The sequence below is a fragment of the Coregonus clupeaformis genome, chromosome 1 (genome assembly GCF_020615455.1).
Source record: "Coregonus clupeaformis isolate EN_2021a chromosome 1, ASM2061545v1, whole genome shotgun sequence".
NCBI classification, from domain to species: domain Eukaryota; kingdom Metazoa; phylum Chordata; class Actinopteri; order Salmoniformes; family Salmonidae; genus Coregonus; species Coregonus clupeaformis.
Window position 1 is genome coordinate 34,229,169 of NC_059192.1, and position 72,089 is coordinate 34,301,257.

General features: G+C 45.0%; 1 protein-coding gene across 2 annotated transcripts; it reads right to left on the reverse strand.

Moving 5' to 3' along the window:
• Positions 1–379: 379 nt before the first annotated feature.
• On the reverse strand, positions 380–48,469 carry LOC121567276 (netrin-3-like). Of its 2 annotated transcripts, none has more exons than XM_041877187.2 (7): positions 48,128–48,469; positions 35,588–36,753; positions 18,022–18,210; positions 9,310–9,459; positions 5,693–5,749; positions 1,487–1,561; positions 380–1,216 (listed from the first exon to the last, which is right to left on the reverse strand). In XM_041877187.2, exons 2-7 carry the CDS (start codon positions 36,654–36,656, stop codon positions 825–827), a joined length of 1,932 nt encoding a protein of 643 aa, XP_041733121.1. In that variant the 5' UTR covers positions 36,657–36,753; positions 48,128–48,469; the 3' UTR covers positions 380–824. The 2 variants fall into 2 exon arrangements, with proteins under 2 accessions (XP_041733121.1, XP_041733111.1); XM_041877177.2 differs by having other exon boundaries at positions 1,487–1,564; positions 48,128–48,468.
• Positions 48,470–72,089: the final 23,620 nt, after the last annotated feature.

Here is a 72,089-nt window from a genome sequence, read left to right on the forward strand (position 1 = left end):
AGGATCCTCTGAGGACGAGGATGCAGCCGTTGTGGGTTCTGGTCCAGAGATACTACTGCAGAGAGTTGATGTCTACATATCTTACATACGGAATAGGAGTACAAGACAAAATGGCCGCTCTAGGCCAGTAATCTCAGTTGCGTAGAGAAAGGTGGGGGTTTAGAGACAGTGAAACAGTGGGTGGAGGAGCCAGACGAGCTGAGGTTGTGCAGTTTGTCTTTTCAAACTGCAGTTTGTCTTCTCCCCTGCATGGGGCACTTTGCTACAACACTAAAAAATCAGTCTCTCTCTCTCTGATTATCTGAGCTCCATGGATACTCCTGGTAATAGAATGGGAAATGTGAGCTTCGATAGTTTCAAAACACTAAAACATGGTGGGGGGGACTGAAGCAGTCTGAATGGGGAGGGGGAATGGGAGAGGGCAGGGCTGTGGGGGAGTGTGGACATTTTCGCTGTCGTTGTCGAGAAAGGGAATGGTATCCGCTCGTCTACACTTCGTACCCTTTTTAATGGTCCCTTTTTAAGGCAGACCAATAGAAAAAAGACAGTCACAGTCCCATGATTAAAACAGAAAATAAAAAGGAAATAATTATACAATATACACAAAGTGGTCCTTAAACAGGCAATATACATGCAGTCTCTGTAATGTGCAGTGTACCCAGTTTTGGGGGGGTCAGGGTTTTTAGGGGGTCGGGCGGTGGGTGGGGGTAGGGGTGTCGTGTTCCGTCCTGCGAACTAGCCGAGAGCTCGGAAGGGGTCGTGGGGAGGTAGGAGTATGGGTGGGGTCATGAGGGTTGGATGGGGATGCGCTGCTCTCTCCCCCATCATGCTTTGCTGCACTTGCCCTTCTTCTCTTTGCGCTGGAACTTCCGGAGGCGCCGCGTCCAAACGTCTCTCCACTGGATGACCAGGCTGTTCTTATCGGCCAGGAGCCCTACGCGCTCTGCTCCTGCAGCAGCCCCAGCAGCCCCTGGTCCAGCCCCGGGCCCCCCAGCCCCAGGGCCCCCTGGCCCGGTCTCGCTGGTGCCCATCACCAGGAAGCGCTTGCTCATCTGGATTTTGGGACACTTGCAGGCCAGGTCCTTCATGTGGATCCACAGGACGTTGTCGCCCCGTTTGAGCGGCTCGCCGCGGCTCTTGTAGACGGACACCACGTTGACCGAGAACTTGGCCCAGTCGCCCACCGTCTCCATGTCCAGCACGTTGACTTGTACCGCTGACGTGGCATACAGACAAACCAACCATTAAAATGTATGCAGGTACAGTAGTACCACAACTGTAAACTAACTGAAAATACTATTCAGCAACAAAAAAAAAGCCTGTAACATATAGTATAATAACATATAATACCATATAGCTACTAACAATCACGTTTCAGAGTGATGGGTTGGCAGTTTACTGTTATAATTCACTATTCTAGTTTGGGTACCACTTTTTTTCATGCTTGATAAATAAATAGAGAGCATTCAGTTGTTCAATCACTCACCATAGTCTTTCTTGCAGTATTTCTTCATGTTGATCTTCAGATTCCCTTTCACTGGTTTGCAATAGGATTCACAATCTGCTGAAAAAAGAAAAGTACATTTTAAACACCGGATACTTTTTTGGCCTATGCACCACAAACATGACAATAATCTACAATTACATGTGTGCAGGGTTTTCCCTTTTTTCAAACACCAGATACCTGCACACTAGGCAGTCTCACATTTGGAGTATAACTTGCTGGGAATTACACACTTGGGACAATTACACATATAACAGGACAGTTACACACTTAGGAGAATTACACACATAACCGCACAGCAGTTACACACTTGAGATGATAAAGTGGTTACATGGTTACATTCTTAGAACTTCCTCACACTTGAGACGTTTACACACTGTGTTACACACACATACCAAGAGGTACATAAAAACACACACACACACACACACACACACCAAGAGACACAAACATGCATGCACGCACAGACCTACATGCAAACACACAGGCATGCACACACATGCCCACACGCACACATATATACACACACCCCGAGTGCCAGCACTCTGAGACAGGCGGCTGGATAGAGGAAATGTTAGGTTTGGTTGAGTTTGCTGGAGTAATATACGACCTTAGACAAATCACACGTAAGCCCCTGCAATAACCGCTGGGGGAGTCGTGGCGGGTGAAATATTACAGAGGGGAAAAAGTGTTCCGTTTGACATGTCTGCCTGCCTTTGTGGGACCCTGAGAAAAGACAGAGCGCGGTGGAAGTGGTCATGGCTGGATGGCTGTGAGTACCCCACAGCAGCCCCATGGCTGCAAGACTACGACCAGAGAGAGACCACACAGCTGACCGCTGTACGTATAGAGGAGGATGAAGCTGCCCTGTGGTCGATGCGCTTTTCTCTGGGTCTGGACTGGTGGGTGTTGGGTGATAGGTGTGTGAACTAAAGCAGTTGAAAAACATTTGCAGTAAACGACCGACGGTACATACCGCAATATAGGTTTGATTGAATTGATCCCTTACAGATCCATATAGGACATGAGAAAACACACATGAATGGACACAAAGGAGTGAATAAAGTGGGCCAGCCAAACCACGACGTAACACCCAGTGGTGCTGTGGGACAACCAAATGTAAGCTTCTGTGGTAGAACCTCTCCCTAAGCTATGACGGGGAACTCACCATTAAAATGGCCAATTGGTTTTAATGGACAAAGGGTCAAACATGTTCATTAAACCACCTCTCTACTGTACTTGTTTTGAATAAACTTGGGGTTGGATACTTCAATATAGCTCTGGTTTAAAAGGTCACTGAGGGACACAGAGTTGCTGACCAGTTTAGTCTTCTATTGAATATGCCAGAGAACCTGGTATCTGATTGAATTTTACTCCGTCTTTTGAAGGGGGCACACGCAAAGGTCCCGAAGACACCAGGTTACATTTGCCGCTAGCGTGAAATCTCAAAGACCTGAGTCCGGGTATATGCAATCTCCCTGGTCTCCCACTCTAGTTGCCGTCAAAGTTAAATAATTCAGAAGTTGTGCAGGGAAGCGGTCTCCTCCTCCAAAACAAACTAAATGAAAGTGATCGCTCGTAGGAATACGGCCCAAAAAAATTGTTTCTGGGTCGGTCGCATGTGAGGAGGGAGCCGTGTTGCTCGCTTTGCTGAGGGTTTGGAGAGAGCCGGAGCAGGCGAGGGCAGGAGGAGGAGGAAGAGAGAGGGGGCCGAGGAACCAGTAAAAATGTCAGGGAGGCTTGGCCCGTATATTAGAGTGATGGAGCTTTTATTAGCGACAAGCAGAGAGTGAAGCCAGAGCAGCAGCCTAGTGCCTTTATCTCTCACTCACAGCAGCTTTCAATAAACCTCAGTTAAACATACCTGGGTTAACGTGTGTATTTGTGCAAGGTTCTCTGTGGTGTGTGTGTGTGTGCATGTGCATGAGCGAGAGAGAGGGGAATTTGGTTTATGTGTGTGGGTGCGTGCGTGTTTGGGTTAGGGAGAGGGAGAGGGCGCAATGAATGAATTGATGAAGTAGGCCACACTGAATCAGTCATGGGGAGAGCTGAATAAATCTGTTGAATGTCCATCTACAGGAGAGACGAGAAAACAGACTGAGTGATGTGGGAGAGCAGTTCAACCGGCCAGTCAAGTAGAAAAGGATGGTTCATCCTGCTCCCTGACTTTTACCCATAGGATCTTGGGCTCTAAAGTTTTTTTGTGTTTGTTTGTGTGTGTGTGTGTGTGTGTTTGTTTGTGTGTGTGTGTGTGTGTGTGTGTGTGTGTGTGTGTGTGTGTGTGTGTGTGTGTGTGTGTGTGTGTGTATATATATGCATGTGTATGTGTGGGTATGTATACGTGCGCGTGTGTGTACGTGTATGTTTTATATATGTGTACATTAGTACGTGTGTGTGTATATACAGTATTTGTGTGTATGTATATGTACATGTGTGTGTGTGTGCGTGCGTGCGTGCCTGCATGTGTGTGTATGGTGCCCTGGTACAGTGGCAAGCCATGTAGCCCATGGTATCAGTAGTGAAACGCAGGCTCGGGGCCAGTGTGTGTTTTCCCATGAAGAGTCACTTACTGATGGGCATTCACCTGGAAAAGCCCCCATGAATCGCCCATTGACCCAGAAGAGCCGCGGCTGAAAACACACACAATCGCCTCGGCAGCTCCGGTTACCCTTGTTCCCCCGTCCCTTTTCACAGCGCGGTGACAAGGACAAATTGCGTCCACCGCCCCCCTCACACACACACACACACACACACACACACACACACACACACACACACACACACACACACACACACACACACACACACAAGAAAAAGGTTTTGGGTTTCTGAGTGACCTAAGAAGGAGGAGAGGTTGGTTGGTATATGGTGGGTGGGTTAAAGGAGAGATGGAAGAGAAAATTATCCTGTATGTTGTACACTTGTGCAGAGATGAATTGACGATAACAACCGTTCTTCAGTGGAAAAAGCCTTTCCCAGGGATGCAGAAACACACAAAGGAGTATACTGTGTGAGTGAGGGTTACAAGCCCAAGCAGAGATTGGGTTGGTGTAAGCAATGTGGTGAAAATTCCACCTAGCCTATCAGAGGGCAAGGCGGAGCTGCTAGGCCTATCAGTGGGCTAAGTTAGCCGTGGTCTGGCAGTTGATGGTAGTGTGTGCTGCTAGCAATGCTGATAAGATGACACCACAACTTTCACATCCGAGCTAGACATTTAAGTTCTTCTTTTAAGTTCACTCTTATTGCAATTCCTTCAAGTTGAGACCTTGGCTAGCAGTCAAAGGTCACCAGCTTAAACCCCTTCATCCCACAAACTCTTCCTCTGGGGTAGGTACATGTTACTCCTTAGTAGTATTTTTAAAAATCCATCCGCCTAATGGTTAAGGTTAGGATTGGGGATAGGGTCATCTGATCCCAGATCTTTAGATTTATACCAAATTATATATCAAGCACTCCCGCTCAACTCATTTGCCCCCCTTTGGCTAGTTTGCAAGTCCCAGGCCTTACAGTACATATCTTCTGGCCTGGGCCTTCCAGAGAAGACCGTGTCTCAGCCAAACCAACTGTGAAAGCTGAGGAGGGGGTGCTGACGTTGTGGGAGGTACGTCTGTGGTCGCCACGGCGTTGAGTTATGCCGTTAAAGCCTGTGATGAATCACCGTTTCCAAATCAACACCGGGCCGCAATTCCGCCAGCGAGGTGAAGGCGTTAAAAAACAGGAGGGGAGTAATTGACCGGAGAGAGCCTGGATGGAGTGAGGACTGCCAGGAGTCAGAGGCGGAAAACGCTCTCCCCCAAAACGTCGGTCGCCAACACTCTTTTCACGCCTCGAAACTTCCCCGCCGAAGTTTCCCCGGGCTAGCAAACTGCAACTAATCACTTCTGTTGCAGCCTTTCCGTTGGCTTTGTGTTCGACTGGAGTCGGGCTTCAAGCACAGCGGAGCAAAGCTAACTCGCTAAAGGCTAGCAGGCAGACATCAGTGCCAAGAATGCTGGTTTTAAGGGAAATCTCACTTGGATCCAGAGCAGTCTTCTCTTCACTGAACATCAAAAGAGAGGCCCGCCCCCTCATAAATATTTATTTACCCAGTTTAGAAATGGATGCCAGAAATATAAAAACATATTTTTTGGGGGGGGGGTTTGTTACACAGGTGTCAGGTGTGGGATGTAGGGTGGGGGAATGACTAACCTGCCGGTTCCTCTGTGCTGCTGCTGACCATGGCTGTAGGGTTCACCACTGGGATCTCTGAAACACACACACAGAACAACAGAGTTTTAACTAAAGTTTTATGGAAACAATTTATACATTTTATGTAGACATGGTGTAATTGCTGGCCATATGCCTACTGTTTGCATGTGTGGTCAAGCCAATAAAGTATGCCTGAATTGAATCACAGTTATTTGATGTAGGAAGAATGAGAGGGAGGGTGTAGGGTGGAAATATCAACCTAAACACAGTGATAAAGATACTGATATTGGCACACACACACACACACACACACACACACACACACACACACACACACACACACAAAGATCAATGTATTCCAACAGGGCCATATCAGACAGATGGTGAAGGGGGGAGCCACCTATAGTAGTTACATCTTCAGACAGATGCAAACTCCATCAATATGCCTGGTTAGCTCAACCAGAACCCCTCGCCAGTCTCCACCAAAGCCAAAACAATTAAATCCTTAAGGAATTCCCTCCACAACGAAGGCCCCCTTTTCAATAGAAATGCTAATGAAAAGCGATGAAATGCGAATGCAACAACAAATCCACTGCCTCAATGATAACAACAATAGGATGACTGGGACGCAGGCTTAGCATCGTTAGCGTGCAACCAGAGGGATTTGCCTTTCGACTGGGGAGTTAGAGGGAGGAGGACTGGGTTGGAGTCAAACAAACAGACAGGGAGCTTCCTGGAAAGAGTGTTTTGAGAGGCAAGTGACAGTTGGCTTGCTTCGAAATTATGGACACCCCTACCAAGAACAACAAATAGGGCATTGAGCTTTGGACTGCTTGGTAAAGGCAGTGAGGAAAGGAGAGCAGCTGGTGAAAGGCACGCCAAGCTGTGGGCTCCTCCTCTGAAGGTGGAGGGTTGAGAGTAGATATTGAGATGATAAAGGGATATTCAGATGAGGGGCAGTGTTATCATACTAATTGGGTGTTAGCAGGCCTGGTCTTTGTGTCTTACTGTGTTAGAGGGCAGAAGGGCTTGACCGGGGAGGAATGATAGTACCAATCAAATGGAGGGCGTTTTGGGAAGAGATGCTCTCTGGCTCACAGGGGAAACCTCAGATGGCATGCACATGCATTCACACACACACACACACACACACACACACACACACACACACACACACACACACACACACACACACACACACACACACACTGAGGCCAAGAAACACTCTTTCTCCTCATTGGGTGTCTTTCAGCAAGTGTCTGATTGGTTTGTCGGCCGCGACCGCTATTGTTTTCTCCTCTTTGCCCTCCGCCATCTGCTCTATAACACCAATGTGAGACCAACAACATGGCACCATGTGGCACGACGTGTCATAGCGGGGTAGGGTACGGCATAGCTTGGCATGGCACTGCGTGGTACAGCATAGTTTGGTGTGGTTGGTTCAGGGTTACACAAGCCTAGTGTGTGTGTGTGTGTGTGTGTGTGTGTGAGTTTGGATCATTGTGCCAAACCACATGGCACAGCACGATGGCAAGCTGCCCTCTATTCCTCCTGCCTGCAGGTGGTGGACTAGTGATCTAATTCATACACACACACACACTCACAGAGCACACACACACACACAGTACTGGCATGTGATGGTACTAAAGCCTGAACGGTAGCCAGGTACTGGGGTCTCAGGGTGGCACTGATCTACCCCAGACCAGACCAGACCAGACCATCATGACCTGCCTTCATCTGTGTGACTGGTGCCAGCTAGGAACCTCTCTATCCCTACCTTTGTTTTACCAGGGCAGGTTAACTGAGAACACATTCTCTTTTACAACCTGGCCAAATAGTGAGCAAATGTTCTTGGGGTTATTGTCTAATTCATTATTTTTTAACAATGGCAGCAGAAGGCATTGAAAACTCTGACATTCTAATGCAACACAGGCAATGATGGATTTATGGATGGGCTAGCTTATCTCATGCTAACCGAGTGCTGCAATGTGTACCTGAGTTATCTATCATAATTGGCTTTCAAACTAATGTAAACCCACTAATTGGATAGCTAGCTTGTGACATCCCAGGGAACATGACTCTCCACCATGCTGTTATCTGGCTACAGAAATGAGACCGGGAATGAAGCAGCTATACCTGCCATGTTACATGTGTGGTTGTAAACCCCTCATTGGAGCTTGTACATGGTTCGTGGTTTCTCCAGTATGGCAGTGGTTACCAAACTGTGGGGCGAGGGGTCGGCAGAGGGGGAAATCAGCACGCCATTCAACTTACTCTTTAAAGTTGTAATAGTAGAATGCACAAGGTACAATTTCGAAATTGGGTAGTGCATCATCAGTTTCCTCTTATCATGTTAGTCATTACATACCTTAGAGAGCTATTTATAACTTGTCAGAAATGTTCGGATCAACTAGCCCATGTCAGCTACCGTTTTTAGCTAGGTTTTTTAGCCCATAGATTTTGTTGTAATGTTTGAGTCACTCAAATATCACATCAATACACATTAGACATGGCAAAATGTATAGAATTGCACAGAAAGGTGCTTTAAAACTGCAAAATGATATCTCCGCCAACAAGAGGGGTGTGAACAGTTTATGTTATGAACAGTGCTTGTGCCCATAGAAATAGACGTGGGGCTCGGGATGTTCCCCAATGTTGGAAGGGGGACCGGAGTGAAAAAGTATGGTTTCCCCATTATGTAACATGGTTATGGTATGGTTTCCCCATTATGTAACATGGTTATGGTATGGTTTCCCCATTATGTAACATGGTTATGGTATGGTTTCCCCATTATGTAACATGGTTATGGTATGGTTTCCCCATTATGTAACATGGTTATGGTATGGTTTCCCCATTATGTAACATGGTTATGGTATGGTTTCCCCATTATGTAACATGGTTATGGTATGGTTTCCCCATTATGTAACATGGTTATGGTATGGTATTCCAGTATGTTACATGGGTATGGTATGGTATTCCAGTATGTTACATGGGTATGTTATGGTTTCCCTGTGTGGTTAGTTTAGTGTAAACCCTTGAGTTGATGTGGTGGCAGAGACTGGCGTGGGCACTCTGGTAAAACCCTGATGGGGGAAAAATGAAACCAGCCCCTTGTCCTTGGAGTGGGCATGGCAACACAGATACAAACAGAGCCTGGGGTTGAGGTGGACAGGGAGGTTGAGTGTGAGTGTGTGTGTGTGCCACCACTGGGGCCTTCAGCACGAAGGAGGCCTTGCCTTGGTCACGCTCTGGTGCACCCACACACGTCAGCGCTGGTGGATAGATTACTGGCCAGGACCACAGCAACACACTGTGTGTTCCCACAGGCTCGATGTGGCTACTGATAGCAAAAACAGTACACTGCCTTCCCCTGGTGACAAGTAAATATGTGCTTCTGTTAAATGCATGTCAATGTGTGTGTGTGTGTGTGTTTGTGTGATATACTCACTGATGCAAGGGTCCACAGTTGAGCGGCCCTGTGTGTGTGGCTGTGAGTGTATGCAAGCATGTGTGTGTATGTGTGTGTGTTGGTGTGTGTTTGTATGTGTGAGCTATGAGTGTTTTGAGTATGTGTGAGTCTGTGAGTGTGTGTGTGAGTGTGTCTGGGATCTACTCACTGATGCAGGGGGCCACAGGTGAGCGGCTCTGCTGGTAGCCCTTAGCACAGCGGTTGCAGGTGATGCCCGTCACGCCGTCCTTACAGGGGCACTGGCCTGTCGTCTGGTTACACGTCTTACCTGCCGCACCCACCGGGTGGCAGTCACAGGCTGGAGAGAGGGAGGGAGGGAGAGGGTGAGGAGGTGAGAGAGACAGAGAGACAGAGACACAGACAGAGAGAGACAGAGAGAGCGAGACAGAGAGCGAGAGCGAGAGAGAAAGAGAGAGAGAGCACATGAGGGACAGACAGATAGAGACAGACAGAGACAGAGAGCGAGCAAGAGAGAGAGAGGGAGAGAGAGAGAGTGAGACAGAGAGAAAGAGAGAGAGAGACAGAGTGAGAGAGAGAGCAAGGGACAGACAGACAGACAGACAGACAGACAGACAGACAGACAGACAGACAGACAGACAGACAGACAGAGAGTGAGAGAGAATGAGCGGGAGAGAGAGAGAGAGAGACAGAAGGAGAGAGAGAAAGACAGAGAGCGCGAGACAGAGAGAGTGCCAGAGAAAGACAGAGAGAGAGAGAGAGAGAGAGAGAGAGAGGAGAGAGGAGATGGTTAGATGTGGCCTTTTGAGAAACATTTAAGTAGTCTATGGTTTGTCACACAGATATTCAGTGTCACTTTCAAGGTTTATTTGTGACTTGACTAAAATCAGATGGCATTTTGAACCCTCTCATGAATAGGCTCTGTAGCACAACACATCCTAGTTAATCATCATCTGCCTTTGAAGTATCCAACAGTATTCCAGATGCAACAGGACTGAGTGTTCCTTTAATTTATTTCCTCTATCGTTCAGACTCCAGGTCTGGGATTCCTTCTGCTCAATTGGGCTACCCTGCCACTGTCGCCTCCAGGTTTTGGGACCTGGCACTGCCCGGCAAAGGTGTGTGTGTGCATATGTGTGTGTGTTTGTGTGTGTTGACAGGGAAGAAAAGCCTCCATTTGTTCGGTCTCTTAGGTGCTATGCTGGTGCCTGTTTGTGTGTGACACACACTCTGACACACACACCCACTCTGCCGTTTCATCACTTCCCGAAAATCCGCCTGGCGCCCGCTGCGTGCCAACAGCAACACACCACCCAGAGAGAGTCCCTGTCCCCCGGTCCTTTATGTGCTGTTATGGTATGCGTCGTCCGTCTGAACGCACCTTGAGTAATATGGGTATTTTTCGGTTTAAAGAGCTGCTGAATACAAGACCCGGCCTGGTTAGCTCCTCTCTTCCAAGAGCTCTTTACAAGGTGACGGAGAGGAGAGGAGAGGAGAGGAGAGGAGAGGAGAGGAGAGGAGAGGAGAGGAGAGGAGAGGAGAGGAGAGGAGAGGAGAGGAGAGGAGAGGAGAGGAGAGGAGAGGAGAGGAGAGGAGAGGAGAGGAGAGAGGAAGAAGAGAGACAGACATGCAGAGGGGAAGAACGGTGAAAGGGAGAGAGTGAGGGCTAACATGTTCAAAACTTTGCCTCTGGTGTGCTCATCAGCATAAACAAGACTAAATCTCCCTCACCTCACCTTGGCTCAACCCGGCTCAACAAGGAAAACAGACATGTCTTCCTTGAGAAACCACACATAGACTTATCAAACTTGGAAGATAAACTTCTCCATCCACACGCTATCAAGTATCACTATTACACGTTACACTGATCAATCTGACAGATTATCTAGACACATAAAAATGCACAACTTTAATATCTCCGTAACATTTTACTTTAAAGGGTGCGATTGAACGATTTGACTTCTGTCCAGAGTCAATAAAAAACAATGCTTTCGGAAAAACTCTGCCTCCTCGATTCAATAGTAACATTTTGCATTTTATCTTGTCGATCAGTTCTGGCATAGAGAATCGCCTTTGGCCAAAAACAACAGGCCCCCCAAAAAAAGAGGACTGGGAGGACAGCTTTTTCCCTCTACTTTGGGCTTAATTAGATAGAAAACAAGCTCGCCAAGTTGCAAAATTGCAAAAGCAAACTGCATTACTTAAGTGTAATGTGATAGCTGGTAATTGGCCTCCTGCTTTTATAAAAACAACAAGAAAGGGCGAAACGAGCCTTTGGGGAAAACCCAGTAACCCAACAGTCTCTGATAGGGCCTGCCAAGGAATGGCAGCTGCTAACATGAGGAGTTTTCTTCAGGGCCTTGCTGTGTTGTTCCTTCAGTGTGTGTGAACATGTTTATTTGTGCTGCTCATTTTGCCATCACAACTGAGGAGGAAGGACTCTACCACCTGTTGATTTTGGAGGGGTGTGGTGAGGTGGAGGGAGTCTGGACCATGAGAGTTGGGAGTGGGGGGGTGGGGGGTTGTGGGGTGGGGTGTTAGTGCTTTGATCTTCAGATGCACATGTGGCTGTTCCGTCCGGGTGTCCGGCTGGGGTGTCAAAGTGTGTTCGCTCGTTTGAAGCTTGCGCTCGCTCCGTAAATCTGACGGCTCGCATTGCATGCAAAATCCACACCACCTGACCCAGCTTCAAACTCACGGAAGGCTTTGATTGGCCGTTGGTTGGCAGTGTTGGTAATATATTAATAATATATGTTTGTATTGAGTGGGTTGGGGCACAGGGAAGTTGAAAGTCAAATGTGTGTCCAGACTCCGTCAATGGGGTCTTCTGGTATGACTTAGTTCCTGTTTCGCTTCATGTCTACCATGTGACTTCTCTCCTGCCAAATGCTCTGCTCTTGTTCCTGTGCCCAGGTGCAGCACGGACGGGGCCGCGGCTCCATTTGGAATTTCTGGCATTCCTGGGATTGGCGCCCCTTTATACGTGTTAATAAAACACAGCTGATGAGTCCACTAGAAACCCACTGTTGGAGTCCGGAGACATAGGTTGTAGAACAACACGAGCGCCTCTGATTTCATACCACAGCACTACTCTATGCACAATAGCAATATAGAAAGCAATGCTCTACACTCCAAATGGAGAGACTATAATAATCTAGTAGTTTATAAAAATAAATATAACAAATCATGTACAAACTGGTTTGCTGAACTAAATGGGGGGGACAGAAGTGTAAACTTCCCCTCATTTGATCTGTCTGGTAAAGTCTGTGCCAGTCTGGATGATACCGGCATGCCTAGACTTGTGGGACGGCAACAGACAATCATTTCTGAAACAATCCATTGTTTCGCTAATTGTCAAATAACAAAGGCAAACAAATGAAGGAGATGTCAGAATACGGCCGTCTTATACTGGTACAATCAAAACATATTTAGCTACATGTTTATGAGTTGAACATAACACCTAATTAAAAGTCAAATATGTTATAATGCAAATACTTTTTCGTTCTATCCATGTAACCGCTTTAAAATGGGATTAAAGTACTCTGTAAATCCACTGTTATTTATTGTGTTCAAAGTCTGTTAAGCTCAGAAAACAACAGATGAGTGCCAGGATGGTGTTTTGGGAGGGGCACCCCCTCCCCTTCCCCTCCCCCAGCCACTCTCCTCCGTCCTCACACCGTCTTTCTGAAGTTTTACGTGCAGGGGCTTGGGCCAGTTAAAAAGCTGTAAAAATGTCCTCAGATGTTGATTACTTTTCAAGCCTGTGTGACTGAAGGTGTGACAGACAGGCACCGCCTTGGGACTTGTAGTCTTTGGACAGCAGGCGTTTGCTCACTCTTGAACTCTCAATGGATCAATACCGCGCGCGTATGTGTGTGTGTGTGCAGTGTGTGTGTGCGTGCAAACAGTGTGTGTGTGCGTGCAAACAGTGTGTGTGTGTGTTTTAGCAAACCATGTGAGTGCGTGGGTAACTGAGTAGACCCTCCTTTCAAAGGGGTCCAAGTATTTCACCTTTTCTAATTGGGCGGTTTGCTCTATAGACATCTGGCCGATACTGGCATGGGCGTTTTGGTTTTGGAACGATTTATCTTGGATTTCCTAATTCCCTTGTTTCTATAAAGTTATTCTATAAGAAATAATTAACATATGGTCCACTTCAGAAGCTACTTGGAGGACAAATCTTAATACATTCAGTATAAAGTATATTTGTGGCTTTTTGTTGGCAAGGACTGCTGACATACTCTAAGGCCTAAATTTGAATTCCTTTCTTTGACATTAATTCTAATCGATATAGATGCCAAGACTAGGACATGTTTGGAGGCACATAAAGTTCTGACATTGAAGACCTCGTGCTGGTTATGGCCTGCATGTTTCTTTAATTTGCCGGCTGTTTTTATGCACGTAGCCGCGTAAAGCCGTGGATGGAGAGTGGCAGCGGCCGCTGTCCAGCCCTGCAGGAGCTTGGGACACCCCACAGAGAGGCACTTGGGGCTGGGGCAGAAGGCCGAGGGCACTGGGGGTGGAGGGGGGTTGGGACCTGTGTGTGTTTGTGTGTGTGTTACCTAAGCACAAGGGTGTAACTGGGAGCAGATGGGAGAGACGCTGCCACTTGACCCATCCATCAGAGTCTGGCCTGTCCATTAAACTGGCAATCCTTGTAGACTGTGTGTTGGACACGCACTCATGAACGTGTACACACACGCGTACACACACACACGCGCACACACACAGCAGGTCCGACATGGACACTCGTCCACAGAGGAGGTCTGATTGGAAGCAGACATTCCGCCCCCCAACCCTCCAGACGTAACCGCCCATTCCTTAGGCCCATTCAAAAAACACCTGTATTTTATTGCCGTTACTCCATTTCAGACGTGACACCGACCATTTTTGACCCGTGACCCTTCTCCTGGCCCTGTCACAAGAGGACAAAGATATAAAATACTGCAGCAGATAAAAAGGTAGAACGAATTGGAGGATTAGAGAGAATAAGAGAAGAGATGAGAAGAGAGCTTGCTTCTCGGACTGAGAAACAGGTCCTAAAAGGGGCTAGGATTGCTCTGATCAATCATGCTGCCAGCCGCACAGGTTGAGGGCCGTTTCCACAGTAACGTTCATTTCCGTCACATCTTGGTATCCGAGAGGAAGGCGATAAAGTTTTTATCGCCGCGCGGGTCTGACCCGCCCCGAACTGCTCCGCTTTGATAAAAACAGATCGCACAGCCTCCAGGGCCCAAGCACTGCCGCGCTCATAGGCACGGGTTGAGTGTGTGTGTGTGTGTGTAACCTGTGTATGATGTGTCTTGCATTGGCAACAGGGACATACATTTCGATACAGCTGCTGTCAATATCAACACATCTGTGGGAGTCTTAGCTACAGTTGAAGTCTGAAGTTTGCATACACTTAGGTTGGAGTCATTAAAACTCGTTTTTCAACCACTTCACAAATGTCTTGTTAACAAACTATAGTTTGGCAAGTCGGTTAGGACATCTACTTTATGCATGACACAAGTCATTTTTCCAACAATTGTTTACAGACAGATTATTTCACTTATAATTCACTGTATCACAATTCCAGTGTGTCAGAAGTTTACATACACTAAATTGACTGTGCCTTTAAACAGCTTGAAAAATTCCAGAAAATGATGTCATGGCTTTAGAAGCTTCTGATAGGCTAATTGACATCAGTTGAGTCAATTGGAGGTGTACCTGTGGATGTATTTCAAGGCCTACCTTCAAACTCAGTGCCTCTTTGCTTGACATCATGGGAAAATCAAAAGAAATCAGCCAAGACCTCAGAATTTTGGTTCATCCTTGGGAGCAATTTCCAAACACCTGAAGGTACCACGTTCATCTGTACAAACAATAGTACGCAAGTATAAACACCATGGGACCAAGCAGCCGTCATACCACTCAGGAAGGAGACGCGTTCTGTCTCCTAGAGATGAACGTACTTTGGTGCGAAAAGTGCAAATAAATCCCAGAACAACAGCAAAGGACCTTGTGAAGATGCTGGAGGAAACAGGTACAAAAGTATCTATATCCACAGTAAAACTAGTCCTATATCGACATAACCTGAAAGGCCGCTCAGCAAGGAAGAAGCCACTGTTCCAAAACCGCAATAGAAAAGCCAGACTACGGTTTGCAACTGCACATGGGGACAAAGATCGTACTTTTGGAAAAATGTCCTCTGGTCTGATGAAACAAAAATAGAACTGTTTGGCCATAATGACCATCGTTATGTTTGGAGGGAAAAGGGGGACGCTTGCAAGCCGAAGAGCACGGGGGTGGCAGCATCATGCTGTGGGGGTGCTTTGCTGCAGGAGGGACTGGTGCACTTCACAAAATAGATGGCATCATGTGGATATATTGAAGCAACATCTAAAGACATCAGTCAGGAAGTTAAAGCTTGGTCGCAAATGGGTCTTCCAAATGGACAATGTTGTGGCAAAATGGCTTAAGGACAACAAAGTCAAGGTATTGGAGAGGCCATCACAAAGCCCTGACCTCAATCCTATAGAAAATGTGTGGGCAGAACTGAAAAAGCGTGTGCGAGCAAGGAGGCCTACAAACCTGACTCAGTTACACCAGCTCTGTCAGGAGGAATGGGACAAAATTCACCCAACTTATTGTGGGATGCTTGTGGAAGGTTACCCGAAACATTTGACCCAAGTTAAACAATTTAAAGGCAATGCTACCAAATACCAATTCAGTGTATGTAAACTTCTGACCCACTGGGAATGCGATGAAATAAATAAAAGCTGAAATAAATCATTCTCTCTACTATTATTCTGACATTTCACATTCTTAAAATAAAGTGGTGACCCTAACTGACCGAAGTTTTTACTAGGATTAAATGTCAGGAATTGTGAAAAACTGAGTTTAAATGTATTTGGCTAAGGTGTATGTAAACTTCCGACTTCAACTGTATCTATATGTGTGTTTGTTAAGGGCAAAAAACTACTGCTAAAGTCAATTACTGTGTCACATTGCAGGTTGTGCCATGGTCAATTGGAATAATAGAATGGGTACTGTTGTACTGTACTACAGTACAGTGTAATGAAAATTGATTTAATATGGACAATAGTAACGTACCGTCCCGTACTTGACTCCTTTTGGTTTACAGCTGCTTGGGTTAGCCTCCAACAAAAGCCCTTCACGGCTATGAGTGTTGGCAGTTCTCACCATCCACATTGTTTTGAGTTCTCTGTAAGCAATCCCTTAACATCTCACTCTAACCTACAGAATTGAGAAAGAATGCCGCCTCCCTCTGCTATCGATTTGCATATTTCCCCGAGCAACAAGCGCAGAAAAATTGTGTTGTTCTTCCAATAAGTAAAAGCTTTCGGCGTAAGAACGAGACAGAAAAACATTCACTGCAAATTCGAAACATTCCACAATTCAAACACCACTTTTTCCATGTGAAATAACTCAATCAGATGCTAATTTAATGTAGCTTGTGGTCGGGAGGAATTTTTTTCTGTGGATTTTTGCAAGAACAGCTTCTGTGACAGTTTCAAATGATTTACTTACAGAGGCATGGTATCAGTTTGGAAGTGAAGATGCCAGCCTACTTCTTAGAATAGAGTTACCATTTCAGTCAATGCTATAGGGTTATATACAGTATATATATGCCTGCAAAGGTATGGAGAATAGGTATTATACTATAGGCGTATCTTTCAGAATAGTGTTTGTAGTGTCAATAGTCCTATAAAGACAAACCCTTGAATGAGTAGGTGTGTCCAAACTTTTGACTGGTACTGTGCATATATATATATACATATATATATATATATATATATATATATATATATATATATATATATATATCACACACTACCGTTCAAAAGTTTCGGGTCACTTAGAAATGTCTTTGTTTTCGAAAGAAAAGCAATTTCTTTGTCCATTAAAATAACATCAAATTGATCAGAAATACAGTGTAGACATTGTTAATGTTGTAAATGGCTACTGTAGCCATATCTCAGACTGCCCATCTTAATCTTTTATTTTTATTGGCCAGTCTGAGATATGGCTTTTTCTTTGCAACTCTGCCTAGAAGGTCAGCATCCCGGAGTCGCCAGTTGAGGACCTGTGAGGCGCCTGTTTCTCAAACTAGACACTCTAATGTATTTGTCCTCTTGCTCAGTTGTGCACTGGGGCCTAGCACTCCTCTTTCTATTCTGGTTAGAGCCAGTTTGCGATGTTCTGTGAAGGGAGTAGTACACAGCGTTGTACGAGATCTTCAGTTTCTTGGCAATTTCTGGCATGGAATAGCCTTCATTTCTCAGAACAAGTATAGACTGACGAGTTTCAGAAGAAAGTTCTTTGTTTCTGGCCATTTTGAGCCTGTAATCGAACCCACAATTGCTGATGCTCCAGATACTCAACTAGTCTCAAGAAGGCCAGTTTTATTGCTACTTTAATCAGCACAACAGTTTTCAGCTGTGCTAACATAATTGCAAAATGGTTTTCTAATGATCAATTAGCCTTTTAAAATGATAAACTTGGATTAGCAAACACAACGTGCCATTGGAACACAGGACTGATGGTTGCTGATAATGGGCCTCTGTCCGCCTATGTAGATATTCCATTAAAGATCAGCCATTTCCAGCTACAATAGCCATTTACAACATTAACAATGTATACACTGTATTTCTGATCAATTTCATGTTATTTGAATGGACAAAAAATTTGCTTTTCTTTCGAAAACAAGGACATTTCTAAGTGACTCCATACTTTTGAACGGTAATGTATATATTTATTGCACTTTTTGAAAATAAATAGCAATTTTGAATAAAAAACGTCAATAAATCTACTGAATCAACTGGATTGAAAAGGACTATTGACACTACAAACACTATTCTGAAAGATACGCCTATAGTATAAAACCTATTCTCCATACCTTTGCAGGCACGGCGGTGTGTGATGGGCCTGGCCATATCCCGGTAGAAGCCCTCCTTGCAGTAGTGGCAGTGGCGTCCGGCCGTGTTGTGGCGACAGTTCATGCACACGCCTCCGCTCTTCCTCCCCGACAACTTGTACAGCTCCATGTTGAACCGGCAGCGCCGGGCGTGCAGGTTGCAGTTACACGCTACGAGAGGGAGGAATCAGGGAAGGGGAAAAGAGAGGGGGGGAAAAGAAAGAAAGGTTAGACATCTTGAATGTTCAGTGAGAATAGGTGTACTTCTTCATAATCAAAACATGTCTAAGGCACTTTCAAACAGGAAAAGTTGAAAAGCCTTTGTTAAATTGCCATCGCCACAGGTTGAATACAAGGTACAACATTATAGGTATAGTGTGGATATTCTTCATACATCAAAATATTTCCAAAGCACATTTTCAAAACATATGAGTGTAGCTTGAGCAGTAGATGAAGTGTTTACTGTAAGTCTTTTACAGTGTACTTTACCAGTATACAGTGTAGGTTGGATGTAGCTCAGTGTCATACCGTTATGATTCAATCAGAGTAGAGGGTGTGTGCTTCGTGGCTGTTACAGAAGTCATCAATCATGAGGGATATATTTTCAGAGCTCATTTTCTCCCTTCCATAATTAATGACTGGAGTCGCTCTTGGCACGTTAGTTATTAACAGACCCTTTTAATATCATGAATCACTGATGAGCAGAACTAACCTCTCCCATCCAATATAAGACCTATGTAGTCCGAAAGAGGAGTAGGAAGGGCCCTTGTACTGTCAATTCTCAAGCCATATGTCTTATAGCACCACAAGGATTGATCACTGTGGAAACGGTCTGTATGCCAATCAATCACAATATATATTTACATTTATTCACATGTATTTTTCACATGTATTTCATGTATCAGGCGGCAGGTAGCCTAACGGTTAGAGAGGCGAGCCAGCAACTGGAGGGTTGCCAGTTCGAATCCCGGGTACAACTAGAAAATCTGGTGGGAAGTGAGCTGGCAACCAGAGGGTTGCTGGTATCAAATCCTAGATGCCATTGCCTGCCGTGCCCTTGAGCAAGGCACTTAACCCCCCACAACAACAGCTCCACAGGCGCCCAGTATGGCAGCCCCCTGCACCTCTCCAGAACCTATGTATGTCTTTTGGAGTGGTTGAGTTAAAAGCGGTATGCAATTGACCAATAAAGTGATCTTAATGTTATTCACATTTACAAATGCATTTGTCAAAAAGTGCTTACAGCAACCCAAGGCTAAACATCAACGGAAAGCAGAGGTGGCAGTGTCATGAAAAAACACTCAATAACCCTTCAGCTCCACTATAAGCGTTGCTTTGTCATCAGCATCGTTTCAAAGTGAAGTTCTACCTGCTACACAGAGCGCGTTGTTGAGAGTGGAGAGGAGAAGAGGGGAAGACCATCTTCATTCTATTTTCCCCTACTGTAGTATACCATATTCATCGATTATGCGTAAGTACAATCGTTTTTTAGTCCCGTTTTTCTCAAGTACTAATTAAATTGTTGCTAGTGGTTGTACCAGTAGATGAAGCGTGTACTAAATTATCCTCTAATTACAGTTTTATTTTTTTATTTTTTGTGAACCTAGCTAATCAATGTAGCTAGCTAGCTAGCTAGTAGTAGCTTCTTGACATATGGCCTCACCTATACAGTTCACAAGATAGAATGAACCCGAACGTCAGCCATCAATAATTGAACCTCTGCGATTCTTGAGCTTGGACGCTGCCATTGGAGCGTGACGCAACGTGAGTGCAACATGGGCAGTAAAACAGCTTTCATTCATTTCAAAGGAAGAATTTCCTCAACAGCTGACAGCTGATGGCAATGCCGGACGCCCGATGGCTATATCGTAGCAGGGCCGTTAGGAAGAAACATTGAGAGGAACTCATTTGGATATGAACACTCTCTGATCTCCAGGGCTGTGTCTGAAATGCCACCTTATTCCCTATATACAGTAGTGCACTACTTCGAGGGTGCCATTTCGTTCACAGCCCAGGTAGGGTGTGAGAGACCTGCCCCTGAGATGGGAGAGACCTGGCCCAAATCCTAACCTCCAGTCAGGTTAAATTAAAATCTGACCTCAGATTTCTCCAACACTTGGCCAAGTGTTCAAAGAATGTTGCCAGAGCGTTTGTTGCCAGTTCAAAGTGATCCACGGAAACGGTTTGCGAGAAGCAAACAACAACAAAAAACTTGGACCCCAAAAAGTATCAACCACAGTTATGGCAGAGGACACTTCTCGGGGGACCAAAATAAATGTAATCAGATGTAATCAGATGTGAGTGCATTGGCTGCAGTGAGTCAAAACAGGGCTCTATATCAATGATTGTTTAGTAAGGCGTAGACCACAACAGTCTGCGCTGAATAAAAGCATGGAGCCATGAAGTGTTGCCAGTCACAGTGTGTGTGTGTGTGTGTGTGTGTGTGTGTGTGTGTGTGTGTGTGTGTGTGTGTGTGTGTGTGTGTGTGTGTGTGTGTGTGTGTGTGTGTGTGTGTGTGTGTGTGTGTGTGTGTGTGTGTGTGTGTGTGTGTGTGAGTGAGTGAGTGAGTGTGAGAGGGAGCAAGAGAGAGAGAGAGAGAGAGAGCGAGAGAGAGAGACTGACTGTGACTGACTTCTCTAAGGCCAGTGTTATAACAATATCCAGTACAGGGATTGCCACCACGTTAAGCATGAGTTTTTTAAGGATGGCTTTTCATTTGATAACAAAATTACCTTTGATGGGACCATGAGGTACTTGAATGAAAAATTCAAGGCCATATCAATAATAGCAGGAATTTGAAACCAGCCGGCAGTGGAATTCGTTTTCTCAACTGCTACTCAGCAAAGGGATGTCTGGCAAAGAGAGATGGGAACAGAGCCCTTTCTCGCTGCAGTTTTACAGGGTCGCAGGCCCCAGGAAAAGAGCACATTCACAGACTCCTTCTCCTGGCTATTACGCAGACAATTTGTATGGAATTCTGCAGTTAATGAAATACTAGTTGGGTTTGAATCCCTCTCGGTCATGTCCTTTTTCTGTAGCTATGCCGATGCTGGCTCTTCGTGGTGTGTTCTAGGAGGCTGGTGGCACGGGGTCTGGGTTTGAACCTCGACCTCAAGCCATTTGAAGGGTTTGGGGAAGGGTTCACTGCCGCTACCTCGCTTTCCAACCAAGGTGAAGTGTCTGGACCATAGACATGACATAATTGGTCTGGACACTTGGATGGATGGCATCGTGGTACTGTATGAAGAACTGGGATGGGTGAAACCCACAGTAGACTAAATCAATACCCTTATCGTAAGTCCATTTTTTAAAATCCCAGTATTTAAAAATACAGGTATTAAGGTGTGTGTTAGTCTGTGTGTGTGTGTGTGTGTGCACACGTACATGTGTATGCGAGAGTACTATGGGCGTGTGTCAGTGTGTAAAAACAGCCTGTCCAATTTCTCCTTAAGAGGAATGTGACAAAGAACACACCAGCTCGAACAAGGGCAGGAGGGTGGTATAGAGGTTGGAAAAAGGGGAGGAGATGGTGATCAAACGCCTCAAACACACACACAGCTGCGAGCACTTGTGTCCATTAACACCTTGTAGTGGGACATGAAAGCAGGGGGATCACTGGCACCCTTTTCTCCAGCCTTTATCCTTTACTGCCAGATATAAGAGGCATTTAAAGTTCAATTCAATATTAGGACTTTTCTACACAAAACTGGATCAACAGATGGTCTAAACTGATATTGTGAATATGAATGAATTCAACAATAAAAAAGGTCCACGCGTTCTAGAGCTGGTATCCAACATGAGGAGAGATCAGATGTCGGATTAGACCTGTTGAGAAAGAGAGAGTGTGTTTGTGTGTTGTGAATCAGTTGCTTGCACTACCGGCTGGACCTGATGCTTCAAACAGGACTCATTATCCTGCCCTCTCTTTAAACAGAGCTTGGGAAGAGGGGAAGAAAGAGAAATGAGAGAGAGGAGTGGAGGAGAGGAGAAAGATAGAGAGAGGTGGGGGGCTGTTAACTTCACCTCAGTGCCTGCTCCAGGATTTGCTGCGGTACTTGGAATGTTTATGGGTTTGTTTTGAAGTGCTGTGCACACAACCACTAACACACACACGCATACACACACAGGTACACAACACACACACACACGCATACACACACAGGTACACAACACACACACGCACGCGCACACAGCCGACAAACTCCCTCTAATTAGGCTCAGCATGGATAACTGAACACCGGCGAGGGCCATTTTTCAATTCATTAACACATCAAAGCTCCACTGGAGCTCTCCAAAAACACTCGCTAATTGTTATCTGTTGGAGGAAAAACCGTAGGGCTTTTGAAAGAAGGCTTATGGGGGAAACAGCAGAGGACCCTGGGAGGCAAAGGCCCGAGCGAACGCTTTTTATAGGTCAGAGTCGAACGCTCCGAACTAAGTCCCTGGTGGTGCTGCTGCTGCTGTGTGAAATTCCACAGACAAATGAAGACAAAGCCTCAGCAAATAGACGGCTGCTGAGACAAAGGATACGGGAGAGGTGTAGGGAGAGAGGAAACTAACAACACAGCAGGAGAGGGAGAGAGAGAGAGAGAGAGAGAGAGAGAGAGAGAGAAGACAGAGAGAGAGAGAGAGAGAGAGAGAGAGAGAGAGAGAGAGAGAGAGAGAGAGAGACAGAGAGAGACAGATAGGGGCGGGAGAGAGAGCGAGAGAGAGAGAGAGAGAGAGAGAGAGAGAGAGAGAGAGAGAGAGACAGATAGGGGCGGGAGAGAGAGAGAGAGAGAGAGAGAGAGAGAGAGAGAGAGAGAGAGAGAGAGAGAGAGAGAGAGAGAGAGAGAGAGAGAGAGAGAGCGACAGATAGGGGGCGGGAGAGAGAGCGAGAGAGAGAGAGAAAGAAAGACAACTTGTCTGTCTTTTGAGATCTTCTTCTCCCTCTCTCCAGAGAGAACAGCTCCCTCCATCGTTTTCTCACAGCGGGTCCTAATTGGTTCCACTCATTCCAAACTTGTTATTTCAGTCTGCCATCAGTCTGATTACCATATCAAACCACACATATCACAATATTTACTCCACCCACACTTCATTAGTAGCCTTGTTAGTTTGGCTTGTTTATGTGCAAAGTACACATAAAGTACATCAACTACAGTTCTGTGTGCCTTCGATGTAGGCAAAACAAATAGGAAAGACAAGGAATTTTGGCTTGTTTTCTTAAATGGCAGACGTCCATTGACAAATGGTCCGCTCGCTCGCTGGAGCCGAACTAGCAGGTGTCTACACACAAACCGGTTCAGCCTATGAACGAGTTTTTCAAGCGTCCCATGGCAAATTGCCTCATATAAAAGTGCTATCCTAATAAAACTCAATTGCATTGAGTGTGCAATGTCTCAACTCCAGCTCCATATGTTGGGGATAAATCTAACCAAATGTGTCCTTTTCCTGGCCCAAGCCAAGCCAGTGCGCCCAGCCAATTGATTTTGGATGCCTGTACAAACCCAAATCCTATGGCTAAAATTGGTCCTTGAAAATTGGAGGGCCTCTCTCTTCCCTCCCACCACCTTTCCCCAGGCCCAGGCCCCCGTCCAAACCTGGAGCCCCCCTGGGGTGCCCTGGGCCTGGCTACCACCGTCCGCTATGTGGGCCCCTGCCATCCACAGTGAGTGTGCCTGTATGTGTATGTGTGTGTGTTTGTGCGCACATCCGTGTGTGTGTGTGTGCCAGGCTGCAGGCAGGTCCATGATTCCCTGGCCGGGGTATGACCACAGGCACGCGCCTGCCTGTGGATGGGCTCTGTGCAGCCTGGCCTGGTCCAACCACCTGCTCCAGAGCACCGGGGGAGCACCGGTTAATTATCTCCTCATTAGAGCCAGGTCCAGCGTACACACACTGATAGGCACACCCACCCACACACACAGATACTCACACACACAAACAAACACAAAACACACGGACACACATGGACACACACAGATGCACGCACACTCAGACCAGGAACCAATGACCACACACTGAAGACAAGGGACGGGGGACCGAACACAACTAAACACCAGAAAGCAGAGCGACATGAGACCATATCAGACGACCACAGCGAACCACAATGACCAGAGACTAGAGATGAGGGAAGACTAGATACTGTGCGTGTAGACTAAGGTCAGAGACCAGACACTACTAGGGTCTAATGCCCTGGGGAAACAACATACCCCTTTATGGATTCTCAACAGCCCCATGTCTATAATTTATCTAAGAGAGACACTTCTGGCCCAGTAGCACAAGGAGGGGTGGGAGGCACACACACACACACACACGCCTGACGTTTCTCAGTTTCTCCCTCCCTCCCGTCCCCTTGACCCTCTCTACCCTCATTTTGCGGTTAGCCACACGCCGTCGGCTTAAGAGCCAGCTCTCGAGAGCCTTTTTTGATCTCTCTCTCTCTCTCTCTCTCTCTCTCTCTCTCTCTCTCTCTCTCTCTCTCTCTCTCTCTCTCTCTCTCTCTCTCTCTCTCTCTCTCTCTCTCTCTCTCTCTCTCTCTCTCTCTCTCTCTCTCTCTCTCTCTGGCATCAACAGGGGGAAGAGTTTAACAAGATTAGGCTGGAGGGATGCCAGATCGGGGCCTGTTGTCAGTGGGAGTCTGCCTAAGCTCTGGTCTTTCTAGTCCACTTCACCTCGCCACGTATAAACATTGTTATCTCTGTCCCCTCTTTCTCTCTTTCTTTCTTTCTTTCCACTGGAAAGACCCAGTGGTCCAGGCGGGGAAACTATTACACAATAATGTTAGCTCCATGTAGGACTGATCCATTTAGATGAGGAAGATACCCGTTTTGGAATAGGATCTCTGCATGTAAGCCACTGTATTTGGCATTAGAGGCGAAACTGAATTCTAAGGCTTAAGGTGCACTGCAAGTGCTGTAAATGGTTTAGGAGCGATGGATCATATTGAGAGAGATGAACTGTAGGCTGTGGGTTAGGCGAAGAAGTGAAAGGTAAACTGATGGTTAAGGAGTTGAGGCAAAAGGTAATACTGACATGATGGGTTAAGTGTTGAGGTAAACCGGAGGTAGAGTGGGTAATAACTATAAATAACTGATAATTTCACTCTAATGAGTAGAGAGAGAGAGAGATAGATAGATAGAGAGAGAGAGAGAGAGAGAGAGAGAGAGAGAGAGAGAGAGAGAGAGAGAGAGAGAGAGAGAGAGAGAGAGAGAGAGAGAGAGAGAGAGAGAGAGAGAGAGAGAGAGAGAGAGAGAGAGAGAGAGAGAGAGAGAGAGAGAGAGAGAGAGAGAGAGAGAGAGAGAGAGAGAGAGAGAGAGAGAGAGAGAGGAAAGAGATAGAGAGAGAGAGAGAGAGAGAGAGAGAGAGAGAGAGAGAGAGAGAGAGAGAGAGAGAGAGAGAGAGAGAGAGCGAGAGAGAGCGAGAGAGAGCGAGAGAGAGAGAGAGAGCGAGAGAGAGAGAGAGAGAGAGAGACACACACACAGAGAGCCACATGTGTCATTATGGTGGCCAGACCACCATGACCTCCAACAAGCATATCGCCTGGCCAGATGGCACAAGGAAGAAAGGGGGTAAGGGGCTGAAAAACAGAGACAGAAGGAAATGAGAGCCAGATATAGCATCAGATATGTACTTGTCAGATATTTGGCGATTCAATACTGTGATTTTATTGCGATTTGATGTTCCAAACATATTGCTCACCATATGTCTGCTGCAGCGGGACAAGAGAGAGCCATGAGAAAACAAGTTTTGATCAGTCATGGAAATAAAAGTGATGAAAAGAAATTGGCTCCCTTTTTAAAAGGAAGATGGAGAAAAAGCTATGAAGGAAAAATACTGGATTTTTGGGGCATGTACAGCCAACTAAAATAATAATATTGTGATATTATCAAAACGATACGATATATCATCAAAAATAATATCCCGATTTATATAACTATCAATTTTTTACCCCATCACTACCGGAGAACAGCAAAATACAATTCTTAATGGGTTCAGGTTGAATCTCTTCCATTTTAAAACCTTTTCTCCTGTATTATGTCTACTGAACTTGACTCTGGTTTGATCGTTTCACAACCAGTCTCCATCAATCCCTCCTCTCACCTCAACAGCTAAAAATAGACTTACCCCCACTCCCTTTGTAACATACTGAGCCTTCAATAAACCAATCTCTGTCCATCCCTTTTCATAGAGACATAGAAAGAGACAAAGAAAGCCCTGTAGTAGAGAAAAGAGGAGGCTGGCAGAGGTTTGAACAGCAGTCAGAGAGAGAGAGAGTGAAGAAGCAGAACTGGGTTGGAGCGTCCCAGTGGAGCTGTTCCATAAGGAGGGGAAAAGAGAAGGAAAGGGATGAGTCTTTAGCCTGAAACCTCCAGTGCTCCACATTTAAAAACCACTCCGCAAATATCTGTATCTGTCCAGTCAGACATGACAGACACACACTTGACACAAAGCTCATAGGTACTGTATACATCGTTATAGATATAGATCAAATATTCTAGAGTTTACTATAGACAGAGAGTATGTACACCCATACACATAGCCCAGATGGGTATTCTACAAAGCAGGATCAATGAGTTAGCCATAGCAAGCTAACTTTGAAAAACAATCAGAAATAATTTTCTGGTTCTTTAACAAAGCTAAACATAGATATGTTTTTCGTTGTCGAGTCGATTAGATGATTTTATGCTTGTCTTTCTAGAAAATGTTGGCTAGTTAGCTGCCTAACTTGTAGTATAGCCCTCAAAATTCAGTTGGTGGTACAGTAACCGAAAAAGGTTGGGAATAACTGGAATAGGCTATGGACACACAGCCATCCAAAACACGGATGAAACAGGCTTGACAGCAAAGGCAGATAGATCTAAGCTTTTCAGACCGATAGACAGATATGCTCTGCTCTCCAGAGACCCACAGATTGTCCTGCCATGATGAACAATGGCTAGGAGCCCAAACCCACATATTTTTACAGGAACATTTTAAAAAGGAAGACTCCGCAGAGACCTCAAACAGAAAAAAAGGCCCAAACTGAAACTGTTATTAAGAAATAATGGTACATTATGGGCTCCCGAGTGGCACAGCGTCTAAGGCACTGCATCTCAGTGCTTGAGGCGTCACTACAGACCTCCTGGAAGGCTGTATCACAACCGGCCGTGATTGGGAGTCCCATAGGGCGGCGCACAATTGGCCCAGCGTCGTCCGGGTTTGGCCGGTGTAGGCCGTCATTGTAAATAAGAATTTGTTCTTAACTGACTTGCCTAGTTAAATAAAGGTTAAAAAAATATATATATATTTTATGACATTAGGATGAAAAAAAGTTTTTAAACCCAACCTCAGCATAAAATAGCACCCCGTGCTTAAAAAAACGTAACTCCCAGAGAGTAAATTCTACGCTGGGGAGGTCACAGACTTTGACAAGATTCAATTACGGCTCAGAACACCCCAATGGTGGGCACCTCTGGTCGTGATTGCTAACATTTGTGGGATGGAGTGGGATGGGGGCATGGGAGTGCGGGCGGGTGGGCACGCTAGCTAGCTGGAGCCCCAACCCCAGCCCAGCAGATTGCCTTGGCACAGTGATGAAACGCCACATCTCAGATCACACACCCAGATTATACGTCGCTCACACAGACACAGACACAGACACACACACACACACGCACAAGAAAACACACTTACAAACATACAAATGCACGAATACACACACACCATTCCAGTGTTTCCCCTAGGATCTTTTTCAGCAGCGGTGGCAAAGTTAGCGTGGGGGGGGGGGGACTGGGCATGGTAATGGGCGTGGCCAATGGCGCAGTCTCTAGACGTAAATGTTAGAGGCCCTCCTCTTTGCCACAGAGACAAAATGTTGCTGTTTTAAAGCTAATTTCCTGCAATTTTACACATTTTGCCATGGATTGGAGTGGCTCAAACATTATAACAAAATCAATGGGGCCCCATGCCATGACATTTTTTGAATTTTTTATTCTCCCTGACTGTCTAGTTTTTATTCTGGTGTTTGGGGAAACTGCATTCTGCCGCAGGCATTTACAGAAGGTTCCCAGGGTTCCAACATTACTCTCCTAATGTTGTGGATATTTCTGTCATAAAACAATGTTTTTTGTGCTTTAGTGTCTTTTCGTGCTGCCAGAAAACCAAATGGGTGGCTTAATAGAAATAGAAACACTAAGCAAACTGAAATGAATCAGACACATCCAATCAACAATGTAAACCAACCCTATTGGCTTAGCCAAAGCTGTAAAAACAAGATGAAAACTAAACAAACCAAGACATTGTGATATTGACATCCGTCTCCCCAAATCTATCACTAAGGATAAGGAAAACCTCTGTTGCCTCAAGCCCTTACATGATGCCCCAGTCATGATGCACATGCGCACACACACACACACAAACACACGTAGAAGCTGTCAGCCTCACCATACATGCCTTAGCCCTGATCGTGTCTCACGCTAACCACCCTAAAGGCATCATTTCATAGGGCTGTTGATTTTAGAACAACATTCCTCGCCCGTGTAATTTATTTGAAAGCACAGGAGGTTTATTTTCTGCCCCCCTCCCTCCCTCCCTCCCTCCGGCCCAACTCATTTGGGTGTCACGCTGTAAGTAATTGAAGTGTCGGGTCCCGGCAAGCCCCGGGCGACAGCAGAGGAGGGGTTTGCAGTCAATTAGTGAAAGCAGGAACATGGCAACATACATGTAACAACAATACAGGTCGAGGTACTCAAAGAAAGCCAACGGTGTCTGTCCTTCTGACACACACACACATAAGTTATTAATTTTAATGCGCTATGTTATTCAAATTCTATATGACCTTGCATCCCGAACCAATGTGTGCGTGTGTGAGAATGAAGTAATTTTATGATCTGGTGCCTAAATGTGGTGTGATGAATATGTTGGAGAGGAGAGGTGACCTCTCACTGCCCTTGCTAGAAGCTGTGGAAGGATGGGGGGGGGGGACATGGCTGTGAAAAGATGGAGCGTTGCTTTGAAATTATAATCAGCATCGCGTAACCATCTGCCCCATGTCAGAGAGAGAGAGAGAGAGAGAGAGAGAGAGAGAGAGAGAGAGAGAGAGAGAGAGAGAGAGAGAGAGAGAGAGAGAGAGAGAGAGAGAGAGAGAGAGAATGAAAAACAGAGATAGAGAAAGGGAGTGAGATGGGTGAGAGAGAATGAGAAACAGAGAGAGATGGAGTGAGATGGGTGAGAGAGAGAGAGAGAGAGAGAGAATGAGATGGGTGAGAGAGAGAGAGCGCGAGAGAGAGCGAGATGGGTGAGAGCGAGAGAGAGAGAGAGAGAGCGAGAGAGAGAGAGTGAGATAGGTGAGAGCGAGAGAGAGAGAGAGCGAGAGAGAGAGAGAGAATGAGAAACAGAGATAGAGAGAGGGAGTGAGATGGGTGAGAGAGAGAGAGAAACAGAGATAGAGAGAGAGATGGGTGAGAGAGAGAGAGAGAGAGATTGGTGAGAGAGATGGGTGAGAGAGAGAGAGAGAGAGAGAGAGAGAGAGAGAGAGAGAGAGAGAGAGAGAGAGAGAGAGAGAGAGAGAATGAGAAACAGAGATAGAGAGATAGAGAGAGGGAGTGAGATGGGTGAGAGAGAGAGAGAGAGAGAGAGAGAGAGAGAGAGAGAGAGAGAGACAGAGAGCAGAGAGAGAGAGAGAGAGAGAGAGAGAAAGAGAGAGACAGACAGAGAGAAAGAGAGATAGAGATAGAGATAGAGAGAGGGAGTGAAATGGGTGAGAGAGAGAGAGAGAGAGAGAGAGAGAGAGAGAGAGAGAGAGAGAGAGCGAGAGCGAGAGAGAGAGAGAGAGAGAGAGAGAGAGAGAGAGAGAGAGAGAGAGAGAGAGAGAGAGAGAGAGAGAGAGACAGAGATAGAGAGAGGGAGTGAGATGGGTGAGAGAGAGAGAGATTGAGAGAGAAAAAAGGAAAAGAGAGTTGGAGTTTTGGGCGTATGGGGCTCCTGTGTCCTTCAGAGTTTCCAGAGTTCCACACAGATCTGTGTGCTTAGGTCTTATAGCCCTTTCCCAGAGGATGTGATGTGTGTGTGCTGGGTCTGGGTCTGCCAGAGCCCAACCAGACACACACACCCTCCTGGACCGCCCTGCTTTCTCCACCGTCCCATCTGTCAACGCCCCCCTAATTCCAGCTAATAGTTTCCAAAAAACAGAGGCCTACTAAAAATACTGAGCCCCCTCAAAGGCAGAAAGAGACTGGCAATGGAACATCAAAAATCTCTTCAAAGTCTTTCTCCTACATCTCTCCCTGCTCTCTCTATAGAATTCCTATTTCCAAGTCAAGCTTGCCTCATTAGCATGGCAGACGTGATCTAATATTGATCTAGAATAGATCATTGTATAAGTATGATATAAGATGTTCAATAATTCAAAGAGGAATTGGGACATTTTTCTGGACAGACTACATGGATTTAGTCTGTTCAGAACAATGAATGCATACCAGAGGAGGCTGCTGAGGGGAAAATGGCTCATAATAATGGCTGGAACGGAGCAAATGGAATGGCATCAAACACCTGGAAACCATGTGTTTGATGTATTTGATTCCATTCCACTGATTCCGCTCCAGTCATTACCACGAGCGCGTCCTCCCCAATTAAGTGCCACCAACCTCCTGTGATATATACTGTACTGCATGTACTTACTGTTCAAATATGTGATGCACTCTCATTATCTCAGCTGCTTTCAGACAAATGCTAGGCATATTGTTGAAGTCATGTGCTTTATGCTCAGTTCATGTGCTTCATGCTCTGAGTATCCAGTCATGGCCTGTCTGGTCCATTAGAGCTGCTGGGGTCTGGCCTGTACTGTGATTCCCAGTGTGGACGTTTGGATTACAGAGGACTGAGCCTAGCAGAACCTGGCATGGTCTGTAGACTCTAGTCTACACTAATGAGAAGGAATAGCAAGAGAGAACAGAGAAAGGACGGGCTGGCCAAAGAGCCAACCTGGGCAGGGTAGGGCCGAGCAGGGCTAACACTGGTAGAGAGAGCCAGAACTGTACGGCCACAGAGTAATAAGATAAATAGTTATGTAGTCTGAGAGTCAAAAGCCACTACCATACTTGTCAACTGTTCTGTCCGACAAAAACATTGTGATCAAAGTCAAATTAAACAGTCAACTTCACTACAAGCCGTTGCATCACACTATAACGTGCCAGGTAGGCTTTCTCATCCCACCATATCATCTCGGTAATGAAATAGCTATGTAACTCTGTACTACCAGCATGCCATAGCCATAACACCATCACCACCATCACACCAACGCACCATCCTATCGCAGTAAGTAATCTAACACTTGTTATTCACCTGTTCCCGACCGCATTTTATCTTTTGGCTCTGAGTGAGACCAAGCAGACTATTTTTCCATGACATCTCCTTTAGAAAAACAGGCCATCTCGAACTCTCCTATTTTGGCTTCTATTGCAAACTGCTAAGGCTCTGGGTTTGTAAACTCGTGTCTGTGGGTAGGATTCATGGCAGGGCGGCGGGCCGGGCGGGGAGCGTGTGTGTGCTGGTTTGTGTCTGCAGACGGTTCCTGGGCCTGCCAAAAACCCAGACAGTAATCTCGGCGAGGTGCATGTCAAACATTAGCGAGACCCGTGAACAATCAAACAGGACTAGAGAGACAGCTCGGCTTGGCTCACACCACCATACAAGCTCTAGATTCAGTTCAGAACTGGGAGGGGGATTAAAAGTAGATTTTAATAATCTCAATGAATGATAACGAGAAGGTTAAAAACGCTACAGGGCACGATGCACGTGTTACAAAAACATGTGGACTAAGTCGTGTTTTCTCTTCAGCAACACAGCTGTGCTGGTTTCAAATGGTATCAAAGGAAGACATTTTTTGTTCTTGAATATAATATACAATATAACATATACTGAGTATACAAAACATTAAGAACAGTCTATTTCCATGACATAGACTGACCAGGTGAATCCAGGTGAAAGCTATGATCCCTTATTGATGTCACTTGTTAAATCCACTTCAAACAGTGTAGATGAAGGGGAGGAGACAGGTTAAAGAAGGATTTGTAAGCCTTGAGACAATTGAGACATGGATTGTGTATGTGTGCCATTCAGAGGGTGAATGGGCAAGACAAAATATTTAAGTGCCTTTGAATGGGGTATGGTAGTACTGTAGGTGCCAGGCGCATCGGTTTGTGTCAAGAACTGCAAAGCTGCTGGGTTTTTCACGCTCAACAGTTTCCCGTGTGTATGAAGAATGGTCCACCACCCAAAGGACATCCAGCCAACTTGACACAACTGTGGGAAGTATTGGAGTCAACATGGGCCAGCATCCCTGTGGAATGCTTTCGACACCTTGTAGAGTCCATGCCCCGAAGAATTAAGGCTGTTCTGAGGGCAAAGGGAAGTGGGGGGGTTGTGCAACTCAATATTAGGAAGGTGTTCCTAATGTTTCATATACTCAGTGCATATTTTTGTTTGAATATAATAAAACATCTCATATTTATTTCATGGTAGTCACCCCCCCACCCCCCCACCCCGGGGAATCTCCCCGTCAGCTTAACCTTGTCATCACCCCACAGAGGATCATGACCTCAGCCCACCCCCAAAGGCATGCCCCTAGCCCCAAAGCCCTGCGACCCAGCACCCCGCGGCCCAGAGAAGGGCTCCGGTGACACCTGGGGACCCCGGCTTCTCCAAAACGTGCCAATCTCACACCCTCTCCCAGACTAAATACACACCTCGGCCAGCACCACAGACGGCTGCTGCTGCTGACGTGGTGGTGTCCCACAGGGCTCGTTGCGTGGCCTGCTGCTTTCTGCAGCGCCAGAAAGGAAAAGCCTGCCGAGGACCAACAAAGGGAGGGGACACTCTAAGAATGAGCTTCAGTGTGCTTTGGGGACGTTTTTGAAACGTAGTCCAGCACACTTTTGAGGACATTTTGGAACCTGCACTGTGGCAGACTCATTCTAGAATGAGCCCTAAAGGACCTTTTGGAACATTGTAATTAGGGACATGTTGGAAGGAACCGTGGGTTTGGCGTCCCCTCTGATCTGTGATCAGGTATAGCGTGCAACATACGTTAGGTTTTTACTGCCCCATATCAGGGCTAGGATTAGATCATCAGTGTTGGCCGCGGCACACATGGCATTTAGTCCAAGAGTAATGGACGGAGGTGACATATCAATCCCACTGAGGAGCGATCTATGGGAAGCAGATGGAACGTTTCCCAAACAGCCACGGGACACATAACAGGAGAGGGGTGGGGAGAAGGGAACAGTGAGGGAGTTACGGGATAGAGTCGGGTGTGGGGGTGGTGGTAAAGGTTGAGATTAAGTAAAGTGAGTAAGAGTGTAGGAGAAGGAGAAGGAGCTGGACAACAGGGCGCAGAGAAAGCGAGACAGTGAGAGCGTGAGGGGTTGAGATTTGGGGGATGTTAGAGAACATAATCAAGGGTATGAATGGAGAGTGCTGGAGTGGAGGGGGGTGTGTGGGGGGGGACACAACGGAGAGCTTTGGGTATGAGGTGGGTGTGACTATGAGGGCACAGGGTTGAGGGTCTGGGGGGTTTGTCAGGGGACAGAGTGAGGGGGGAAATAGAAACAGACCCGCTCCTTGGACCAGCACTGCAATGGCCCCAGCTCTGTTCCTCTGGCCCTGTCACTCTCTCTTAAGCAGAACTGGCACTGCTCAATGCTAAATATGATTTCAGGCCAGCAGCGCTGGCAATTACAACATGTTAGAAAAATATACACTGCTTTTCAATGTTCTACTTCTGTTTTTTTCATTACTCGCCTGTAATTTTATTTAGTTACGAGGAAGGTTAAAAGCGGGACAGTGGCTTCTAATACGGTGTTATTTTCCTATGGCTACAAATTTTTATGACAAGCAGAATTGACCTAAATTGGGTTCCACCTCTGCCCATTTTTTTAAGTATCACTACTGACACGCAGTAACAGAATTTGACACATAAAAAAAATTCTGCGTTCACTTTATCATACAACGTAGTAATCCCATAAAAAGGTAATCTGTTAAAATTACTGCAATTTCACTTCCCAACGTTTCAGAGAGTGTCTGGATGGTGTTTTTTTTTTATACATGTCTTGAAGTAATGGCAATCACTGCCAAATTACATTCTTGGATGACTTAGCTGCCGTGGTGTGCCAATGACTTGAGCTGTTGTCATTCGCTGTTTAGACTTGTTCGTGAGGGGGCGTGTTTTTTTCAGAGGGGAGCCCAGAAAACATCAAGTTGGGTTGAGTGTTCAGGAGTCCTGTTTATAGAGCTAATAAAACAGAAATCACAAATACTGCTGCTGCGTTTCGGTGTACTGTAAGTCTGTTGGGCAATGTAGGGTTGGGATGGGTTGCATTTGGCGTTGGCCACCGGAACATTCCACCCTCATCTTCACCTGTGTCAACAGCAAGTCATCCTGTGTATTCAGGCAGCACACACATCTAGCCTTACTATAGTCAAAATCTTGTTTTTACTCCTTATTTTAACATTATCTGCAATGCTGAGACCATTACAGCAACCTCAGAGAGAAAACAGATTGAGTATTAATCAAAGGAACTCTTTAATATAGCTTCAGGGCAAGATCTGTTGAAATGAGAGAGAAAATGGGGGATTATAATTAATAATACGGAAAATGACTAATTCGTTTTTTAGCTGAATCTACCAAGAAACACCACCATGTGTTGCGTTCAAATATAAGTTGACGTTACCCATGTTTTGTCCATAATTAAAGGGAGGAAAATGGCTACTTGCCGCATAAAGGAACTGCCACCTGTAATTCAACAATTTGCTCATTATTCACAGGCTTTTGGGAGGATAATGTGGAGAAGGAGGCACGAGAGAGAGAGAGAGAGAGAGACACAGAATCCCAGACAGACGTGTGTTTGTGTTGGGCCCGTCTCGCCTCACAATCCCACTGATGGGTGGGTGTGCAACAGGGCTCAATCCCCATCTCGCACATTCCCTCATTAGGAATTCTGAGACGCATTCAGGAGCTTGTCACTGGAAGAGAATACCTCCTTCACTCAAGGGTAGGGCGGGAAGGGTGAAGAGAGGGAGAGAGTAAGAGAGGGTGAGAGAGGGTTGGAGAGATAGAGGGTGGCCTGGATATAGAAAGATAAGTAACAGAGTAGACCCTGTTAAAAAAATGTCATGGTCCTTTCAACATGGTGGCCATTGAATTGATGAGTATTCTCACGGACCAGACAGTTGAATTATATTTCTATAATGAGTGATTTGTACTGTTCAAAAACAGTTGCAAGACACAAATATATGGTAAATCCACTCTACAGATCATCAAACACCTTCCTCTGTTCAAAGACTGCATGAGTACTTCAGAATTCCAATCCATGCTTACACAAACATTTCAAGAATCTGTGTGTGTGTGTATGTATAAATTGTCTAACATTGCCATATTAAATAATCAATTTCTAGTTATGAGGTGTGATTGAATGAATTAATCTACACATTCAACAATGCAAATACAAAGAGAGAAAAAAATAGTCAGAATTTGCGAAAAGAACAGAATCAAAACCGATAGAAAATGCTGATTAGAGATGTGACTCACGTAGACACTCGTTGGCCTCGCGGGCGCTGGCCCTTTGCCATGGCCGGTCGTAGTGGAAGGGCTTGCAGCGGTCGCACTCAGGCCCCTCCGTGTTGTGCTTGCAGTCGCACACCAGCTTGCCCTCCTTGTCCTTGAGGCAGCGTGAGGCGTGCCCGTTGCACTTACACCTCCCGCCCACCTGGAAGTCCCCCACCGCGTAGAAGTACGCTGGCAGAGATGTGGACGGTACCATTGGGTCCTCGTCCATCCGGCCTCCCCCGCCTATCCCCCCTCCTCCTGCCCCTAGCTCACGGGGCAGCTGGGGCCGGCTGAAAACTATGCGGATGTCGGTGACTGTCACCCAGTCCTGGAGCACAGGGCTGTTGTCAAAGTCCTTCCCGGAGGGCCGCCCGTCCAGAGTGCTGAAGGCAATGAGCCCCCCGGAGAGGGGGTAGAGGTCGGTGTGGCCATCGGTGCACAGGGCCTCCTGCTCGTTCTGCTTAGTGATGGCCGCCTTGTTGGGCCGGTTGTACATGCGCCGGCACTGGGACGAGTAGTACTGGTAAGGCGTCCAGCTCTTGCCGTAGTCCATGCTCTTGTAGATGGCCAGTGACTCAGGGCGGGGCGAGCAGAACTGAAGGCTGACGTAGGTGATCTCAAACTTCTTGCCAAGCGACAGGGTGAGGGTGACGTTGTGCGGCGAGGTGTGCAGGTTCTCCGATTGCCAGCAGGTGAGGTTGTGGGCCGAGTTGAGGTCAGTGAGGTAGGAGGGCGGATGGGCACGCCGCGGGTCCACTGCGTCGCAGATCTGGCAGGTGCGCACTGAGGGCCGTTCATCACCGCGCTCCACCACACTACAAGAGCGTGACGGCGTCGGCCGGCCGCACACGCTTGACACGGCCACCTCCTTGCCAAAGGCGGCATTGATGAACTCGGGGATACAGCGGCGGGCAGCGCCCGCGTCGTCGTAGCACGGGTCTGGGGGCGTCTGCTGCCCAGCGAAGGGATTGGCAGCGCCGTTAGGGGAGGCGGGAGAGGCGTAGCATGCCAGGAGGCACAGCCCCAGCAGGCACCTCCAGGCTTCCCTCATCCTGCGGAGTGTGTGTGTGCGAGGGAGTGTGTGTGTGTGAGAGGGGGAGTGGAAGGAGACCCTTCCTTTAGGGTGACTGTGACCACCGCAGCCTGTCCTGTGAAACAGAGAAACAACAGAGAGAAAAGAGAGGGAGAGATAAGTGCCAGGGCTTGCCATAAAAGGATTCAAAGCAACAAACAACATTTTTGACATCTGCTTATTGATGAAAATATTCACCATTCAGTAATGTAGATATTCTCATGCTATTGGACACGTTAAATCGTCCACATCCAGTCATCTTATTATTGTCAATTCAACCCTACTATATCCGTAAGCTTGCTCATATGAGCTAAATATAATGTTTGTGACAATTCAAAACACAACAGAGCCTTATAATGAGTAATGGAGTGTTTTCATTCACTAAAAGCCTGTAAAAGAGAGAGTTGGCGAGATCGGGGGGTAAGAGAGAGAAAGAGAGTGACCATATAAAGAGAGATGTTAGATGTTAGGGGCTGGGGCTGGAGCGACCGAGTCCTGAATTTCAATGGCGCCACTCTTTCAGCACCTCCATTCAGGTCGTGCGAGGCATTCTGGTCATGCTTTGGTAGTGCGCGCGGCAGAAGTCACCCCATAATCCCCCGTTCAAAATATGCAGGCAGAGCCGTCAGCCGCACGTGACCTTTGCCAACCCCCAATTCAACGGTAAAAGAACACTGACCTAAAGGGGAACTAAAGACGAATAACTAGCTGTACACAGTGCTGAACACAACATATTATTTATTTCCCCACTAGGCAATCACAACGCTATATGCCATTTGAACATAAAACATTGAACATATACCGAGGTACTGTAGCTATATGTGGGCTACGATGGCGACAACGTGTTCTTTACAGACGCAGATTCCTGGAAGGCTCCATTGGCAGAGCTGGCTGTAACAAAGCCATTGGTTTGGGCTGAAAGGTCTCTATAAATCTCAGAGTGTCAGTGTACCTGGATGAGATCATTCAAATGGGCTCCACACCAGACAGGGGCCTCACGTTTCCAAAGAGGGAAAGAGGGAGAGAAGGAGTGAGAGAGAGAGAGGGAATGAGAGAAAGATGTAGGGCAGAGTGAGAAAGGGAGGGAGAAAAGAGATGTATACAGCCCGAGGCTTTTCCTCCCTAATCCTTCCTTACTTGCCGGGGTGTCAAGCCTGGAAGGACCCCATTTGAGACAGACAGCCGAGAGGTTGAGAAGGCGCCCCGATCGTCTTTGCAAGGAATTTATTAAGCTACAATGAAACCGTTGCCCCCCCCCCCCCACTCCTCTTATTCGGCATCCCTCCCCTCCTTGCCTAAACAAAAGCCTGCATCTGCCTTGCACTTCAGTCGAGGAGGAAGGCAGACGGAGTGAGTTAAAATGAGTCGAAAAACAAAAGTTCTGTTCTTTTTTAGGGGTTCCAAAGCTAGCAACTCTCAGAACACTGGAGAAAGAGCCCAGTCGTCCGGTAAATAGGGGCGCTCTTTCCTGCTCAACTGCTTAAGCCTCTACCATTTGGCCTCTCCTCTGGCTGGAGGTGTGTGTGTGTGTGTGTGTGTGTGTGTGTGTGTGTGTGTGTGTGTGTGTGTGTGTGTGTGTGTGTGTGTGTGTGTGTGTGTGTGTGTGTGTGGTAAGAACGGAAAGAGGATCATCAAAATGTAAAGATTATTACCAGGCGAGGTAGAAAACCATTTCAATTTCTGTTCCAACTGCTTTATCTACTTATTTTAACTTGGCTGCAAAACATGCATTCTTGTGCATTTCTGGGAGAGTGGTTTACATATATTTCCCTAACAATGTTGTATGGAAATGAAGTAAACTATGATTTGACTTTCTCGTGAACAGTCTTTGGACCTAGAAAGACGACACATAAATAAATAAACCAACTATTTTGCTTCCCAAACATTAAACAGTCCTTAAGGCCAAATTGAAGTACAGAATGGAATGCTCTCACAGCCATCCAAGCACCTAAAAACCTGTTGACCTCACATAAAATAAAATGTAATGAGAAATGGAGAGTAGGAATGGAACGAGGCTGGTTCATAAATGATTTGGCAGGGAGGGCCGGGCAGAAGACTATGATCAATGGGACATGGCTGAGGGGAAAGGCTAAAGTGGGTGTGCAGGCGGGAGTACATCATTGGAGGCACTCCATCATCAAAGCCTGGCAGCCAGACCAGGCAGCCAGGGCAGGCCCACAGGAGGAGACCGCTGATGGAATTAGCAACTCATTAGCATCGCGGTCCAGCTTCCGTCAGCACCACGCCCGTCAGAGAGAGGGAGAGGTGAGAGATGGAGGGACAGAGAGAGAGAGAGGGGGGCTGCAGTGACCATTACAGAGACGGACAGTGAGAGAGAGGGAGCTTGGTCGGAAAGGCAGAGAGGTACAAAGTGGGGTGCAAAGTGTCTGAGAGTGATAGAGCAAAACAAATAACTGAAAGAGGCAGAGAGAAGGAGAAAAGGAGGGAGGGGAGAGAGAGAAAGATGTTAAGAGAAAGAGTGACATTGATAAAGCAGAGACATCTAAAGAGTGAGGACAGAGATGGAGAGAAGGAAAGCGAGGGAGAGGGGGAAGTGACAAAGATGGAAAGAGGGAGTAGAGGGAGGGAGATAAAAAGGGAGGGAGAGACAGGGGGAGACATATTAAGGTGGAGGACGACATCATTGGTCTGTGGCGGCCTGTGGATGACTAAATATGGTGTGGTCCACACACAGCTCTGCTCGGCCTGCCGGGAGATTCTTCCTGGGGTCTGGTGCTGTCAAGCACGTCTGGCAGATGAGACGGGTAGGTTAAACAGAGGAGGAACAGTGCCATTGCCGCTCTAATTCCACCTCAACAGTTCCCCCTGAAAAGCACACTCACTAGCTAGCAACTCTGTGTTAGCTTTTCAAAACATAAGCTAACAGTAAAAGCATACGCTACAGCTAACAACTCAAGCTAACCGCCACATAGCCACTCTAGTCTAGCTCTGAACAAGAAGCCGTCCTTGGTATGGAAATGTCACTGACTGATATTGTTCAACTTGCCTGTTCTCTGTAGAACTTGTGTGTGCCAATTCCACACACTTCTCAGCCAAGATGTCAGCTGAGAGACATAGCATAGCAAGCTGACCTCCGAAACACTCGGAAAGTTTGAGCTTCAGCAAGAAATTATCTGCTGCTCTCAGCATTGACAGAGTTTTTCACAAGCCACAAGTTCTTCTCGACGGAGGCAGACACTGTATCTCATTAAATGTGGTTGAAGTAGCAACAGCTGTGTGAATGTCTGTGAGGAGTAGGGAATACCACACAGAAATGCTTTGCTAGTTGGCTATAACTACGGCTAACTACTAAGGAGAGGCTACTTCTTACAAGTGGAGTGATCCACATGTCATGTGCTAGGCCTACAGGTTCAATTGAAATCTATCACCTAAACACACAAACCTACTCAAAAAGACAGCAGTTCTACCCACTTGGCTAAAGTGCCTTGTCATTCAGTCATTCAGCAAGGACTGAAATGGCCAGTGCTTGCAATCTAACATTGCACGTGACAAGATGCTTTACTGGTTCTGAGTCCCGAGAGGTTAACCAATTTATTTCCCCAGGTTGATATATGGCTTTATGTGCATGGAATACGTGACAAATTATCAGCCGCTTGCGTTACGAAATTTGGATACAAGGTTCTGCAATGTCACAAGGAATATCAGGGTGTTTATGTGATTGGAACTGATCCAATAGGTTTTGCCTAAGAGCTTCAATCAACAATAGGAGAGGGTGGGGAGGGTGGGGGGAGGGGGGGGTGAGATAGAGAGAGAAAGAGAAAGAGAAAGAGAAAGAGAAATAGAAAGAGAGAGATAGAAGAGAGAGGAATAGGGTGGTCCTGCCTGCGAAATTCCGGGGAGCGTTTTTTCAGCTTTCCCCTGTCACCAGGAGATCATCCCATGTTGAGTTGTGTCTCTTTCAAGCACGGCTCCTCTGTCAGAGTTCACGGATTAGGAAAACAGGAGGTGCTGAGAGGCTTTATTTGGCTTGGGCGTGGGGGACCGGTGGGAGGGAGAACCAGAGGGGTGTGGGGGGAGAGGGACAGCGGATCCACCTTGTAGCCCAGTCAGAGGCTCCCATGCTGGGGCAGTGTGCTGGGGAGGTGGCCCCCTCACCACGAGGCTGAATGGAGCTCCTTGGGGCTCCTCCACTCAGATGACTCTGGGAGGAGGTTAGGCCCGGTGCTCCAATGGCTGTCTGTCACTGAGCCCAGTGTACAGCTGTGGTAACTGTGGAGGACTTTTTAAATGTGAACAAGAGGGCACTACTGTACACTGTCTATCAGAGTCCAGTCATAATTATGGGAGATGCAGCGTATGCATTTAAATGGGTGGGGTTGATTGACTGAGCTAATCCCCTACACACACACACACACACACACACACACATATGCACAAGGTAAATACACATGATTGACAGTCCACAGGTAATAGGTTATTAGTGGCACAAACCAAATCCGATGATAGAGGGGGGTGTAAAGGGGTAGTGAACAAGAGAGCAGGAAAGGAACGGGGGCAAGAGGGGGTCAACTCTCACAGCTGAGGGGGTCAACTCTCACAGCTGAGGGTGTCATTAGCAGGGGGATCACTGACAAATTTAGAAAAGCCTCATGCCTGCTCTGAAGCTGAACAGAGAGAGAGAACAAACAAATATGAAAAATGTATGCACTCACTACTGTAAGTCGCTCTGGATAAGAGCGTCTGCTAAATGACTAAAATGGTAAGAGAGAGAACCTCCCCCACAGTCCCCCAGCACTGGACTCTAGCTCTGACACACAGTGTGCCACAGAAGGTAGGTTTTAAGGGGCAGAGAGCAGTTTCTCTCTTTCTCTCCCCATTCTAAGAGAGCGAGAACGCCCAGGAGAGGAATGCAGCCGCTGCGGCCCAGCCTGCTCTCCAGTAGTTATTAAAACAGAACCTGATCCAGAACCACTAAGAGGAGAGGAGGCAGGTCAGGCTACGTCTCATAGATCCAGACAGGAAGCAGTACTAAGCTTGGGGTTCTCTGTGTTACACTCCACTACAAAGGGAGGCAAAAATGCTGATATCAAAAGTTTGGGGTATTTTCTGTTCATTCTGTGAATGAGGTGTTTTTGGTCTGTGAGTAAGAGTCTGTGGTGGAGAAAGAGTGGAGGAGGGTTTGAAGGGAAAGGAAAAGTCTTGAGACTGCGAGCATCGCACAAGGTCGACTCAAGGGTGAAACAGTGTCAGAAAAAGGTTAATTTGTGCACATCAAGCCAGATAGACAGGTGAAGTAATGTACTAACACTTGCTTAGGGACAACGAACTCCAACAGATACAGTAACAAACATCAGGTAAATAGAGACAACATACACAAACACCCAGCCAAACGGAGAGGAAGCCATAAGATGCCCAGAGGCAAAGATATAGGATCTGCATTCCCTTTCCAATCCTAACCTTCACCATTAGGGGGAACAAGGCATCACCGACCTTAAATCAACCTGACCTGGGGATGTGGTTGACCCTGGATGCTGATCTACGTCATTTACTCTGAAGTAATGTGCGGTAGTCTATAGAGTGGCCTGACTGACTCCCTGTGATGTCATGGTTCAGTACCATGGAGAGATCCCAAGAGGAAGTTTTAGGCCTTGAGTCCCTGACCTCATACATGACTCACTGCTCCGGGTACAAGTACATTATCACTGATCTAGGATCAGTTTACAGCCACCCAATCCTAACCCATACCTTAAGGGGGAGGGGGGTTAGGGTTAGACTTAGACGGGGTTAGACGACACAAACCTGACCTTTCATCCTACTCCTAACAGACTCACACACACTAGTCTAAAGTGGCGTCCTACTTTGAGCTTATTGAGATTGGAGAAGAGATGGTGTGTGTGTGTGTGTGTGTGTGGGGGGGGGGGGGTGGATGATAGAACAACTGTAACCAGAGAGGTAGAGAGAGAGAGAGAGTCAGAGAAACCAAGAGAGATCAAGAAAGAGATACAATTTAATACTGCCTTTCCAAACTATAAATAGGCCTACAAATCCCCCCCATCTTGGTTTGAGGACATGGAGATTTTAACTGTGGAGTCTGGAAAAGAATAAGGGCTTGAGCTCATCCCTGAGTTTCATAGAACACATACCTTTCATATGAAACATGTTTTATAAGGGAATCAGGGAGAAATGTACCTTTGCTAATGAGGAGATAGAGGCTTGTTCATTTCATAACGTACTGGCGGTTTGGCCTTCGCCAAAAGCATTTATAGCCTGTGTCAAGCTGTGATCCGCTTTTATATAAAATATATATATTTCCCCCTACATGTGTTCTCAAGATGGGACGGATGACACCCACTGCTGTGTGAGACATCAGAGAGAAGACAGGAGACCTCCCGTCAGGATCTTCTAAATAAAGATCTCACAATATGGAGACATCAGTGACAACTCCATGTGTAAGGCCTATAGGCCTATTCCAACATACTGGGTCCGGATGACAGGCTTTAAGTGAGGATTGAGGAACCACTTTAGTTGCCTTTCATATATGGCTTTTCATTGAAACTACGAGGAGTTTTTGATTTCCCATGGGGGGGAGGGGGGGAAGTGGACCGTAACCATGGTTCGGTCGGACATGGTGGTCAGAAGTGCCAGGTGAGCTGTTCCTGGATCAGAGGGAGTGGGAAGTGGTTTGTGTGTGTGTGGGGGGGGTCGAAGTGTGTGCTTCAAAGCCCTTTGATGGCTGGCTCTGCGGTAGGCAGGCTTGCGGTTTCTCCCCGAGCCCTCCAGCAGGAAAACAGCTTTTTCCATTGTACAAGAGACTTCCCCGCAGCCAGAGCTAGCTGGGCCACTTTGAACTGGCGGGGGAAGCCACAAATAATTTTATTAAGTGTTCAAAATGCTCTTAGCGCTTGCACACATACGCGCACACACACATAGGCATGCACACACACGCACACCACACACTCACACACTCACACAAACGCTCTCATTCACACATAGGCACGCGCACACACACCACACACACTCAGACAAACACATGCGCTCTCATTCACACACACGGAGACCCATACATTATCAGGGGTGCCAGGGCTTTTGAAGGCAGGGGCTGAATCATCAGACAACCCACCCTTCCCCTTATCCCTCGCTCTCCACCTCTCTCTCCTCCTACTCCTCCCATTCTCTCTCTCCCTTTCCTCACAGAGCTCGATAGTGATGTCCATTTTCCAGGCTGGAGCAGGGTAATGGTACACTGCACAGCGGTGAGTTATGGCCGGGAGGGGAGGGTAAAGAGAGAGAGAGAGAGAGCGCGAGAGAGCGAGAGAGGCCCTCGGGCATCCCAGTCCACCGAGCTGGTCTGCTCCTTCATGTTGCCATGGCAGCCTCCCGGGGGCCAGAGGAGAAGAGAAGATAGCCAGGCTCTGTTTATGACAGTCACCTGCTATTTTACTGGCCCTGTTTCCCTGCGTTCCCCTGCCCCCCTGTGCCCACATGCTGACTGGCTGTCATTGAGATGAGTTGGAGCTGGGGCTATGGGGCGAACACATGTGGTTGTTGTACCTTTGGGAAGGCCAGACATGCAGTGCCTGTCGACCGCGAGTGAGTCGACAAAAACTCACCCCAGACCAAAGGAAGGATTGGATTCCTTCAGATAGAACTAAAACACCTGCATGCGTACACTAATGACATTTTCTTTATTGATAATTGAGAAAACAAGAGTTAAACCTTAAAATGGTTTAGATAAACGCACACGCACAGACCTCACACACCCTTCTGCATCTGGAGGAAATGTGTGCTGCTGACACATGCGGACTTGGCAGGGAGCGGGGAGCGGTGGGATGGAGCTTCGGAATCTCGGCCCTGGATCATCCCACGGGAAGGGGCGCGCGAGGCGTCACACTGACGAATGACGAGCAGCAGTTAAACAGGGGCGTCCGGCTTGCACCGACACCGACACACACATCAAGACTGAAGAGACAGCGTTTTGTCTTCCCTCCCACCTCCAGTGTAAAAGGTGAAAGGGAGACGTAGTGTGGGGTGGGGTGCAAAGGATGGTCCCTCATCACACTGCCACCTATCTACAGTGCCTTGCAAAAATATTCATCCCCCTTGGCATTTTTCCTATTTTGTTGCATTACAACCTGTAATTTAAATGGATTTTTATTTGGATTTAATGTAATGGACATTCACAAAATAGTCAAAATTGGTGAAGTGAAATGAAAAAAATAACTTATTTCAAAAAATTCTAAAACATAAATAACGGAAAAGTGGTGCGTGCATATGTATTCACCCCCTTTGCTATGAAGCTCCTAAATAAGATCTGGTGCAACCAATTACCTTCAGAAGTCACATAATTAGTTAAATGAAGTCCACCTGTGTGCAATCTAAGTGTCACATGATCTGTCACATGATCTCAGTATATATACACCTGTTCTGAAAGGCCCCAGAGTCTGCAACACTACTAAGCAAGGGGCACCACCAAGCAAGCGGCACCATGAAGACCAAGGAGCTCTCTAAACAGGTCAGGGACAAAGTTGTGGAGAAGGTACAGATCAGGGTTGGTTTATAAAAAAATATTCGAAACTTTGAACATCCCACAGAGCACCATTAAATCCATTGTTAAAAAATGGAAAGAATATGGCACCACAACAAACCTGCCAAGAGAGGGCTGCCCACCAAAACTCACGGACCAGGCAAGGGGGGCATTAATCAGAGAGGCAACAAAGAGACCAAAGATAACCCTGAAGGAGCTGCAAAGCTCCACAGCAGAGATTGGTTAAAGAAAAAAATAAGCAAACACGTTTGGTGTTCGCCAAAAGGCATGTGGGAGACTCCCCAAACATATGGAAGAAGGTACTCTGGTCAGATGAGACTAAAATTGCTCTTGCTCTCTCTCTCTCTCTCTCTCTCTCTCTCTCTCTCTCTCTCTCTCTCTCTCTCTCTCTCTCTCTCTCTCTCTCTCTCTCTCTCTCTCTCTCTCTCTCTCTCTCTCTCTCTCTCTCTCTCTCTCTCTCTCTCTCTCTCTCTCTCTCTCTCTCTCTCTCTCTAGTAAAGAGATATATTTATGTGTGCAGAGTGCTGACAGTTAGAACTGAGGAGAAGCAGAGGTAGGCCCATTCTGATTCCTTGTGAAAAGCCACTTTTGAAAGCCTATGCCAAACCATTAGACACAGCATAAAAATAATGCAGTAGAATTGGGGAAAAGAGAACTACATGTGCATTCACCTTTTGGTGCTAAGGCCAAAGATGATGAATAGGTTCAGATATGAATCAGATGAATCTGCAATGCTTGGGCTCACTGGCTGTTCTTCCATAAAGGGTCAAAGTTGAGTCCAATGTGTGGACTTAGCTTAACACTCCAATCAGCTTGTGTCATTTGTTAAGGATGACAAACGTTTATCTCTGCAAACCAACAGCTGTCTCAGGCCCACCGAAAGAAGAAAGAACAAGACGGGGGAAAAAGAACCAGCAGCATTCCTTTGCCCCCTTCAAGCTGTTCAAACCAGAGAAGAAAAATATATTGGATGTGTTGACTTTACTCGTTCAGGTGGACGGAGCCAAGAGTCCCGAGGAATCCTGCCTTGAAAAGCACAGAGAAAATGATCTGCTTACGTTACAGCAACACACACACACACACACACACACACACACACACACACACACACACACACTCACACACACACCACCAGAAGGAGTTTATAAACCTGCTGGAGTGAGTTCCTGTAGATTAGTTTACACACCCGTGTGCCTGAGCCCTGGTGGCTCCTGGCTCAACCTTTGACTGTGTTTTACTGATGGATCATAACATGATGCAATTAAATGACTATGATTAATTTACAAAAACAAGTACAGACATTCTATATGAATAACAGTGCAGTTGTTGCAGTTGACCAGAAAATCCTGCTTATAATGTTGCCACATTCCACAGTTAAAACCGTATCAACGTTTTCTTTATCTGAGTGAACAACTTAAGGGTGTATCAACAACACCATCTTTCTGGATGGCTTCCAGCAATTTGCCAGGAGAATGAGGATAAGTGGGTCAAGTGGCTGACACTCTCTAATAGGGGCATACCTTAGCTCAATCAAAGCATTTAAGATAAGGAATCTATTGTAGTTGTGGTGTAACTCTTTCTCCCAGCAGCTTGTCTGCTTTTTACTGCTAATCTGTAATATGTAGCCTATAGGCTATAGGATGTGTGTGTTGATAAAAAGGCGGGCCTCCTAATTATAATTGCGAGGTGAATTGTTTCATAGGACTCATGCTCAGTGCCATATCAGCCAAATCAGGCTTGCCAACGCAAGAAAACTTGCCAATCATTTTCGTGGAGATTATTTTTTATTTTTTACTTGGATTCATGTAATATAATCTCATAAACAATATTTAGTTCTGATTTGTATCTCTCAACAATGTTATCATTCAATTCCTTTCACTACTGGTGAGGTTTAAACTTGTTGTATCAGCATCAGTTAATTGGAATCCTTGGGATGTCCCTACCCTAAACCCTAACCTTAATTTACCCTAAATTTAACCATAATCCTTCCCTAACCTTAACCCTTACCTTCACCATTTTAAATTCCAACTTCAATGGGGTATGGATGTCCCAAGGATTCCGAGTAGCATGGAACAATAAGCTTCAAGACAGAAAAATATCACTTCCTAATCTTTCATCTCGTGTTTTTCTGTACGAATGTGGTGGCGTCAAAGTAAAGGGAAATATTAGAATTGACAAACGCATTGGGAGACTTGGCATTCGGCGTAGGCTACATTCGAATGCGGGATCCGAGAAGTGCTGCTTGGTTTGACATCTCTATTTGGCCTAGATTGAAGTGATATTAAAACACATGGACTCTACCTACTTCTTGTAACCTATATTAAATTCTCCGTTTAGGCTGTTTTTCTCGCTCTTTCCTCCGAACCACCGGGCAGCTGTAAACTAAGGTGAGTTCACACCGCGCGCTAGATCTCGCTCACCGCGCTCTTTGATCGCACACCTGTCCGCCTTGCCTCTCCATTTCAGTGCGCCCAGAGGTTATCTACAAAAACGACTAACTGTAATATCACTGCACTATACTTGTATTACTATAAACAATAGTAATAATTGTAATCAGTCTTCCTCTGAACAAATTATAGGCTGAATATTGACCCATCATTTCAAGGGTGACATAATAATGTCTACCTTAACTTTTCTCCTGCAAAATAATAACTATAACCGTATTGCAATAATGAAATAATGTGAATTGAATTCATAAGGAGCAAACAGTTACTAGAGATATTCGACAACTATGTAATTAACAGTTATTTACGCATAGTGGATCAGCCTTATAATATATCAGAAGAAAGAAAAAATCCCACAGTGAAATACATTTGATAAAACTTCATGAATGTGAGCTAGATAATGGAGCATGTGAAGACAGACAATCATAGGCTACTGGAAACAACTGAAATGGACTTAGTAAACTCACGTGTTTAATGCGTAAAATGGACATCAAACTTACCCAAGAGCGGTGTATTGGCGACTCTTAAAACGACAACACAGTCCAACGTTCCAGGTCCAAAACAATCAAAAAGAAATGTGCATCTGTCAGAAGAAAATCTTCTTCCCAAACACAATGGACGAGTCCTGTCTGCTCAGTCTCGAGCGTTTTGCGGACGGTACATTATACAAAGCAGTTTAGAAACAGAGGCACGTTCAGTATTCTCCAAAAGCGACAGATATCATGAGCAAGGCAAGGGGGACACAGTACAGAGGTGAGACACTGCACTCGCCCGCGCCGTTCAGACCAAGTGAAAAGAGACCAATACATCCATAGGTTGAAAAGCAAGCTAGGGATAGGCTACTCCCCATTAAAATCTATTCCAGATTTTCTCAACCTTGCGCGCAAGAGCGTCTTGGATCACAGTCGCGACCGCAGAGAGAGAGAGAGAGAGAGAGAGAGAGAGAGAGAGAGAGAGAGAGAGAGAGAGAGAGAGAGAGAGAGAGAGAGAGAGAGAGAGAGAGAGAGAGAGAGAGAGAGAGAGAGAGAGAATTAACATTTTTGAATGAATAAGGCAATGTGCATCTTTGCTTCACAATCATGTGGAGTAAATAACTTAAGTATAAAAATACACTAACCATATCAACCTTTTTAAGTGTTGTCAAACGAAGAGCTATATCATTTTACAACCAGTGCAGGCCTATACCTCAGTTGCTATAATGCTTGTGTTACTATGAGCGTGCTAAAATGAATGCCCGATGCTTGGTGTTTTCGCTGGCAACCATATGGCGGTCGTAATGAGAACACAAAACATTGAACTTGTTGAAACTCAGTTGAGGGGGCTCGAGGGCTCGCAGAAACTAGAGGCAGATGCGATTGTTATAACGTATTAATTATAATAATAGCCAGAACCAGCTTGGTCATATTAGTGGACGCCAACGCTCCAAAAACAGCCACATATAGGACATGCGTATTATGACAGACAAGGGGGCACCTAATTAAATAAACGGGTATTATATTTTGCTTGCAGCGCCGGTCTTTCGTTGAGGATCCAAGAACAGGTCTATTATGAGGACGTTTAGAAATTTGAGGCATTTCCTATAGGCCTATGCATTCTCATTTTCAGAGAGGTCCCTTCAGGCCCACAGTGTCCCTCATGTGCCACTATGGCTAGGGGTAAGAATAACAGCATTGCATCAATAAAGACCCCCCCCATTCATAATTCCTCGTGGTTAATTTGTTAATAGGCCATAGATTATGTGGCACTTTGTCAGCGTGAGTAGGCTAAGCGTTCATTATGTCACTGTGCGTTTGTGCGTAAAAACCGTGTTGGTTAACAGAGAATACTTGCGCCATTAATTTAACAACTCTCGACGGGACTATCATGTTTGGTTTATATTCTAAACCTTTCATTTACAGTGCACGCATATTCGGTCCGGTGTGTTATTGCAGGTGTAGCAATGCATAATTACACACACCGTTATTTTGTGCCCCTGCACCCCATGCGGTTCTTTCAAATCCTTAGTGCCTCCTGACTCCATTGTAAGCTGATCAACATTCCCAGTGTATTTACTGCACCATCCACTGGGGGTAACAGCACTAGGCTATACAACAACTGATTCATTTGTTCTTTTTTAATTTTTTGAAGCAAAACAATGGATCTTTTAATATTCTCTAATATGGTTCTTAGCCCTGAAAAATCGTACATTATAAAGTTTGTGCATGATTTAAAGAGAGAGCTCGGTATGTGTGTGTGATGTGTGTGTGTGTGTGTGTGTGTGTGTGTGTTCGCATCTGTCTGTCGGTCTTAGGACTACTCCTGGACAGCTTCTCAGATGATAAAGGAGATGGGCAACAGAAAACACTGACATTTAAAGTAGAGTACAGAGATAATTATTTTCACACTATTGACCTGAATGACAGAGAGAAGCAGTCAACAGATAATAATGGAATAGTGTGCAGTGGACAGGTTTATGAGGGTGGAGGAGAAGTAAATAAAAAATACAGAGGGCAGCAAAAGTGTCTCTTCTTTCCTATTTTCCAGGCTCTATGCCTGAGTTTATCCCAGTCTCATCTTCCTCTCCTCCCCTACTTTCCTGAGCCCTATCTCCTCTTCTCGGTGTGAGAGGCTAATACACTATATATACAAAAGTATGTGGACACCCCTTCGAATTAGTGGATTCGGCTATTTCAGCCACACCCATTGCTGACAGGTGTACAAAATCGAGCACACAGCCATGCAATCTCCATAGACAAACATTGGCAGTAGAATGGCCTTACTGAAGAGCTCAGTGACTTTCAACGTGGCACCGTCATAGGATGCCACCTTTCCAACAAGTAGGTTCGTCAAATTTCTGCCCTGCTAGAGCTGCACCGGTCAACTGTAAGTGCTGTTATTGTGAAGTAGAAACATCTAGGAGCAACAACGGCTCAGCAGCGAAGTGGTAGGCGACACAAGCTCACAGAAAGGGACAGTCAAGTGCTGAAGCGTATAAAAATAATCTGTCCTCGGTTGCAACACTCACTACCGAGTTCCAAACTGCCTCTGGAAGCAACATCAGCACAATAACTGTTCATCAGGAGCTTCATGAAATGGGTTTCCATGGCCGAGCAGCTGCACACAAGCCTAAGATCACCATGTGCAATGCCAAACATCAGCTGGAGTGGTGTAAAGCCTGCCGCCATTGGACTCTGGAGCAGTGGAAACGCGTTCTCTGGAGTGATGAATCACGCTTCACCATCTGGCAGTCCGACGGACAAATCTGGGTTTGGCGGATGCCAGGAGAACGCTACCTGCCCGAATGCATAGTGCCAACTGTAAAGTTTGATGGATGAGGAATAATGGTATGGCGCTGTTTTTCATGGTTCGGGCTGGGCCCCTTAGTTCCAGTGAAGGGAAATCTTAACGCTACAGCATACAATGACATTCTAGACGATTCTGTGCTTCCAACTTTGTGGCAACCGTTTGGGGAAGACCCTTTCCTGTTTCAGCATGACAATGCCCCCGTGCACAAAGCGAGGTCCATACAGAAATGGTTTGTCAACACAAACATAGGCACAGACACATGCATACACACACGATAACATACGCTCTATACACACACGTACACATGGATTTTGTGTTGTAGATATGTGGTAGTGGAGTAGGGGCCTGAGTGCACACACTTAATGTGCTGTGAAATCTGTTATGAATGTATTGTAATGTATTTTTAAATGTATAACCGCCTTAATTTTGCTGGACCCCAGGAATAGTAGCTGCTGCCTTGGCATCAGCTAATGGGGATCCATAATAAATACAAATACAAATACAAACTTGACTGGCCTGCACAGAGCCCTGACCTCAACCCCATCAAATACCTTTGGGCCAGGCCTAATCGCCCAACATCAGTGCCTGACCTCACTAATGCTCTTGTGGCTGAATGGAATCATGTCCCTCAACATCTAGTGGAAAGCCTTCCCTGAATTATGGAGGCTGTTATAGCAGCAAAGGGGGGACCAACTCCATATTAATGCCCATGATTTTGGAATGAGATGTTCGACGAGCAGGTGTCCACATATTTTTAGTAATGTGTAGTTAACTATAGGTGAATACATGAATAACCTCCAATTGCTATAAAACCTGAAATTATATCAAATGGTATTTTCCTTTCTTTCCTTGTCTTCAACCTTTATTCATTCCTCTTCCTCTCCATTATTGCTATTCATCTCCTCTTTTCAGTCCTCCCTCTCCCTTCTCCTTTTTCTTTCCTTGCTTCCCTCCACCCTGCCTTCACACGATCCTCTCTTTTATGGCGTCTCTCCTCTCAACCTTTTTGGCAGTTAACTAATCTGAATACCTACCCTATCATCAATATGGAACACGGCTAATACAGTTATGAATACATTATCAATTTAAAGCTGTATATTTGTTTTATAGGCCCTTTACCTCTACGTTTTATCCATATTTTGTTTTAAATACACACATCTGCAAAACCTTGATCAAGAAATAGGCCCATCTACTTTTTCCACTCACTAATTTGACTTTATCTCTCTCATATTATGTTTTGATGTGTATGTGTGAAGGAATAGATTGCTTAGAAGGATTTACAATCTTATTGATGGTGTTATTGTCAAAACCATGTAGTTTTAAATCTGCTTAGTTTGTTAATGATATCAGTAGAGGGCAGTAATAATTTGAAAGCATTTAATACAAAACTCCTGACCCATCAATCTGTCCACCTCAATCATTACTTTATGATGGAACAGCAATTTGATTACATGGGTGATCATGCCAATGATTTTTCAACCAAGCAGTCATACATTGAATATGAAATTGGCTACTGAACAGTGCTCCATGATGCAGTTTAGCCTACATGCATATAGTTTAGCCTGGTCTCCATGCAGTAACCATTTAACAAGCAGTAACATTTTAATACTGTAAATAGGCCTATGAACCAATGCATGCACACAGCATGAAACATGCACCACTCAAACATCTCCATCCCACTGTAACTGTCCCATTTGTCCTGGACAATGGAACTAAACTAGGCAGCGACTAATCTAGGTAGATTATCACTCTAATTACAAGTGGTGACAGATTAGGCTGCATCAAAGGAAGAATGAAAGCAAGAGTAAGAACAGGCAACACACTCACTTGCTGTCACAGTGAATCGAAGCGGGGAGCGCTCTGCAGTCCTTTGTGTTGCTGCACTTGGATTACTGATTTTGTCTCAAAAACAAGCTCCAGGGATTTTTTTCCAAAGCTCCGTTCTACAGCGTTGGGTTCCCTGCGGCGGACACCTTTAAGAAAATGTCAGCCTTCGGCTTTTGCCTAGCTTCATTTTTGGCATCTCTGCTGCTGAGCGCAAGAGCCGAACGTACCTTCCACTGAGGGAATGTCCACACCTGTATGTAAGTGGGTGGAGTGCGCCCTCTTCTGACCGCACGTCGCACATGCAAATGTAGGCCATTCAAAACGCATTCGCTAATAGGCCCTACATGCAAGTAAACTCAAAAGCAAACTCAAAAGTGAACAAAATAGGCTACCAACAACGCAAAATGCACAGACAAATTGGAGACCTTATACCCAACTAACTCAATCTGACAAGAAACAGTGGAAGAATAGCAAAACGTCTTGCAAATGTCCTGCATCTTGTCTAATTAGTAAATGTCAGGTGTGGACACAACTGATGACATGGGGCACGCTCATAAAAGAGCGGGAATATCGTTTGCTCGCGCGTCGATCTGTACTGGCAATAACACGAAACAGGATTGGAAGTAATATTCTGGACAGTTGATAACATTAGGCCTATTAATAATTTTCCAATGTAGGCTAATAGTCCTAGTCCTAGACAATTTTTCAAGTAATCTAGTTCGCTAGACATATCCCCCCATGCGCAATCAGATCTGAGGACGAGGTTACTTCAAGGTAAGGGAATGTAATAGGCCTTGGCTTGGCATATGGCATTTCTATGATCACGTGTCACTTGTAGGCCTACATCTAAAAAAAAGATTAATACTATTCAATAGTCTGTAGGCTATTAGTCTATTCCTAAAACAATCTTCATAATAAAAAATAGGCATACTAATTCCAACATGCAAATAGCTATATAGATTTAAGCCTACACTTGGAGGTGAGAGAGAAATGCCAAACTCCCTCTAAAATATTCAGGTAGCCCTAGGAAACAGGACTGCCATAAATTAGTATTAAATATACTTTAACTTTCCCTTAAACCATGCCAAGACCCCTTAATATAAATTAAATCGTCCTTAAATTAAACAATTGGCCTCTTAAATTTCCCTTAATTTTAAAAGGCAAAAATGGGACCCAGTGCCCTTTATTTCTCAATTGAAGGGCATATCAAGGATATCAGGAAATGTATCCCTATTAATGCCTTACTACAAAATGTTTGATAGCTCCCTTGCTTTTTGGGTTTAAGGATAGGTTGAGATATATGGAGCATGCCCTTAATTATACATTCATTGAGATTTTTTGTTTATCCTTACATTTTCAGATTAAGTGGCGATTTAAGGAACACATGGCGCTTCTTAAAAATACTTAACCCTTTCGATTTATTTTACATTTACATTTTAGTCATTTAGCAGACGCTCTTATCCAGAGCGACTTACAGGAGCAATTAGGGTTAAGTGCCTTGCTCAAGGGCACATCGACAGATTTTTCACCTAGTCAGCTCGGGGATTAGAACCAGCGACCTTTCGGTTACTGGCACAACGCTCTTAACCACTAAGCTACCTGCCGCCCACTTATGATGGCACTGCACATTCAGTGGCGATTTTAGCATGTAAATCTTGGTGGGGCCCAAAAAATAACAAATGTTAGATGCATGCCAGCAAAGCCACTACACAACAGAACACAACAGAGTTCAGAACATGGGCCGTTCTTACAGTATTCTCACTGTACACCAAGTCAGAATCGTAGGATAGATACGGGGGCATATAAGCAGACAATGAAAGCTGGCATTCTCTGGATTTATGGTGCTTTCAAGACAACTGGGAACTCAAGGTTGAATCATGATGACGTCAGTGATCTTCAGGTCGCAGCTCTAGAAAGAGGCCTGAGTTCCCAACTTGCAATTCCGAGTTGGATGACCGTTCAAAACGTATTTTCCCAGTCAGAGCTAGTTTTTTTCAGAGTTCCCAGTTGTCTTGAACTCCCTGAAGTCAGATTTCCCAGTTCTGAGTTTCCAGTTAATTTGAGTTATTTTATTTTTTAAACATTGTTTGCAAACTGATATGTGACATGTATTAATGTCAAAATAACATGCAACCCAACATATATTTTTTTGCTAAAAAGGTGGGGCACTGTGCACATTGTGCGAAAACCACAAACACAATTATTATTATGAGAGAGAGAGAGAGAGAGAGAGAGAGAGAGAGAGGCCCCCCTTAGAATCTAAATTATAGAGCATCAATGTTTTTTAACTTGTTAAAGTGAATAGAGTTAGGTGTTTTTCCAGGGTCATTCCATGTATTTGAATTCAGAGCACCTTACTGTACTTGGACAATTTAAGCATGTGTACATATCCATTTAGCATCTTAAAATAGCCTTGATTTTTCTCTTTAATGGTTTCAATTTTGCAATTAAGGTGAAATATGCATGATTTGTAAGGAGTAAAACCCTGTACAACAGCCCTTAATCAGGGTTTAAATAGTTTTTTTAGGGGGCAAAACATAAGTTAAGGCACACATTCAGGGGTACTGAAATGGTATTAAGGGTTTTTTCCCCCCTTAAAAACAGCTTAAAGCATGCACATTTCACCTTTAATTTCGCTTAATTCCTAAATGCAACCATAAGGGGGAAATCAAGGATATTGTAAAGTGCAAAATTAAGGGATTATGTTTCCTAGTGTAGTGTGAATAATCTGTGTGACTAAGAGACTAATCAATTTCTAAAGGAACTAGGGGCCCTTTCCCATCCTCTGGAAATCATTATGCAGCATTATAAATGTCATCCATCAGGCTTGTGCAGGAAGAGTCAGCCCCAGAGAGTGATCCCATTTTAATTGTGTTGCTCATGTTTGTTTGGCCCGGAGTGCCAGAGCATCATCAGATCCGGAGTTTATCAGCTCACAGACAATCCCCGGCTGACAGCTATTTTCCGTCCTTGGGTGGAGAAATAAGGAAAACCTCGCCCCATGTCTTTTCCTACCCATCACTTTGATAAAATAAAATGTTCAAATAAAATACTATTGTGACACCAGTACAGAGTCCAGGGTCGGCTCCAGGCAAAAGCGACATAAGCAGCCGCTTAGGGCCCCAGGCCGCTAAGGGGCCCCAGACCCCAAAAAACGACCTACTTTTGAGAGAATAGTAGAATAAACAAGGTGCAGGTTCGAAATTTGGTTGTGCATCAGCAGTTTTTCTCTGGTTTTGTCAGTCACTGACAGTCACTCAATTAGTCATATCAGCTAACAATTTTTAGATTGGTAGGTTAGTCTAGCCAGTTATCTAAACTTGTAGTAATCAGGGCCGAATACCGACCGTGCCCGGGGCCCTGACCTGCAGGGGGCCCCCATTGATTTTGTTAGTCACTGTAACTCAGATATCAGGTAACTACACTGAACAAAAATATAAACGCAACATGTAAAGTGTTGGTCCCATGTTTCATGAGATGAAATAAAAAATCCCAGAAATCTTCCATACGCACAAAAAGCTAATTTATCTCAAATGTTTTGCACAAATTTATTTACATCCCTATTGGTGAACATTTCTCCTTTGCCAAGATAATCCATCCACCTGACAGGTGTGGCATATCAATAAGCTGATTAAACAGCATGATTATTAAACAGGCGCACCTTGTGCTGGGGACAGTAACAGGCCACTTTAAAATATGCTGTTTTGTCACACAACACACTGCCACAGATGTCTCAAGTTTTGAGGGAGTGTGCAATTGGCATGCTGACTGCAGGAATGTCAACCAGAGGTGGTGCCAGAGAATTTAATGTTCATTTCTCTACCATAAGCTGCCTCCAATTTCGTTTTAGATAATTTGGCAGTATGTCCAACTGGCTTCACAACCGCAGACCACGTGTAACCACGCCAGCCCAGGACCTCCACATCAGGCTTGTTCACCTGCGGGATCGTCTGAGGAGGGGAAGTGGGGTGCTGCTGAGGAGTATTTTGGTCTGTAATAAAGCCCTTTTGTAGGGAAAACTCGATCTGATTGGCTGGGCCTGGCTCCCCAGTGGGTGGGCCTATGCCCTTCCAGGCCCACCCATGGCTGCACCGCTGCCCAGTCATGTGAAATCCATAGATTAGGACCTAATGACTTTATTTCAATTGACTGATATCCTTCTATGAACTGTAATTAAGTAAAATCTATGAAATTGTTGCATGTTGCGTTTATATTTTTGTTCAGTATATTTAAGTCTTATGGCTTGGAGGTAGAAGCTGTTCATGGCCTGTTGGTTCCAGAATTGGTGCATCAGTACACTTGCCGTGCGGTAGCAGAGAGAACGGTCTATGACTTGGGTGGCTGGGTGAGTACCTCTTGGTGAGTACCCATTACTCACTGGGTGAGTATGAACAGCAGGGGTGGGGTTAATTGCATTTCAATACCGTCAACCTACTTACACTTACTTACTCCTCTTTGCTCCCTGTGGATCATAAGATTGTAACAAGCTCACGTCATGCCAGCTGGCCCTTTGCAAAGTAGGCCTACTTTGTCCCGTTAATAAAAAACAGTGACACCAGTGACTAGTTAGGATTCACAAAGCCATGCTAATATTTCTGGACCAGTGCCATTCCATTTCAAATTGAAAAGTTACATTTAGCTTGCAGGTGAGAGCACTATTGAATGTAAGCTTACAGGTTTAGGCTAAAGTATGCAATTTCCATATGCTGTCCATAAAAACATTCTAAGGAGAAAGTAGGGTGAAATTAAAGGTAGACTCAGGGGTATGATGTAGATGCAGAAAGTAAACAGCATAGTGGGTCAATTTACGCAAACAACTAAGATTTGTTAAAGTGTGAGGCTCAATTTCTCCGCTCTTTTGGTCCCGTGGCTACCATGCTGTAACAGTGTGAAGCGAACCAGTGCACGTGCACAGATACTGTGTGTGACTGTGTTAGAGAGAAGTCTTGCGTCGTACTCATCTCAATATCTGCGGTGCTGCTCGTGACAATGTCATTTTGCTGAGTCTACCTTTATGAAACAAAGAGGTTATAATAAAACTCCAACACAGTGATAATTGGGGGCTGTTGGCAACAAAGATCAACCAATCGTGTGCATGTAAAGACTTCAAACAGGATAGAGATCCATTATAAAATAAGCTCCCTTCTCAACACACCTACTGTTTATATCCAAGCCTCTCTGGGAGCCGACCCTGTTTACTTTTTCAGCTTGACTCATCTTAAGTCAAGGCATCACACTGGCATTTTTGTATACATCCTCTCACGCACACTCACTCGCTCACGGGCAAAAGATGGCCAGTTCAAAGGCCTGCTGACGTGTTAAGAGCGGGAAAGTTATGAATCATGATAATGGTGATAAGATGCACGTACATACACGCACGCACGCACGCACACACACACAGCATACACCACTTTAACATACACCTTGGTGATGACACAAGTGTCTTTTAGACACCATGGACAGAGAGAGAAATTGTGGCACTGATTTGTGTTTTCCACACACAATCAGTGCCACAATCATTATCACTATCAAGCATGCTCTTACATGTGTTAATGTCTCTCTAGTGATGTTTCCAGACACTTAAGCAGAACTGTTCATCTGGATGCCTTCACAAGCCAGAGTGAGAGAGGTTTAGAGTTAGGCTACCTGCTACCCACTAGGCACATACTGGTTGAATCAACGTTGTTTCCACGTCATTTCAATGAAATTATGTTGAATTGACGTCTGTGCCCAGTGGCTAGTGCTCTTTTATGTAGGGTGTAGACAAAAGGGAAGTTTAGACTAAAGCTAAGGGCTCTTGTAGGTTAGAGTGAAGTTTAAGCTAAGCCACAAAGGCATTTTGCAGAGATGAGTCTGCTTCCTTTCTTTCTTTCTTTCTTTCTTTCTGGAGATCACTGATCTAAGACATAATTGTCTCGTCGGTGAGGGCAAGGCTTTCACCCTGTTGCCTTCACCCATCAAACCTGGGTGTATTAGTGATTACTAAGGAAGGAGAGAAGAGTGGATGCACTGTAAAAAGATTGGATCGACAGTAAGGCCAAAACTAGGGCCTTTTTCAGGAGCTTACAGACCAAGATTTAGCTGTGTGTGTGTGTGTAAAGGGGAGGAGACAGGTTAAAGAAGGATTTTGAAGCCTTGAGACATGGATTGTGTATGTGTGCCATTCAGAGGGTGAATGGGCAAGACAAAATATTTAAGTGCCTTTGAACGGGGTATGGTAGTAGGTGTCAAGAACTGCAATGTTGCTGGGTTTTTCATGCTCAACAAGAATGGTCCACCACCCTAAGGACATCCAGCCAAGGGGGGGGTAGTACAACTCAATATTAGGAAGGTGTTCCTTATGTTTTGTCCACTCAGTGTGTGTATATATATGTGTGTGTGTGTGTCCACACAGAGGAGGGAGCAGCCTGCAAGCTCACTCAGGTACCACTCTGGTGGTATTTAGCCCCTTCATTTGTGTGGAATCCAGCGTCATTATCCTAAAGTGTTTCCATCTGGAAGTGCTTGGGAGTTCCCATTTGAACTCAATGTGTGTTCTGAAGGCACTGAGAGAGTGCTAGAAAAACGAATGCTCACGTTCTGTTAATTCCGCTTTGATATTCATGGACTCAGAATTTGGCACAATCATGTGATTAGTTAGTTGGCTGATGTATGGCAAGAAAAATGCCACCCAAGGCTTACAATCAGAACAGATTCCTTTGGAATACAGTGAGTTAGAAATGCTGTTCACTGATGTTGGAATGCCTTGTATGTTTTTGTCTGCTTCGGTTGGATGTAATCGGTCTGTGGCAGTGTATATACTATGAACAAGATCTGGTTTGAAGTGGATGATGAGTGGTCCTTTGTAATACTGCTTCATCAAGACTGAAAATACCATGCACATTGTCACCTGAAATGCATACTGTATTACCAGGAGTTTGTTCAGGATGGGGCAAAGTTACAGAATTTTTGGATAATCTGTATAGAACATATGATTCTACATCCTATAGAATAGGAAATCATGTCAGCTCTAAACTGTAGCGAATTGAGGGGGTACAATACATTGCACCTTACTGAACAAGCCCCTGGATTTATGCTAATGTTGCCAGGGGTGTCAATTAATATGCCATTTAGCAGAATATGCCCTGTACCTTTTGCAGAATATCAGTTTGTCCCTGATGTTTTTCCTGGAGAGATGTGGCTTCCTCGCTGCCCTTCTTGACACCAGGCCATCCTCCAAAAGTCTTCACCTCACTGTGCGTTCAGATGCACTCACACCTGCCTGCTGCCATTCCTGAGCAAGCTCTGCACTGGTGGTGCCCCAATTCAAAGTAGAGTGAAGTGGAGTTCAACAATTTCTGGACATAGATGCATAATGCCAGTAGATATTATAGGGATGTTGAGTTGTCTGTTTGAATGATCAAAGGTGAACATTCACCTTTCATGTACAGTCGTGGTCAAACGTTTTGAGAATGACACAAGTATTGGTCTTCACAAAGTTCACTGCTTCAGTGTTATGAGATATTTTTGTCAGATGCTACTATGGTATACTGAAGTATAATTACAAGCATTCCATAAGTGTCAAAGGCTTTTATTGACAATTACATTAAGTTTATGCAAAGAGTCAATATTTGCAGTGTTGACCCTTCTTTTTCAAGACCTCTGCAATCCGCACTGGCATGCTGTAAATTAACTTCTGGGCCACATCCTGACTGATGGCAGCCCATTCTTGCATATTCAATGCTTGGAGTTTGTCAGAATTTGTGGGTTTTTGTTTGTCCACCCGCCTCTTGAGGATCGACCACAAGTTCTCAATGGGATTAAGGTCTGGGGAGTTTCCTGGCCATGGACCCAAAATTCTGATGTTTTGTTCCCCGAGCCACTTGGTTATCACTTTTGCCTTATGGCAAGGTGCTCCAACATGCTGGAAAAGGCATTGGTTGTCACCAAACTGTTCTTGGATGGTTGGGAGAAGTTGCTCTCGGAGGATGTATTGGTACCATTCTTTATTCATGGCTGTGTTCTTAGGCAAAATTGTGAGTGAACCCACTCCCTTGGCTGAGAAGCAACCCCACACATGAATGGTCTCAGGATGCTTTACTGTTGGCATGACACAGGACTGATGGTAGCGCTCACCTTGTCTTCTCCGGACAAGGTGTTTTCCGGATGCTCCAAACAATCGGAAAGGGGATTCATCAGAGAAAATGACTTTAACCCAGTCCTCAGCAGTCCAATCCCTGTACCTTTTGCAGAATATCAGTTTGTCCCTGATGTTTTTCCTGGAGAGATGTGGCTTCCTCGCTGCCCTTCTTGACACCAGGCCATCCTCCAAAAGTCTTCACCTCACTGTGCGTTCAGATGCACTCACACCTGCCTGCTGCCATTCCTGAGCAAGCTCTGCACTGGTGGTGCCCCGATCCCGCAGCTGAATCAACTTTAGGAGACGGTCCTGGCGCTTGCTGGACTTTCTTTGGCGCCCTGACGCCTTCTTCACAACAATTGAACCTCTCTCCTTGAAGTTCTTGATGATCCGATAAATGGTTGATTTAGGTGCAATCTTACTAGCAGCAATATCCTTGCCTGTGAAGCCCTTTTTGTGCAAAGCAATGATGACGGCACGTGTTTCCTTGCAGGTAACCATGGTTAACAGAGGAAGAACAATGATTTCAAGCACCACCCTCCTTTTAAAGCTTCCACTCTGTTATTCTAACTCAACCAGAATGACAGAGTGATCTCCAGCCTTGTCCTTGTCAACACTCTCACCTGTGTTAACGAGAGAATCACTGACATGATGGCAGCTGGTCCTTTTGTGGCAGGGCTGAAATGCTGTGTGATTTTTTGGGGGGGGATTAAGTTCATTTTCATGACTTTGCAATTAATTGCAATTCATCTGATCACTCTTCATGACATTCTGGAGTATATGCAAATTGCCATCATCAAAACTGAGGCAGCAGACTTTGTGAAAATTAGTATTTGTGTCATTCTCAAAACTTTTGACCACGACTGTATACGGAGCAGGACAAATATAAACCTAGATACTGACCTAAGGTTAGTTTTGCATTATTCTCCCTATTGGTGAAGGTTAGAATATGGGGAGGGTAAACTGATCCTGGATTTTCATTTGCCGAAAACCTCTACCCAGAGCACAGGGAACGATGTAAGTGGAAGTGTGTGGACGTTTACGCCAGGGGGCACTGTCGCTCCAGGCAATTCAGCCCCTCATTGGTCTTTCTGTACAACAACAAACTGACTTGGTGGGAAAATGAGTCTCAAAGCACTGGTCTAAGATCAGTTGCCACTCCAAATTCTAACCAAGATTATGGGGTTGAAAGATTGAAGCACTGTACCTAGGCCTGTGCTTATGGTATATCTTCTAGCTCTGTCACCTGTAGCATTGCTCATTCTGTTGAGCCCAGGGTTCAAGACAAGGCAATGATTCAACTTCCACTGTCATTAAAAAACATACGGTCTCTCTTGTAAAATAGATGTTATCTCAATAAGAATAACCAGTATAAATAAAGGTTAAATTAAAAATACATGAAATAGACATGATTACCTGTTTTATTAAAATGTTCAGTTTGCTTTATTTGGTGGGAATTTGGAGTCTACAACCAAGTGGTCATAATGAAAGTCTTGAACACATCACTGAACCAATTGTAAGCCTGTATGTTTTGACCCCTATGGATGTTTCTTAGTAACTACTATTGCTTTCTATTGACAGAAGGGGAGTTCAACCTTGCTATACAATGGGTGGTGGGTTAGACCAAGCGCTAATATAAAGTGACTAAGGGGGCAGTTGAAATCGGTGAGGGGGAAGCATTTTGGGGGTTCTTGCATTGGAATTATATTGAATTCTGCTTATATCACGGTATACCACAATAAACATCAAGTTCAAATGCAGAGACTCCAAGACCATTGATTGTGCTTTTGAAGTGACAGGTTGGCGCGAAATCTGTAGCCTATCTCCGCTGCGTTGTATCAGCACAATGGACAGTGCCCTACACACTAAAGCAAGGCTGTTTTGGTAATGAATATAGGCTACAAGATAGATTCACAAACAGCCTATGTGAATGCAGCTGTACACACAGCTGTCTTACCAAAATAATGCTAACTAAATGCTGAAGTAGTAGCCTAGTTATTCATGCATGCAAAAAAAATACTGAATAGCAGTTTGGCTTAGAATACCGACATAACTGTGAATGCGAATGAATGTGAACAGAACAAAACAGCGGTACCAAGTAGTAGGCCTTGTAAACAAAATATCAGATCGATAAAGGCATGACACAATCTATGTTTGGGCTAATTACATGAACAGTAAACAAACACAGTAAACAAAAGGCGAATGGAGATCCAAATAACCGAAACATAGCCTACTACAGTGAGATGCACCCATGCACAGCCGTCTTGCCAAACAAATAGGCCTATAGGCCTGCTTCAAACATGGAAAACCATGCCACTCATGAGTATGACTGTAAGTCGCTTTGGATAAAAGCGTCTGCTAAATGGCATATTATTATTATTATTATTATTATTACAGCAACACTTTGTGATATGGCATAATACACTAATGTGGATCAAATTCGACCCACGTAATCAACTAAGCAATGCCAGCCTACCATAAACACATTTCCAATACGTACAGTTCCATTTACAACCACGAAAACCAATTGGCTACCAAGAAAAACATAATAAAATGTATTGATTTTTATGATGAAACATGTGTCGCTATACCCAGGGGTTCTTGCATTGGAATTATATTGAATTCTGCAGTAACCGAGTAATCCAGCTACTCTCTTCCAAAGAACCAGTTGCTATTAAATGAACGTTTCGGGACAGAAAACCCAAGGCTAGGGTAGGATTCTAGATTAACCTGGGCTGGCTCCTCTGTTCCAAGATTGTCAGGAACAGTCGGAGGTGGAGGGGGCTGTGGAGCCATTATCCTTACGGCGCTTGTGGAAGGGTGGGTAGGCTCTGCACGTGGAGCTAGCTGGAGCTTGGCAGCATCATCGCTGCTTGGCTTGGCGGCGGCCTCAGTGGTTTGATGCTGCTGCTGCTCATCGCTCTCATTTTGGCTTTGTTTGGGTACTTTGGCGAAACCAATATCTGATATCCATCGTGGCAGTGGCAGATTAGCTGGTTCGAGCTAGCTAAATAGGCTAAGGCTAATAATACTAACGCTTTTTACAGCTAGCTAAGAAGCTAACTAAACTCTGTAGTGGTGGGGCGTGAGGCAGAGTTGAGTGATGCAGCTTCAACCATAAACTTCACCCTGTCCTTACAAATCAACATCAAATATTACAGGCGGCGGCGTATCACGCTATTCACTTAGCCTATGAAAGATGGCTTTTTATGGAAACCCAAAGGAGTCATACCTTACCATCCCAGTGGCTTTCCATAGCCTCCCTAAACACACCACTGCACGCTCTGTCCATTGTGCTGACACAGCGCAGTGGAGATACAGATTTTGCACCAACAGGTCACTCAATAATTTGAACTTTTTTGCTATTTTTATATAAGGACATCAAACTAAAACTGAGGGGGCACAAGTTATAACTGAGGGGCCTAAGCCCCCTTTTGCCCCTTCGTGGTGCCCGTGGTGGGTGTTAAGGGTGAGTCTGTAATTACAGTGGAAATCAATACCCTCTCTCTCCAAATATCAAATGGATGTTGCTTCTGTTAAACTTAAGGATGGAACTTCTAGGAGATAGTGGGTGTTACAAGGCTTATATATCTGAGATAAGTTTTCTTAGTCAACCTTGTGGCTTTTATGTGGCTTACCCTTCCAATCACACAAACACTGACCTTATGTGTTGAACTCTGCGAAAGTGTATGGTCACTAAAGTTACCTTCACATAATTCATATCGTTTTCCTCTTTTGCTTGCCTACATTTGAGGACATACAGTGCCTTCAGAAAGTATTCACACCCCTTGACTTTTTCCACATTTTGTTGTGTTACAAAGTGGGATTACAATTGATTTGTTAAATTTTTTGTCAACAATCGACACAAAATAATCAAAGTGGAAGAAAAACTCTAAAAAAAATTAAAAAATTATGAAAAATAAAACACTAAAATATCTTGATTACATAATTATTGATTTAAATAGGCTACTCAGGAACATTCAACGTCGTCTTGGAAAGCAACTCCAGTGTAGATTTGGCCTTGTGTTTTAGGTTATTGTCCTGCTGAAAGGTGAATTTGTCTCCCAGTGACTGCTGAAAAGCAGACTGAACCAGGTTTTCCTGTAGGAATTTGCCTGTGCTTAGCTGTATGCCGTTTATTTTTATAAAAAACAACAACTCCCTAGTCCTTGCCAATGACAAGCATACCCATAACATGATGCAGCCACCACAATGCTTAAAAATATGAAGATTGGTACTCGCTGATGTGTTGTGTTGGATTTGCCCCAAACATAACGCTTTGTATTCAGAAATTAAAGTTAATTTCTTTGCCACATTTTTTGCAGTTTTACTTCAGTGCCTTATTGCAAACAGGATGCATGTTTTGGAATTTTTTATTCTGTACAGGCTTCCTTCTCTGTCATTTAGGCTAGTATTGTGGAGCAACTAGAATGTTGTTGATCCATCATCAGTTTTCTCCTATCACAGCCATTAAAGGGATACTTCGGGATTTTGGCAATGAGGCCCTTTATCTACAATTGAAGTCGGAAGTTTACATACAGTGAGGGAAAAAAGTATTTGATCCCCTGCTGATTTTGTACATTTGCCCACTGACAAAGAAATTATCAGTCTTTAATTTTAATGGTAGGTTTATTTGAACAGTGAGAGACAGAATAACAACAAAAAAATCCAGAAAAACGCATGTCAAAAATGTTATAAATTGATTGAGGGAAATAAGTATTTGTCCCCCTCTCAATCAGAAAGATTTCTGGCTCCCAGGTGTCTTTTATACAGGTAACGAGCTGAGATTAGGAGCACACTCTTAAAGGGAGTGCTCCTAATCTCAGTTTGTTACCTGTATAAAAGAGACCTGTCCACAGAAGCAATCAATCAATCAGATTCCAAACTCTCCACCATGGCCAAGACCAAAGAGCTCTCCAAGGATGTCAGGGACAAGATTGTAGACCTACACAAGGCTGGAATGGGCTACAAGACCATCCCAAGCAGCTTGGTGAGAAGGTGACAACAGTTGGTGCGATTATTCGCAAATGGAAGAAACACAAAAGAACTGTCAGTCTCCCTCGGCCTGGGGCTCCATGCAAGATCTCACCTCGTGGTGTTGCAATGATCATGAGAACACAGGAGGATCTTGTCAATGATCTCAAGGCAGCTGGGACCATAGTCACCAAGAAAACAATTGGTAACACACTACACCGTGAAGGACTGAAATCCTGCAGCACCCGCAAGGTCCCCCTGCTCAAGAAAGCACATATAGAGGGCCGTCTGAAGTTTGCCAATGAACATCTGAATGATTCAGAGGAGAACTGGGTGAAAGTGTTGTGGTCAGATGAGACCAAAATCGAGCTCTTTGGCATCAACTCAACTTGCCGTGTTTGGAGGAGGAGGAATGCTGCGGATGACCCCAAGAACACCATCCCCACCGTCAAACATGGAGGTGGAAACATTATGCTTTGGGGGTGTTTTTCTGCTAAGGGGACAGGACAACTTCACTGCATCAAAGGGACGATGGACGGCACCATGTACCGTCAAATCTTGGGTGAGAGCCTCCTTCCCTCAGCCAGGGCATTGAAAATGGGTCGTGGATGGGTATTCCAGCATGACAATGACCCAAAACACACGGCCAAGGCAACAAAGGAGTGGCTCAAAAAGAGACACATTAAGGTCCTGGAGTGGCCTAGCCAGTCTCCAGACCTTAATCCCATAGAAAATCTGTGGAGGGAGCTGAAGGTTCGAGTTGCCAAACGTCAGGCTCAAAACCTTAATGACTTGGAGAAGATCTGCAAAGAGGAGTGGGACAAAATCCCTCCTGAGATGTGTGCAAACCTGGTGGCCAACTACAAGAAACGTCTGACCTCTAAGATTGCGAACAAGGGTTTTGCCACCAAGTACTAAGTCATGTTTTGCAGAGGGGTCAAATACTTATTTCCCTCATTAAAATGCAAATCAATTTATAACATTTTTGACATGCGTTTTTCTGGATTTTTTTGTTGTTATTCTGTCTCTCGCTGTTCAAATAAACCTAAAATTAAAATTATAGACTGATCATTTCTTTGTCAGTGGGCAAACGTACAAAATCAGCAGGGGATCAAATACTTTTTTCCCTCACTGTACACTTAGGTTGGAGTCATTAAAACTTGTTTTTCAACCACTCCACAAATTTATTGTTAACAAACTATAGTTTTGGCAAGTCGGTTAGGACATCTACTTTGTGCATGACACAAGTAATTTTTCCAACAATTGTTTACAGACAGATTATTTCACTTATAATTCACTGTATCACAATTCCAGTGGGTCAGAAGTTTACATACACTAAATTGACTTTGCCTTTAAACAGCTTTGAAAATTGCAGAAAATGATGTCATGTCTTTAGAAGCTTCTGATAGGCTAATTGACATCATTTGAGTCAATTGGAGGTGTACCTGTGGATGTATTTCAAGGCCTACCTTCATCATGGGAAAATCAAAAGAAATCAGCCAAGACCTCAGAAGAAAAATTGTAGACCTCCACAAGTATGGTTCATCCTTGGGAGCAATTTCCAAACGCCTGAAGGTACCACGTTCATCTGTACAAACAATAGTACGCAAGTATAAACACCATGGGACCACGCAGCCGTCATACCGCTCAGGAAGGAGACGCGTTCTGTCTCCTAGAGATGAATGTACTTTGGTGCGAAAAGTGAAAATCAACAGCAAAGGACCCTGTGAAGATGCTGGAGGAAACAGGTACAAAAGTATCTATATCCACAGTAAAACTAGTCCTATATCGACATAACCTGAAAGGCTGCTCAGCAAGGAAGAAGCAACTGCTCCAAAACCGCCATAAAAAAGACAGACTACGGTTTGCAACTGCACATGGGGACACATGGGGACTTTTTGGAGAAATGTCCTCTGGTCTGATGAAACAAAAATAGAACTGTTTGGCCATAATGACCATTGTTATGTTTGGAGGAAAAAGGGGGGGCATGCAAGCCGAAGAACACCATCCCAACCGTGAAGCACCGGGGTGGCAGCATCATGCTGTGGGGGTGCTTTGCTGCAGGAGGGACTGGTGCACTTCACAAAATAGATGGCATCATGAGGACGGAAAATGATGTGGATATATTGAAGCAACATCTCAAGACATCAGTCAGGAAGTTAAAGCTAGGTCGCAAATGGGTCTTCCAAATGGACAATGACCCCAAGCATACTTCCAAAGTTGTGGCAAAATGGCTTAAGAACAAAGTCAAGATATTGGAGTGGCCATCACAAAGCCCTGACCTCAATCCTATAGAATATTTGTGGGCAGAACTGAAAAAGCGTGTGTGAGCAAGGAGGCCTACAAACTTGATTCAGTTACACCAGCTCTGTCAGGAGGAATGGGCCAAAATTCACCCAACTTATTGTGTGAAGCTTGTGGAAGGCTACCCAAAACGTTTGACCCAAGTTAAACAATTTAAAGGCAATGCTACCTAATACGAATTGAGTGTATGTAAACTTCTGACCCACTGGGAATGTGATGAAAGAAATAAAAGCTGAAATAAATCATTCTCTCTACTATTTTTCTGACATTTCACATTCTTAAAATAAAGTGGTGATCCTAACTGACCTAAGACAGCACATTTTTACTATGATTAAATGTCAGGAATTGTGAAAAACTGAGTTTAAATGTATTTGGCTAAGGTGTATGTAAACTTCCGACTTCAACTGTACTTCCCCAGAGTCAGATGAACTCTTGGATACCATTTGTACGTCTCTGTGTCCAGTATGAAGGAAGTTAGAGGTAGTTTTACGAGCTAATGGTAACTAGTGTTAGCGCAATGACTGGAAGTCTATGGGTATCTGCTAACACGCATTGGCTCTGCATTGGACACAGTATGGAAGCGATTGAAAGATGAGACTCTCACGAACATGATGGTGTTCTCCGTTTTGCTCTACGACCCCCGCAAGAGTCTTGGGACTCGTCTGAAGTCTCTACAGCCGATCTGCCAACTTCTGTCTGCAGCGTCCGAACAGTTTGGTCTACAGACTAATATGATCCCTCTGTGGAAAGGCTCTAGGATGCCCACAGGCCTCACAAGACTTGTCTGAAGGCCCCCCAGTATATCTCTCAGATATAGGACAGACACTTCAGAACAAACTTCCTTTTGTTTTTTGGGGGGGACTATCTGTTGTTCCATGTAGTGAATCTGTTATTCAATGCGTTTGTATGGGCTAATAGCAGTAAGGCCAATTTAAAATCAAAGAGCAAAATGATCCTTGGTATGACCTTATAACAATTCCATATAGCTTAGTAGAATCTGTGAATCTGTGTTTGAAATTCACTGCTCGACTGAGAGACCTTACAGATACTTGTATGTGTGGGGTACAGAGATGAGAGAGTCATTTCAAAATCATGTTAAATACTATTATTGCACACAGAGTGAGTCCATGCAACTTATTATGTGACTTGTGAAGCAAATTTTTACTCCTGAACTTATTTAGGCTTGCCATAACAAAGGGGTTGAATACTTATTAACTCAAGCCATTTCAGCTTTTCATTTTTAATTAATTTGTAAACATTTCTAGAAACATAATTCCACTTTGACATTCTGGGGTATTGTGTGTAGGCCAATGACTCAAAATCTCAGGCTATAACAGAACAAAATGTGGAAAAAGTCAAGGGGTTTGTATACTTTCTGAATGCATTGTAAATACCAGACACACTAGTTCATTGGACCACAATTAACAAGATGCATCTATAGCACAGTGTTACGAAACCGATTAACTAGCTTGCTAATATTGATATGCTCGCTAAGTCTAGGGATCCTAGGCCTAGTTAACTGGTCTGCTGAAAAGGAACTGATGTGAAAAGATCTGATGTGATTGTTCAAAAGACCAATTAGTGGAAAAAATATCAGAATTGTGCTGCCTGTGTAAACGCAGCCAATGAGTTGTAATGCTCATAGACACACAGGTTCATAGCAATGTTCCCATGGGGTCAAACTTGTGCACGTTGAATTGAAAAGCATCCCCTTCGGGGCTCCCTTGACACTTTCATTCTATTCACACAAACACACACACACACACGTCCTCCCCCTTCCTCCCACTCCAAACCCCTGTGGCCCTATATGCCCATCTCCTAATTGGTGCTTTCTTCCCAGGGAGAGAGGGACGTGTGTGTTGTGTTGTGTTGTGTGTGTGTGTGTGTGTGTGTGTGTGTGTGTGGATGTCTCGATTCAGCTCTGTCAGGTGGGGTAAGGAGGGGACAAAAGGGGGCGCGGGGGCCCTTTCTCAGCGGGGCCGTTGACACCAATAAATCCCTGCCACTTCCTCTCCGGTGTGCCGGGGTTATGTCAGGAATGTCCTGGCCATATTGTGTGCCGGCCCGCTCTGTTTTAGGTAACCCATCACCAGGCATTCTACAGCCCTTAGCCCCTGTGTTCAGCCCAGTGCACCCCCCCCTCTCCTCCCTTACACACACACACACACTCTGCAATGTGTCCCCGCGTCCCCATGCTCTGAATAGACCACCTCTGTTGAATACGACAGACAGGCAGGCGTCAGAACGTCAGGTTCAGTGGCCCAAGTCATGCCTGGGCATAATAGAGCTAGTTATTTTCACCTGTTTGGTCCCCTCTCTCTCTTTGTCCAAGGAAGAAAATAAAACAATGGACTGAGTGTTTCTCCCCCGTCACACTCGTTCGCTTCCAGAGCTTTTCAGAGAGGAGGAGGACGAGGGGGATGAGGATGGTTCTATAGAGATATATACGTGGGTATACACACATGCACGTGCACACACACACACTTTCTCATACACACACCCACACATTGGAATAAACACACACACACACTTTCTCGTACACTTGCACATATTGGAATAAACAAATCCATCTATGTACAGACCCAGCATGCTTACATAGGAACTAATGCATTCTTACATACATGCCTTCTTCTAGAATGTTATTTACGATTTCATACAGTCATAATTGAGTCATGATTCATCCTATCATGAAACATGTGATCTTTGCTGTAGTGCACACACACACACACACACACACGTGTGATTGCAAAACTCCACCATTGAGAGGTTTGATTTGTTGTTTGGAGGGTGTACACATGTTTCAGAGCGAGGCGCCATCATGGCCTCCAAAACTATTAGGTTCTGTAAATACACACTGTGGCAAATGTAAACCTTCTCGGCATGCCAACCATACGCACATAGGGGCACTGGGAGACAGCCGTGAGATGGAGGGGGGTGTAGGGAGGGGTGTATAGAGGGGAGGACGGGGATGTCTTCATTTCACTGCAATCAGGAGCCGAGAGATGGATATGGAAAATATAGAATCTAATGGGGGAAGACTGAAATGTGTATATCTGTCTACCCCCAGTCTGGTGCAATCATGATGGACTTGAGTAAACAACTTAGATGTGCTTCCCAAAGTACCTGGGTCATTCCACCAATTCGGTGCCTTTTAAGAAGTGTAACTTGTTCAAAACAAACTTTGGATTTCATCTAATTTTAACATTCTGTCATAAAGAGCACATGTTCAACTTCATAAAAAAAACACATTTTCACATCTCAAGAGGTTAAATAAAAAAATATACTATAGTAAGTGCATATTAAGTGCCAAATAAAGTAACAGGGTTGACCATTTCATCTTAAATCAGCCATTAATCCCCTCATTACAGGGGGAATGGAAGTGTGTTGTGTGCAACAGGGAGTGGCAATTGAATGCAAGCTTCACAAAATATGTTAGCCCCTTAGAGTCAATTGACACACCTGCGCATCATACGTGACGGCGTTTTGAATATTGAATAGCTCCCCGTGTGTTAAAGCTAGGGATTTACAGTTTCTTGCAGTGGCTGCAGCTCATTCCCTTCTTTCCGCCAATATAAAGCTTGCTCCTAATCCATAACATGGGGCTTGTGAAAGCTGTGTTTTCTGAGTGGATCCGTCTATCTATAGGTAAAAGGGTTGATGTGTTATACTCGGCCCGGGCACACTCAGTTTTCCACCACAAAACACCAAACAATTGTCAAAAATAGTAGAACCTGCTTTTACACTATGATTTGACTATTAGATGTTCAATGTTTCTATATATGTTTCTATATAATGTTTCTATATACAGTGCATTCGGAAAGTATTCAGACCCCTTTGACTTTTTCCACATTTTGTTACGTTACAGCCTTATTCTAAAATTGATTAAATAAATAACAATCCTCATCAATCTACACACAATACCCCATAATGACAAAGCAAAAACAGGTTTTTAG

What these genes read in the sequence shown, in the direction of transcription:
- LOC121567276 (XM_041877177.2), bottom strand. Translation starts at nt 36,656, where the DNA reads ATGAGGGAAGCCTGGAGGTGCCTGCTGGGGCTGTGCCTCCTGGCATGC. An exon ending in CAGCACAGAGGAACCGGCAG is followed by an intron (nt 1,565 to 5,692) that starts GTTAGTCATTCC and finishes TTCTTTTTTCAG; the next exon opens with CAGATTGTGAATCCTATTGC. An exon ending in ATACTGCAAGAAAGACTATG is followed by an intron (nt 1,217 to 1,486) that starts GTGAGTGATTGA and finishes ATGCCACGTCAG; the next exon opens with CGGTACAAGTCAACGTGCTG.